The sequence below is a fragment of the Solanum dulcamara genome, chromosome 1 (assembly GCF_947179165.1).
Source record: "Solanum dulcamara chromosome 1, daSolDulc1.2, whole genome shotgun sequence".
Taxonomy (NCBI): Eukaryota; Viridiplantae; Streptophyta; class Magnoliopsida; order Solanales; family Solanaceae; genus Solanum; species Solanum dulcamara.
Window position 1 is genome coordinate 81,960,845 of NC_077237.1, and position 72,089 is coordinate 82,032,933.

Sequence of the window (72,089 nt, forward strand, 5' to 3'; positions counted from 1 at the left end):
AGTAGAAGTTCCAAAACTTAAAAGGGTCACTTTTGATTACCATTATTATACGCAAATATAAAAGGAGCAATGTGGACGCGCGAAAAAGATAGTCAAAGTTTGTGCTAGGAGTGTCATGAGTTATGTACTTTCTCCGTCTTAAATTAGTTGTTATATTACTCATTTTAAGAATTAAAGTGTGTTAATTTTAATCAATATTTTAAAATTAGAAAAAGGTTAAAAGATATTCTTTAATTATATAAGATTGAACAAAAATATTCTCCATTAATAGTTTGATTTAAACATACCCTTAATAGTTTAGTCAAAAAATATCTTTATCTGTTAATAATTTGACCTATAGATGCTCGTTATTATTAAATATGTCAAAATGCATTTTTTTAAATAAATATATTATTTATTTTCTTTTTAAACACATATATTCCTAATAAAAATATTATTCGTAAAGAACTCTATTCTTATTTTCTTAGTTTTAAATTTACTTTAACAAAAAAATGTTGAAAATATTTTTTCTGCTTCTTAATCTCAGTTTATCAATTAATATATAATAACTCCATGTATCTTTTTAACTAATAATATAGGTCATATATATAAGACTATAGAAATCCCATCGTTAATTTTTATTTAGATAACGATAAAAAATTTAGAATAAAATAAAAAATATTTTTATTTTTTAATCTTTTCCAAATTTAAGTAGGATAAACATTTGTTTATAAAAAATTATTGTTAGGAAAAAATGTGTTTAAAGAGAAAAAAAATATTTATTTGAAAAAAATGACTTTTTTGATCCATTAAGTAACAATAAGGCATTTTTATACCAAACTATTAATTGAGGACATTTTTTGGTTCAATTTCAAATGGTATAAGGGCATTTTTTTTTACCCTTTTCCATTTTAAAATCTATATTTTTCAACAAATTTACATTAATAAAAATTATGACTAGCATCACTCTTTGTATAGTTTCTAAATATTTGTAATTTTAATTACAAAATATTGAGTTGATCTAATTCAATCTAACTCCAAAGATTACTTATTGATTTTTAAAAAATAAAACATGACAACTAATTTGGAATAACGAAAATGGAGTAATATTCAAATATAAAATATCTACAATTTGTTGACTTCAAATTAAACTTCAAGTCAAGCACATAATCCAACCTCATAGACACGCCAAATTCTAAGCCACATACTCTCCGTTTATTTTTAATTGTCAAAATTTGACTTAACACACCTATTAAGAAAATAATTATTGGTATAGTGAGTTTATCATTTTAATTTTATTAATTAACATAATTTTAAACATATTTACTCACTATATTTTTCAAATATATTAACTCAATGTTAATAAACTGAGGGTATAATAGGAAAAAAAATTGTTCTTTCTTGATTTGTCAAAATTAACAAGTAAAAAGGGAAATCAAATTAGAAAATATTTGACAAGTAAATAAAAACGGAGGGGGTAATTACTTATCTTTCAAACAACCATATTAATTTGTTCTAAACTCCATCCACTAATTAACTCTCTCAACTCTACATTTTTTTTTTGATTCTTGAACAAAGATGGGGGTAAGTAACGAGATTTCACTATTAAAAAAAAGATTGAAATCAGTTATAAATTTTATTGCTAATCTATTGATAAATAATTCATAGTTATACATATTTTTGATAATATATCGCTAAATAAGATTGTAGACTTATTTTATTGTCTAATTATAAAATTTATTCGTCATTAATATCTATTTTTCTAATAACATTTTTCCTAAGCAATTCAAAATTTACATACCGTAACATTCTAAACAAATCTCGTATTACGGATAAAAATTAAAACACATAAAAAATATTAGGTATACAAGAAAGCAAATTTTAAGTCCTAATAATGTGTTTTGAAACTGTATGGATCTAGACCTAAAGTGCACAATAACAACATAAGTAAGTTGGCATACGACATCAGAGCTATAATTTGCATACTATCTTGATCAATGGTGTGACAAACCTCAATGAAGATGGTATGTTCCTAAGGGAGATTAAGTGTAGATAAGTTGCAATACGGTATTGTGTTTATAATTATTTGAGATTCTGGAGTTGTTCAACTCACACGATGTTGTGGCACAATTATTTTATTCTTAAGGGAATAAGTCAAGAGGTATATAATTGAAAATTGGTGAAAATTATATGTCAGCGGACTTGAATCTCTTTAAAAAAAATGAGATATCAATATAAAAGGAGCAATAATAGCTAGTATAAGATTTTGTCAACGTATCAGTATCAAATTATCAGGGTAGGTCATTGGTTATCAATAATCTGTGAATTATTGGAACTAATACAAGTATTTAATTTTGATGTCTTAAATTTTATACTTTTAGGCCGACAATTTGGTTTTCCATTTGTTTAATTATTGAAAATCTTATTTGACTAATAACAATTTTGAAGTTATAAAAATGCCACGAGTAATGTATCCTAAAGTCAAAAATTATTGTCATTCTTTAATTTCTTTTCTCTTTTCAAATGTATTATTCTTAATAATTCACAATTTTTTTCCTTATTTTGAACAATCATTGGTAAATAAATAAAAATAAAGTAATATTAATTCAAGTTATACCCTCCGCATACGCTGGAGATGTCTTTAGATACACGATTAAGGTGGAATAATAACGATTAATTAAGGTTTCAATAATTATCTTTATTAATCCTAGTCATTACCGTAACAAACAGAGAGCACATCTCTTAATGGTATATTATTGTTTGACCCTCCTTTTTATTGAAAAGTTGCTGGTGGTCTTATCTATTTGACTCGTTCAGATATTGGTTTTGTTATTTACATAGTAAGTTAATTTATGAGTGCGTCTCGTTTAACTCACTAAGTTATTGTCCTTCGCATTTTATATGTAACGATCCATTAGGTCGTTTTGAGTACTAGGACCTTTTATTTCATAAAAGATTCATTTCGTAAATTTTTAATTGGGTATTTTGGACATTTTCATAACTATGGTTATTTAATTGAGGGATGAATTTAGATAACCTATTTAGTTAATGGGCTAAAGTAATAATATATTTAATACCCTATACCACTTGTTCAATACTTATAAAAATATACTAGTGGGGTTTAACTTTTATTTATTTATTAATTCATGATTAGTTGCCCTAATTAATTAGAAGAAAAGAAATTGGAGAAAGAAAAAAAAATTCACCGACGGCGTCAACACGAGTGACTGTCAGGTAAGTGTTTCTGAATTTCCAATTGATGAAATACGTAACAGTGTTCAAAATCCATTGGTTCAATGTTACTTGAAGATAAGGATAGGGAGTATATCAATGTGTGTATTAAATAACATATAAAAATAAAAAATAAAAACATGTGCAAGTAGTCCATATGTATGAGTCAGTTTTGTTTTTCAGTGCTTTTGTACTTTCTAACTAAAAGGTATATAAGTAGTTTATAGGACAAGTTCCATAAGTAATGGTGATTTTCGTGTTTAACTACAGATTGGTATAACTAGTTTAGATTTCAGATTTTCTTATAGATATCAAATCTTAATTCAAGTTTTAATATATTAAGATAGATAATTAAATAATAGGTGTATTGTATTATATGAATATCATTAAATTTATGTTATTTGGAGGAATTAAGACTTAACCCTTGCTTAAGATTTAAGAATATGAGACTTGAGATATTAGTTGGTATCAAAATTTGGAAAATTAATTATAGATTCGAGTAAGTTTTTGGATCTACGCTAGACATATAGTAATATGGGTGTTGATAGACTCGTTTACTTACGAATATTATATACTTGATAGATTGGAAACGCGAGGCATCGAAGAAAGAAAAATCACCGGTGAATTAACTTGCTTTACTTCGGTTCTTCGGTTGAGGTAGGATATGATTTTTATTCTATATCATAGATAGACTCTTAATAGTGATTGATATTCATTGGGTAATGTGTGAAATTTACTACGCATTTAATTGTTGTGGTTTGGATGGTTGATATGTTGTTGTGATATGGTCTGAAATCCCGAGGCCATAAAATCCATAATCTTGAACTTGCCCTATCAAAAATGGTGCCTTGAATAAAAAAGGTTTGATAAAATATTATTAATGAAATAGAATGTAATCATGAAGAATGATAAATTAATTATATTTGAATCGGGTGTCACGTTTTGACACGGTATAATTGGATCGGGTGTCACATTCCGACACAGTATATTTAGATCGGGTGTCATGTTTCGACACGGTATAATTGGATCGAGTGTCACATTTTGACACTGTATATTTGGATCGGGTGTCACGTTTCGACACGGTATATTTGAATCGGGTGTCATATTCCAGCACGGTAATATTAAAGGAAAATAAATTAAAATGACTTAATATTACCCAATCACCAAAAACTCATTTTTTTTAAAGGAGTGTGATGTGGAGGCTTGAGTCCTCATGTGTGATTTTGATATTATTGACGGGTTACGTAATTGTTTATTGGTTGACACCTGTTAAGTGTTATTGTTGATTTCCCACTATTATTTTATGTATATTGATTTCTATTTTGAGTCGGCCGATAATACCTACTCAGTACGTATTGTCCTGTACTGACCCCTACTTGTACCTTTCTTTGTTTTATTTTGTGGAGTGCAGCGAGTCTTCCATCTGCTTCGACTTGACCTCAGCTCTAGTACGTCTCAAGTTCATCAGATTTAGGGTGAGCTATCCTCCTAGCTCGTAATGGATTTTTTTAGTCATGACATGATGTCCTTAGTTTTCGGACACGAACTATGTCACTTATTTTATTTTAGTGTTTGACATTCTAGACTTAGTATTTTAGAATTATATGTCCTTGATGTGATGACTTTCAGATTTTGGGGAACGTTATGTAGCAAACTCTTGTGGATTGTTAATTCTTACTTTATAAGTTTGAGCTACCGCGTTGTTGTTATACTTTATAAGTTGGGGTTGGTTCTCCCACCTAGGAGGTTAAGGATGGGTGTCACTCATGGCCCATTTTGGGTCGTGACAAACTTGGTATCAGAGCTTTAGGTTCAGTGATCTCATCACACAAGGACAAGTCTAGTAGAGTCTTGCGGAATGATATGGGGACGCCTTTACTTTTCTTCGAGAGGCTACAAGACTTTAGGAAAACTCTATTCCTTCTTTCTTTCGTGCTATTACTTAAATCCAATTGGTATCTAGGTGATACAAATTGGTATCTGACCTTCTTCACTTTACTTTCGCAGATGGTTAGAACTAGAGCAACAAGAGCACCCGAGCCAGCCGTTGGGGCTATAGACAGAGGAAGAGTAGCAACGAGAGGCCGTGGTAGAGGTCGCGGGAGAAAGCCCACCAGGGGTAGGGTACAGACAGGTGGGCCAGCCTAGGAGAGAGCAGTGACCCCTCCACCGGCTGATGAGGTAGCTAGAGATGATGTTGAGGTAGAGAATGAGCAGGTTCATGAAAGAGAAGCACCACCCCAGCTTACTCCAGAGATGATCCACCAGGTTCTCACCTATCTCAGTGGGTTATCCGATCAAGGACAAGCTCCCCCAGCACCTCATATTTCAGGAGTTCAACATGCAGCTGTTGTGGCTTCCCGCATGACTGCGTCCTTGGGAACAAGCATGTTTCCTCGATTGACTATAGGGTCAGTAATGACTAGTGACCAGCATGATCTCTTTGTTAAGTTCTTGAAGTTGAAACCCCCAGTCTTTAGGGGTACTGAATCTGAGGATGCCTATGATTTCCTTGTTGATTGTCATGAGATGCTTCATAAAATGGATATAGTAGAGCAATTTGGTGTTGAGTTTGTGACATACCAGTTTCAAGGAGATGCCAAAATATGGTGGCAGTCTCATGTTGAGTGTCGACCAGCAGAGGCACCACCTATGACCTGGGCAACCTTTTCTGACTGTTTCATGGAGAAGTATATTCCCCGGACCTTGAGGGACAGGAGGAGAGACGAGTTCCTGAATATAGAGCAGGGGAGGATGTCTATTGCCGGTTATGAGGCCAAGTTTCGCGCCTTATCCAGATATGCTACTCAGCTTTGCTTCAGTCCAGAAGAGCGAATTTGCCTCTTTATGAAGGTATTGAGGTCAGATTTGCGAATTCCATCTTTACAGGTTGCTGCTTCAGCAAAATCTTTTCAGGAAGTGGTTGATTTTGTGATAGAGGTATAGGGGGTGAAGACAGATAACTTCACTAAAGAGACAACGTTCAAGAAGTTTCGTAAGGGAGGTGAGTTTAGTGGTTCTTACTCTAGAGGAAAAAGTTTTGGAGATTATTCGACTCGTCCTATTCAGTCTTCATTACAGGTTTCAGATGGAGGCCCATTAAAGACTAGTCAGCCCTTTCCTAACTTTGGGGGTTATCTTCAGTCTTCTTTGTCTTCATAAAGACCCACTCTTGACCCTAAGACTTGTTACGGATGTGGTGAGCCTAGATATATCAGAAAATATTGTCCAAGGCAGAGTCAGGCTTGGCATGATCAGGGTTATAGAGTCCCCGCAGTTAGAGGTGGAGGCAACGGCTATAGTAGGGGCCGTCATTCTGGAGGACGTGGTGGCCAAGGTCGTAGTGGTCATCAGTCAGGCCGGGGTGGCGGGCAGGTTGGAACTATTAGAGTACAGCCCGGCAAGGGAAATGGTCGGGCAGGCGACAAAGCCCATTGTTATGCTTTCCCCGGGAGGTCAGAGGCAGAGGCATCCGATGCTGTTATCACAGGTACTCTTCTGGTCTGCGATAGCTTGGCTTTCGTATTGTTTGATCCTGGATCCATATTTTCTTATGTATCTTTCGCATTTGCTGATGGACTTAATTTACATTGTGACTTACTTGACATGCTTATTCGTGTTTCTACACCTATTGGTGAGTCTGTGCTAGTTGAGAAAGTGTATAGGTCTTGTCTTGTGACTTTTGTGGGGAGCAGAACTTATGTAGATTTGATTATTCTGGAGATGGTTGACTTTGATGTAATCTTGGGTATGACTTGGCTTTCTCCAAATTTTGCTATCTTAGACTGCAATGCTAAGACTGTGACATTAGCCAAGCCTGGCATGGATCAGTTGGTGTGGGAGGGTGACTACCTTCCCGCCCCAGTTCGGATTATCTATTTTCTTTATGCTAAAAGGTTGGTGAGTAAGGGTTGTTTAGCCTTTCTAGCACATCTCAGGAATGATAGTTTTGAAGTGCCATCGATTGATTCTATTTCGATAGTGCGTGAGTTTATGGATGTTTTCCCCATAGACTTACCAGGTATGCCACCTGATAGGGATATAGATTTTTTGTATCGATCTGGAGTCCGGTACTCGCCCTATTTCTATTCCACCTTATAGAATGGCCCCAGCTGAGTTGAGGGAGTTGAAGGCCCAATTTCAGGAGTTGTTGGGTAAAGGTTTTATTAGACCGAGTGCCTCTCCTTGGGGTGCTTCAGTCTTATTTGTAAAAAAGAATGATGGTAGCCTTCGTATGTGCATAGACTACAGGCAGCTGAACAAGGTGACTAATAAAAATAGGTATCCCCTTCCTCGCATTGATGACTTATTCAATCAGTTGGAGGGTGCTTGTGTTTTCTCAAAAATTAATTTGAGGTCTGGTTACCATCAGCTGAAAATACGGGCAACAGATATACCAAAGACGGCTTTCCTAACCAAGTATGATCACTATGAATTCTTGGTAATGTCTTTTGGGCCTACAAATGCGTCTGCTGCTTTCATAAGTCTAATGAATGGAATCTTTAAGCCATATTTGGACCTCTTTGTTATTGTTTTTATTGATGATATATTGATCTACTCAAAGATTCGAAAAGAGCATGAAGAGCATCTGAGAATTGTTCTGGAATTGTTAAGGGAGAAGAGATTATATGCCAAATTCTATAAGTGTGAGTTCTGGCTTGATTCAGTGTCTTTCTTAGGGCACGTGGTTTCTAAAGATGGAGTGATGGTGGATTCCCAGAAGATTGAAGTAGTGAAGAGTTGGGCAAGGCCCACTAATGTCTCAGAGGTAAGGAGCTTTATTGGTTTGGCTAGCTACTACCGCTGGTTCGTCAAGGAATTTGCTTCTATTGCTTCCCAGCTGACTAATCTGACCAAGCAGAAAGTTCCATTTGTGTGGTCGGATGAGTGTGAAGAGAGTTTTCTGAAACTCAAGACTTTATTGACTACTGCACTGAATCTTGCCCTGCCAGTAGAAGGTAAGAATTTCATTGTTTATTGTGATGCATCATATTCTGATTTAGGTGCAGTGCTAATGCAGAAGAAGAAGGTAATTGCCTATGCTTCAAGGCAATTAAAGGTGCATGAGCGTAATTACCCCACTCATGATTTGGAGTTAGTTGCGGTTGTATTTGCATTGAAGCAGTGGAGACATTATCTATACGGGGTGAAGTGTGAAGTGTATATAGATCATCGCAGCTTACAACATGTGTTCACTCAGAGAGATTTGAATTTGAGGCAAAGAAGGTGGATAGAATTGTTAAAAGACTATGATATCACTATTTTTTATCACCCCGAAAAAGCTAATGTAGTGGCCGATGCCTTGAGCAGAAAAGCAGGGAGCATGGGAAGTTTAGCTCATTTGCAGGCAGAAGGAGTATGCAGACCGAAAGGTCAGGGACATGGAGTTTATGGAGGGAGAGCAAGTGTTGTTGAAGGTTTCACCCATGAAGGGTGTGGTAAGATTCGGTAAGCGAGGTAAGCTCAGTCCGAGGTATATTGGGCCGTTTAAAGTTTTTAAGCGTGTTGGAGAGGTGGCCTATGAATTAGCTTTACCTCCAGGTTTGTCTGGAATGCACCCAGTGTTTCATGTGTCTATGCTAAAGAAATATCATGGTGATGGAACCTATATTATTCGTTGGGATTCAGTCTTACTTGATGAGAATTTGTCTTATGAGGAGGAGCCTGTGGCTATTCTTGATAGGGAGGTCCGCAAGTTGAGGTCAAGAAAGATTGCTTCGGTGAAGGTTCAATGGAAGAATCGTCCGGTTGAGGAGTCCACTTGGGAGATTGAGGCTGATATGCGTTGAACATATCCACATTTGTTCGTCGAGTCAGGTACCCTTTTCTACCCTCGCCCTTCTTTTGACCGTTCGAGGACGAACGGTGGGTAAATTGGTATCTATTATAACGATCCATTAGGTCGTTTTGAGTACTAGGACCTTTTATTTCATAAAAGACTCATTCCGTAAATTTTTAATTGGGTATTTTGGACATTTCCATAACTATGGTTATTTATTTGAGGGATGAATTTAGATAACCTATTTAGTTAATGGGCTAAAGTAATAATATATTTAATACCCTATACCACTTGTTCAATACTTATAAAAATATACTAGTGGGGTTTAACTTTTATTTATTTATTAATTCATGATTAGTTGCCGTAATTAATTAGAAGAAAAGAAACTGGAGAAAGAAAAAAAATTCACCGACGGCGTCAACACGAGTGACTGCCAGGTAAGTGTTTCTGAATTTCCAATTGATGAAATACGTAACAGTGTTCAAATACCTTCATGGAAGGAGTTTCAAAAAACTATACGCCACAAACAAAAAGAAACCTCTCTTGAGACTTTGATCATGAAAATCTGCATGGAAGAGGAGGCAAGGGGCCAAGATGTACTTTTACAAAATAAAGAGAGTAACATCACAACGAAGGTAAATTTAGTTACTTCAAAATATGCTACTCCTGAATCTAACAAAAATACCTCTTTGAAGCCTAAGAAGAAAAAGTTCAAGAAAAATAATGGTAGACTTTCCAAGAAAAATAATGGTGAAAATAGACAAGCACAAAATCAACAAGTATATGATAAAAGATCGTGCTTTATTTGTGGCAAGAGTGGGCATATTGCTCGATTTTGTAAATATCAGAAACGTGGTCCTATACCTCAGGCAAACGTTACCGAAGAGCCTTTTGTGACAATGATTACAGACATAAACATGATTGAGAATGTTGATGGATGGTGAGATGATTCTGGTTCAAACTGTCATGTCTGTTATGACAAAGATTGATTTAAAAAATATACTTCTTTTGGAGAGCCCAAAACCATTATGCTCGGTGATTCTCATACTACTCAAGTGCTTGAAACGGGAGATGTCGAATTATGTTTTACCTCTGTAAGGGTATTAACTTTGAAAGATGTACTTTATACTCCTTCCATGAGAAAAAACTTGATGTCTAGTTTTCTTCTTAATAAAGCAGGCTTTAAATAGATTATTGAATCTGATCAATATGTAATTGTGAAAAAAGGTATTTTTGTGGGAAAGGGGTATGCTTGTGATGGGATGTTTAAACTGAATGTTGAAATGAATAAAGTTTCTACTTCTGTTTACATGCTTTCTTCTACTAATTTTTGGCATGCTCATTTGTGTCATATTAATGATCGTTATGTTGAAATCATGAGTAATTTAGGATTAATCCCAGTGATTAAAAAAAAATTTGAAAAGTGTGAAGCTTGTAGTAAAACAAAAATCACTAAAAGGCCTCATTTTAAAGTTGAAAGAAAAACTGATTTATTAGAATTAGTTCACACTGATATTTGTGAACTTAGAGGAATTTTAACTCATGGAGGAAATAGATATTTTATCACTTTCATTGATGATTTTTCTAAGTTTACATATGTTTACTTAATGAAAAATAAAAGTGATGCTTTTGAAAATTTTAAATTTTTTCTCCATGAGGTTGAAAATCAGTTTGGAAAGAAAATAAAAAGAATTAGAAGTGATAGAGGCCGTGAATATGAGTCAAATGACTTTAATTCTTTTGTTAGATCATTGGAAATAATTCATGAAACTACTCCTCCTTATTCTCCTTCTTCTAATGGTGTAGCGGAAAGGAAAAATAGAACTTTGGTTGAATTGAGTAATGCCATGCTTATTAAGTTAAATGCACCTTTGAATTTTTGGGGTGAAGCTATTTTGACTGTGTGTTATGTGTTAAATCGAGTGCCTCATAAAAAGACTAAACTAACACCTTTTGAGTTATGAAAAGGTCACAAGCCAAATTTGGGATATCTAAGAGTTTGGGGTTGTCTAGCCTTTGTGAGGCTAATGGATCCCAAAGTTACAAAATTGGGTAAGAAAGTTACTACTTGTGCTTTTCTTGGTTATGCTTCAAATAGTACAGCCTATAGATTTTTTAATCTTGAAGATAATATTGTAATAGAATCAGGTGATGCTATTTTTCATGAAAATAAATTTCCTTTTGATTCTAAAAATAGTGGGGGTCAAAGAATTGAACAAAATATTTTATCACTACCTAGTTCTTCTTCTTCCATTTTAAAAAATAAAGAAATTGATGATTTTGAATTAAGAAGAAGTAAAAGAACTAGAGTAGAAAAAGATTTTGATCCTAATTTTTATGTTTTTAATATTGAAGATGACCCTTTCACTTTACAAGAAGCTTTATCTTTGCATGATTCTATTTTTTGGAAAGAGGCTATAAATAATGAAATGGAATCACTAATTTCTAATAAAACTTGGAAGTTAGTTAATTTACCATCAGGTTGTAAAACAATTGGTTGCAAATGGGTCTTACAAAAAAATTTAAAATCAGATGGATCAATCGATAAATATAAGGCTAGACTAGTTGCTAAAGGATTTAAGCAACTAGAAGGCCTAGAGTTTTTTGATACTTTTTCTCCGGTTACAAGAATTACATCCATTAGACTTTTAATTGCTATGGCTGCAATTTTTGATTTGCATATTCATCAAATGGATGTAAAAACTGCTTTTTTAAATGGAGACCTTAATGAAGAAATTTATATGGAACAACCTGAAGGTTTTGTTGAAGCAGACCAAGAAAGCAAAGTATGTAAACTTACTAAATCCCTATATGGCTTGAAACAGGCACCCTTTATGGCATGAAAAGTTTGATTCTTGCATGATTAAAAATGATTTTAAAACAAATGAGTGTGATAAGTGCCTATATGTTGATGATTTATTAATCTTTGGCTCGAATATAAATGTTATTGATAATACTAAGAACATTCTTAGAAGCCATTTTGATATGAAAGATCTTGGTGAGGCAAATTTTATTCTGGGAATAAAAATTACTAGAACATGTGATGGAATTTTCCTTGACCAGTCACATTATGTTGAAAAATTTTAAAAAAATATAACTTTCTTGATTGCAAGCATGTTTTAACTCATTTTGATTCAAGTGTACACTTGTTTCCTGTTCAAAGTGAAAATGATGTAATAAATCAAAAGGAGTATGCTAGCTTAATTGGAAGTTTGAGATATGTGACTGATTGCACTAGGCCTGATATTGCATGTGCAGTAGGAGTACTTAGCAGGTTTACAAGCAAGCCAGGTAATGAACATTGGCATGCTATAACAAGAGTTATGAGATATTTAATTGGAACAAAAACTTGTGGTTTGTTCTATAAAAAATATCCTACTGTACTTGAAGGCTTTTCTGATGCAGATTGGAACACTCTAGTAGGTGATTCCTGTTCTACCACTGGTTATATTTTTACATTAGGTGGTGGTGCTGCTTGTTGGAAATAAAAAAAAAACTATAATTGCTAACTCTACCATGGAGGCTGAACTAATTGCTTTAGCTTCAGCTAGTGAGGAAGCGAATTGGTTAAGAGATTTATTATTTCAAATACCTTATTTTGAAAAAACCAATTCCTTCAATTTTAATTCATTGTGATAGCACTGCAGTAATTGGTAGAGTTCAAAATAGTTATTACAACGGTAAATTCAGACCTATAAGGAGGAAACACAGTAATGTAAGATCGTATTTAACAAATGGTACCATTAATGTTGATTATGTCAAATCTTGTGAAAATCTTGCAGATCCTCTTACTAAGGCCTTAACAAGAGAAAAGGTTTGGAGCACATCGAGGAGGATGAGATTGAAGCCTATAAATCTATGAGTCATATATGAGGAAACCCAACCTGGAGACTATAGATCCTATAACCAGGTTCAATGAGAAAAACGGATCATATGATGACTTGTTGTGGGAAAAAAAATGCACTATTTTTTATTCCCTCCCTATGATGTGAGTACATTGTTTCCTGTAGTGAATTGTGGAGGTTGAGTTTTAAAAAAAACTCTTAATAAAAATCTCTAGCCCGTTTGGGTGGAGTGTTAAACTTACAGGAGCATTTTCGACAGATTTCACCTATGTGAGTGTGGAAGTAGGCCGCTTTCTATGAGAATTGGGCTTATTCTCAAAAGCACTCATAAAATCGGGATAGCACAAGGTCGTAATGTGCTGGCTTATAAAGCTCGTGACAACACCTTGATTACTATGTGTGAGTAGTAATATTTTATGTCCCTTAAGCAGTCATAGTTCAAGTCTGAGACCACTACGACTCTGGAGTAAAAGTTATTGTTTCACTAAGTGAAGGTTCAATGCAGAGCACACCTTCATTATGTATAGTAATCTTCCTTCAGCTGATAAACTCTCTTATATAATATTAAAATGAGTGGGGGATTGTAAGTGTTTAAGCATTTTAATATCAATATTAAGTGATATTAATTTGCATAAGTGACATATGTTATTATTCTCTCTTTAGTGCATAAAAATGTCTTTCATTATCATATTTATTTAGTGCAAGACTAAATCATTCCATTATATATTTTTAATCTAATTATCACTAATAAGTGGTGCTCTAAATCATATTATTATGTATTTTTAATCTAATTATCACTAATAAGTGGTGCACTAAATCATAAAGGTGCACTAAATGATGATAATGATGGCATTCTATTATTTTTTCATCTTTGTATGATTTTTCTCTCCTATAAATAGAGAGGTCTTCTTTGTTTTGAAATGGAAGATAAGAGAAATTTTTTTTGAGAGAGTTAAGTTTGTCTAAAAAAAGAGAGTTCTTATTAGTTGAAGGGAGGTGTTCTTTGTGTAGAGCTTTAAACTCAACTCTTGTCCAGAGTTTGTTGAGTTACATTTTTGTGATAAGGCTGTTGTATCCTGGAGGGGACAAGTCAAGAGGACTACTGCTGGACCAGTGAAACAATTTACTGCAGTGGGCTTGAATCTCCTTAAAGAGAGCGAGATATCCACGCCTCAGCCAAGAAGTGAAGTTAATTTCTTCATTTTATTTTTCAATTGTAATTTGTAATCTTGTAATTTCACCAACAGGTTGTATTAGTTGTGCGAATGAATACATTTGATACATGCTATATTTGTTGTGCTAATGAATGCAATTGATACAGATTATATTCGTTGCGCGAACGAGTACAGTTGACACGAGTAATATTCGTTGCGCGAACAAATACATTAAATATAATTATCTGACACCTCAGTATGTTGCAACAAATAGTAAATACTTAAAGTGTGCTAGTACAACTAGTTGTTACCACCCAACTTGGATCATGTTGATTTGCACATCTCTTAATAAAAATTATGAGAGATTTATTTTATTAAATTAATCTTATTAATTATATTTTGAAAATTTAAATTTAATTGCTGTACTATTTGATAATGAAAGGGAGAAAGTAAACTGTTTGGTACAAATATAAAAAATAAAACAAAATAACATTTTTTTAAAAAAAAATACTTATGAGTTGGTGACGATTTTAAATTTGTCAATCTCAAAGTCAGCTTGCAATTTATTGACATTAAAGTTGCGGTCTTAATGTTCCAACTACAGTTACACCACTTAAATTCTGGGTACCTACTCCTGTCCATAATTAAGTGATATTTTGGTATCTGGCACAACTCTTTAAAAATAAAAAAATAAAAATACTTCCTCCTTTATTTTTATTTATCTATAATGATTTTTTATTTTATTTTATAAAAAATAATAAATGAGCTGTGTATTTTACTATAAATTAATTAGTACATGTTTATGACATGTTTCTATAAAAGACTTATCATTAAACATAATAAACTAAGATATATTTCTTCCGTTTTAATTTATTTGTTTGGTTTTAACTTGATATGGTAAAAAAATAAAGAAATACATTTGAATCTTATAATTTTTAACTAAAGATACTTAGAATGTACCAAAATGTCATTTAATCTTGTCATCTTAAATATATTACATGGAAAATTGGAATTAAAAAATTATCAAAAAATGAATATTTTTTAAAAGCAGACTAAAAAGAATAGTAAACACAAACAAATTAAAACAAAAAAATAATTATTTTTTTTTACTATTTTTTTACGTCTTAGTTTAATTGGACAGAAAACTTAAGAATGTAAAGAAAATATTTAAATTCAGTGGTTTTAAATTAAATGCATGTACAACATATAAAAAAACATTCTTTCCACGATTTTAAACATGTAACCTCATCCTTATAATATAAGTTAGTATCATGAAGGATAAAATAGAAATAGTAGCATTAAGAATTTACAAAATATAAAAAACATGACATTTTAAAACAAAAGGTAAGAAATAAATTAAAACTTTATGTGATAGTATTACTATTTGGAGAGAGCCAAATGAGTTTTCCTTTGACCCTGTTTTTTTTTCCAAATATTTTTAATTATAAATTAATTAGGTTTATAGTACTTTTTATATATTTTTTAAATATATAAACAATATTATAAAACAGAGAGAATCAACTATGTTCAAATTCACACTAAAAAATTACTCAATTTGACTCTTATACTTTGAATTATGACACGTAAAATAGAACGAAGAGCACATGTGACCTTATGAGAAATATAAAGTTTTTCAAGTTCAAATCCCTGCAAACATAAAATTACTAGAAAGTTTCTTTTCATCTTTTCATGTCTTGTTGCAAAAATATTAGATAATATTTTCGTGATTATAAGAAAAAATTGGAACATAGAGAGGAATCTGTTTGAATTAACTTATTGTGTTTAGCTTATTTTTGTTACTTTGACTTAAAAATAAGTATTTAAAAGCATTTTTTAATTTTATCCAAACACTATAAAACTATTTAAAAGCTATTTTAGCTTTAAAATATTTAAAAATAAGCCAATTCAAACACTTTTTAGTTTTTGACTTCTTTTTTTGTGGGGACCGGGGGGTGTTATCATCCAATGTTTGACCCGATTAATTTCGAATTCATGACATCAAAAAATTTTACATTAAAAATAAAACGCTTCTTTTAAAGACTACTCTCCATATTCAAAGAATTCAAACTCAAAACCTCTTATCAGATACATACGAGTACACAATTGGTGTCTTTGACTATTATCCATTCAACATCTTTTTCCTATTAGACTTTTTCCTCATATATAGTGGCAAGACCCTAAAGTCTACATCACCATAGACTTTTCAAACATTAGACTTTTCTTCAAATAAGAACAAGATTGTCTTTGTAACCTTTCTGAACTTGGACCATATTATGTCACTATTCAATACCCCACATTATTTGGAACTTAATTAAAACCTCAAACCAAACGAACGGCTGACTTCTACTACTCCACTAATTAACAATTTATTTATCTGATTCTCATTTGATACAAAAATATTTTTTTAAAAAAATTTAAAAATTTAATTTAAATAAAAAATATGTCGAATGAATGTATCAAAATGTCATTAAAATTTATCAAAAAGGGGTACTTATTAATTTGTGGAGTGTAATTTCTTTGTTTTTTTCCTCATATACACACGTGAAGCTTTAATGGAAAAATAATTAATAATACTTCTTTTCTCCTTTTTGCACAATCAATAATAATAAAATCTTCAGATATCATCATAATTTAGTACTCTAAATAACCATCAGTCTCTTCATGGTGCCTTTTTCACTCCACTTTCTTTGAAACTTTTTTTTTTCTTCCAAATTTTCTTGATAACCAAACAGATCATAACAAGTTTGAGGATTTTCCTTTGAGGAATCTAATTTCCTTTTTTCCTTCTGTCATGATTTTAGAGAAAGAGAATTTTTCAGTGGTGTTAGATTCATTGAACTTGGACAACATTTGGTTTCTTGCATCTTGTTCCTCTTGAAGGTTTGTTTGTTTTTTCTATTTTTTAGTTGTAAAAAAAAAAAAGAGTTTCAGAATATGTGGATACTTTTTTTTATTTTTAAATTTGGACCATAGAATGTGCATATCTTGCTTTATCTTGTGTTTGCCTTTCCAAAATACTGTTTGTCTCAACATTTTTCTCTTATATTTTACTCTTATTAAAAGTTGCTAATTCAGAATTTTAAGTTAATGAATAACAGTACTACTTATATGCTTGCTTTCATTTACCCCTAAAGGTTTGGTTTAGTGTTAGAGTGCACAATGTGGTTGATTAGACGCACGACACTGATTTGAATTATGTTAATAGGTAAAATGTCGAGGGTTTAAGTGAAGAAACATAGAGAGGCCAGCCCATTACTCATGGAGTTTCCACCCATCTGCCATTGACCTTTGGAGATTTCTCCACTAGAAAAAAGTGCTTCCTTGAAATAATGTGTTTAATTTAATACTTTTTTTCGTCTTAATTTATGTGATTCACCTTTTTTTAATCAAAAAAAGGATTTTTTTTTATATTTAAAACTAATTACCTTTAATCTTTCTATTATAGCCACACAAATATCTTGTCTCATTGTAGACCACTAATTCCAAGATGCATCACGAGTTGAAACAGAAATGATATTATTAACATATTTTGGGACATATGCCTCTTAAAAGTTACAAGAAAAGTGGATACTATACTCCTAATAAATTGTCATAATTTTTAATTTTTAATTTCGATATCATCATTTACGTGTTTCTTTAATTTGTTAAAAAAAAAAAAGACAAAAGTTATAATACACATAACTACAAGTTTACCCTTTTTGTTTTTTAAGCATAATAATTATACTAAATTAATTATATATGGGACCTAAATTTAATTAAGTAGGTGGAAAATTTTCTTTTCTTTAATGTATAGGTACTGATTTGGTCCACTATCAATGGTTTCAAAATAAGGCGTATGAAAGTTGGCTTTTGTCTAGCCAATGCAATTTGTTTTGCTAAACTTGGAATAGCAAACTTTATTAAAAAAATATATATTAAATTATTCCAAATATGTTGATGTGGACTTCAATTTAAATAATAACTAGCATATCATCAAAACACATTTGCTGGAAATCATATCAAAAAAGTTCTAACAAGTCCTTAGCTAGTTAATAATACGTACGTACAAAAGTAGTTCTACTAAAGTTGTTTAATAGTAATATCGAATATTAAAGATAAACGAGAATGAGCATGAACTTGTTAGTGCCGGATTCAAAATTTAGACGCCGTGAATGTTGTGAAATGTGAGTTCTTAGTTGAGAGAATGAGTTGTGAAATGTATATGTTACATCTAAATTAAGTTCAAACAAGATATTTTATGCGATCTTTAGTATATGCCTATATTAGATTAATTTCCTCAAACAGAACAAATTCGAGCATCAAATAAACCTAAAGCCACTTGTCACTTGTCAAATGTTGAACAAAGTATTGTGTTCTGTTTTATGAATTTGAAGTTATTCTATATTGCCTCCTAGTGAAAAATACTTGCCTAATTCTGAAAAACATACCAAACTGTATGTGACTTTGATTGTCAATTGTTCAATCTTGTCATACTAAATTTATTCAAATTATAATGGTCACTAACATTTCGTGCTCACTTTGTTTAAATCAATGGTTATCGACGATCCATTTGTCTTTTAGACAAAATATAAAATTGTTCTGTACCTTCTAATACTAGTATGTGTCAAGCAAATGCTTAACTTTTTAGCACACCACTAATAGTCTTATAGAGTGAAAACTTTAACCTGTAATTTCCTAGATATCTATATAAAGGACAAGCAAGAACTTTCTAAAATGTAATGCAAAGTTCAACAAGTTTTGGAGCTTTATTAGCTTAAAAAGTCTCCTTTTTGTTCATCAAATTTGCAAGGGTTGGTGTAACTTCTTATTTTTATCGCTTGGTTTAACATCTAATAAAAGTTGATCTAATATCTTGACCGAGGACATGACCTTAGATAGGAGGGTATGGAGGTCGTGGATTAAGGTAGGAAGTTAGTAGGCAGTCTAGCGTCGTCTTGCTTTTCGACAGGATGGGGCTTGGTGTTACTCCAGAACACTGTGTCTGTCGTAGTATTAGCCTTATTCATGTCGTTTTTGGTTTTTGGTATATGTTATCTTATGTTGTTTGCTGTGTTGATGTTATCGCACTATGTTGATGATGTTACTGTTCCTTGCATTGTTTTCTTCACTACCGTTTTTCCTTTCCATAACTACTTTAATTTGCTTCACTTGAGTTGAGGGTCTTTCGGAATCAACCTCTCTAGTTCCATAAGGTAGAGGTAAGGTCTGTGTATACACTATACTTCCCGGACATCACTTTGTGGGATTTCACTGAGTATTTTGTTGTTGTTGTTGTTGATTTGTCTGCAATAACTAGCTTGAATGAAACTCAAGTATTTCATATGGTGATATAACTCAGAATTATATTTCCTCTGCATTACAGGTGAATTAGCTGTTCTTTTCTAGCATGGATAATTCTAATGCTGAGGCAGAAGAAAGAAAAGAGATGGACATAAGGAGTTTTTCGTCGTCACAACACAACCAAACACCCTATATTCACAAGGTTGGAGTCCCTCCAAAACAGAACATATTCAAAGAGTTTAAGACTACTGTGAAGGAGACGTTCTTCTCAGATGACCCACTACGCAGTTTCAAGGATCAACCGAGGTCTAGGAAGCTTGTGCTTGGTTTACAGGCCATATTTCCGATACTAGATTGGGGTAGAAGCTATAACTTAAGAAAATTCAGAGGTGATCTTATCTCTGGTCTCACCATTGCAAGTCTTTGTATTCCTCAGGTAAAGAGTGTGCTTGGACTATGTTGCTCGGATCCTTCAAAAATGCATAACTTTTAGAGGATCCGACACACACCTGATGACATTTTTGAAGGATCTGAGCAACATAGTGCCCGGAAGATTTGTATTAGTGAAATCAAGATTGTTAGGATCTTTACAAAACTCTTATCAAAAACTTTCAACTTGTATGACAGGACATTGGCTACTCAAAGCTTGCAAATTTAGATCCCCAGTATGGATTATGTAAGTGTTCCTCATTAACTTTATTTTTGTTAATAATCGCGAAAAGTCCTTTTTTTCATTCTTCTCTTTGTTTAAAATTCCAGACTCCAGTTTTGTACCACCTCTAGTTTACGCCTTCATGGGCAGTTCAAGAGATATAGCCATAGGGCCTGTGGCTGTTGTGTCACTCTTGATAGGGACTTTGCTCCGTAATGAAATTGATCCGAGTACACATCCAACCGAGTATCTGAGGCTTGCTTTCACAGCAACCTTTTTTGCTGGCATTACTCAGGCTACTCTTGGGATCCTAAGGTGATTAAAACATTTGAGTATCGAGTTGGATGTACATCAAACCTCTCTATAACAGTGATCCTCTATAGCAACATTTCACTAAAACGGCCAACTTTTCTTTGGAACCACTTTTTCATATTACGTTATATATATGTTCTCTATAACAGTCATTTCGCTATAGCAGCCAAAAAATATCCAGACAAACGACGTTGTTATAGAGAGGTTTGGCTTGGATTTGTTCTTTGTTTCCTTCTCTTTCTTACTTGCCCTCCCGTGTTGTTTTCTTGGCAGATTGGGCTTCTTGATAGACTTTCTATCTCATGCTGCTGTTGTCGGATTCATGGGTGGTGCTGCCATCACAATTGCACTTCAGCAGCTTAAAGGTTTTTTAGGCATTCAGAAGTTTACTAAGAAAACAGATATCATTTCTGTGATGAAGTCAGTGTTTCATTCGGTTGAACATGGAGTAAGTTTTCTTGCCACTTGAGAGCATCCTACCTTAGATGTCTTTTATGAATAACTTGAAATTTATACCTTCTTGTTTTATTTTTCAACAACTTGCAGTGGAATTGGCAGACAATACTCATCGGAGCAACCTTTTTAACTTTCCTTTTGTTCGCGAAGTACATTGTAAGACTCCCGAGTTCTATCGACTAAATTTTGAAAGCATTTGGTAGCGTTTACTCGATTCTAAGATATTTTGGCAACCAGGGAAAGAAGAATAAAAAGCTGTTTTGGGTACCTGCAATTGCTCCGTTGATTTCTGTCATTCTTTCGACTTTTTTTGTCTTCATTACTCATGCTGATAAGAAAGGAGTTTCCATTGTAAGTTCTTTTTTACATTCTTCCTACTTTCACTTAACTTTTCATCGTTGGAGCAAAATGATCTCTTGTTAATCGACTTGCATAATGATCTTACCAGGTAGGACACATAAAGAAAGGAATCAATCCTCCATCTCTCAATAAAATATACTTCACCGGTGACTATCTCATAAAAGGGATTAGGACTGGTACTGTAGCTGGCATGATTGCTTTGACGGTAAGCAAAATATTGAATGAAGTGTCGAAGAAGGGTACCTTTACACATTTCTCTACTAAGTGTATAATCTTTTACCTTTTCATTCATAGGAAGCTGTTGCAATTGGAAGAACTTTTGCTTCAATGAAGGACTACCAATTGGACGGAAACAAAGAGATGGTGGCACTTGGAGCTATGAATATCATTGGCTCGATGACATCCTGCTATGTAGCAACAGGTAAAGACAAATCAACAAGCAAACAGAGTATGAGTAAAGATATAATGTGTTTTTAACTTTCAACACGTTAGTTGCACACTAACAAATGGTATTACAAGATTATTCAGTTTATTTTCAGTGTCATGTATAATGGTTTGTCTAACTAGTTGATCGGTTCACCTCTTGCAGGTTCCTTTTCTCGATCAGCAGTAAATTACATGGCAGGCTGCCAAACTGCATTTTCCAACATTGTCATGTCTGTTGTCGTGTTCCTAACTTTGGAGTTCATAACACCTCTTTTTAAGTATACTCCGAATGCAATCTTAGCTGCCATCATCATATCAGCTGTACTCGGCTTAATTGACTACGAAGCAGCAATTTTGATTTGGAAGATTGACAAATTTGACTTTGTTGCTTGCATTGGGGCATTTTTTGGTGTGGTTTTTGTCTCTGTTGAGATTGGTCTTCTGATCGCGGTAAGTCCATACAGAAACTTAACAATCTTATCAACTTAAATGTATCATTCAATAATAAGATCTGATAATTGCTTTCATTTACAAAAAGGTCACAATATCATTTGCTAAGATTCTTCTCCAAGTTACAAGACCGCGAACAGCTACTCTTGGTAGGATACCCCGGACAAATGTATATAGAAACATTCAACAATACCCTGAGGCAACCAAAGTTCCTGGTGTATTGATAGTTAGAGTTGATTCTGCTATATACTTTTCAAACTCTAACTATATAAAGGAACGGTAAGACATTTCTTCCCCGATTCCCCCTTCTTTCGTATCTTTATGCACTACGAAAAAATGAACTCAACAAACTAATTTAACTCGTTTTTCAGGATATTGAGATGGCTAATGGATGAGGAAGAACAACTAAAAGCAGCTAGTGTTCCTAAAATTCAATTCTTGATAATTGACATGTCACGTGAGTAGAGATTAATTACTAAAAGTGTGTGATCTTACTCTAAGATGAGATAACACATTGATTGATCCACCCCTTGTGTTTTTTCTCCTTGCAGCTGTTACTGATATTGACACCAGTGGCATCCATGCCTTGGAAGAGTTGCACAGAAGCCTAAAAAAGAGAAATGTTCAGGTAATCATCTTAGTACGTCAAGTTTAAATTCTGAATTTGCCTCTGTAGTACATAATGGTATTCATATGTGACTGGAAATCTTACCTTCATTTTTCTTGCACAGCTTGTTTTGTCGAACCCTGGAAGAGTAGTGATTGACAAACTACATGCATCCAATTTTCCAGATCAAATTGGTGAGGACAAGATATTTCTCACAGTTGCTGATGCAGTGCTAACCTGTTCATTAAAATTGCCTGAAGAAGTTTAACATTGTAAACAAAAACTATATAAAAGTAACCAAAAAGGAGTTGGATTCTATTTTTAGTGACTTGTGGGATCCTAAGAAAAAGTAATTTTACACTTATCCAAAAAAAAGATAGTGGCCCATTGGTCCTAGCCAAATTGCCATAAGGAGTTTTTGTTTAGTTAAAGTTAGTATAGTTAAAATATAGTCTTCTATAAGAGTTTTCCTTTGTCTTTTCTTGTTTTTGCTAGAGGCAATTAATTATGTACTACCAAACAGGACCTCTGTAAAATGTTTAAAGATTGTTTTGTTGACAATGTTAACAAAGACTATAGTGTTAATGTGAGATATTTTATGCATCGGATTGTCTTTTTGTCATATTTTACGAAGAATAATAATGTTGTGTGTAATCAAGTGAAATTAGATGAATACATTCGTTGGAAAGTGGGGAATTGTATAGAATACTAATAGTTACCGCTTACGTGATCCTCGTCGTTTCAGCTGTTACATGGCTAAGATCGTGGGTGTTTACATGTGATTAAATGAAATCTCTAAGATCTCGGGGTCTGACCATTAAAGACCTACCAATTTGAAGGGCAAAAATTTAAAGACCACGCGAGATGCAATCTGCGCAGAAAACTTGATTTAACACTCCATGAGAACAACTATTTCTCAAAGATAGACCAAAAGATGGCCCATGGCTGCTATTTCTACTTGTTTTTGACATCACTTAAGAAAGACTTTTATTCAATATGCACTCAATTGTCTATGACTGCTATTTCTACTTGTTTTTGACATCACTTAAGAATGACTTTTATTCAATATGCACTCAATTGTCTTTTGACTTCAACAAAAACATATACAGTGTAACCCCACAAATTGAATCTGAGAAAAACAGAGTGCACACAGACCTTATCCCTACCTTCGGAGGTAGAAAGGTTGTTTCCAATAGACACCCTCAGCTTTTATCTCATGCACCAATATAGGGATAAAAATCTTAAGGCATTGACCAAAGTTCTGTTAGGATTTGGCACTCTTGCTACAAGCTAATAGTACCAGTGGATAACATTACATAATAATAATAGTGGAAAGAGAAAAGGAGGATGCGTCAAGTGTGGCAATTCCAAGGGAAAAGCAAGAGAAATTCAGTACTGAATAAGCAACAAAATAGGAGCATAAATTACAGCTCATGTTTTATTTGGACATTCAATAAATAAATTCCAATGCTAACCAGTTGTTAGACAGAATATAAGATGACAATGCAATTATACATTAAAGAGTGATCAGGCCTGCAGGTATATCAATAAAGGAGCCTGCTGAACCGCGAATCTTTCTGCTCAAACAAATGAAGACTGCACCCTGCACACTCTCAAGATGCTAATATTTACACCCCGCGAGACAAATTTAAACCAGTGGTTCTAACTAGCTCCTACAATGTATTATCGATAGTGAAGAGAGAACAACCATCATGGTACAGATTGTGTGCTAACTGTGCTGCTTCTCCTAAGAGGTGGATGCACTGGTTGGCAGGAAACGATCTGATCAAGTGGAAGACAATAATTGCAGACCAGTTACAAGCTGCTTGATTAATTAAGCACCTTTTTTAGGTCACTGATCAATTGCTTTCGTGTTGCTGGCTCGACCTGCACATGGAAACATAAAACTTTTATGAAGGCACCTTAAGCAGTTAAAGATAAAATGGAGGGGAATCAAAATTTTGAAAATGTTGATGCTACGGAAGAGAATTTGATTGTTAACCTTCTGTAGGAGGGAAAGAAGACCTTGGGGTAGGGCATGTAAATCCAATGTCGAATCACCAATCTTCGATAGCTGAAGTAGTACCTTTCGCACCCGCAATTCTTGTAGTCGTTCCTCATAGTTCTTGGGGTCATTCTTCCATGAGAAAAAGGCTTCATCATCGATCCAAGCATCTACTTTGCCTTGTTTTGAATCCAAAAACCAGCTTTTCACCATATCCATGGCACATTTGTAAGAAAGCTGGTCACCTGCAGCATTCCTCACAGTTTTGACCAACATCTCCTCCTCAACTCTTCGGAGCAGACGTCTGTAAAAGAATGAACGAGAAGTTTCCCAATTTACTATTTCACGGATCACCCCCTTGGACGCCATTCTTAGTGAAGTATCATGCAACTCTGCAAACTTTGTAGCTACTTGAGTGTATACAGGCAAAAGCTGTGTCTCACGGGCTTTAATTTGCTGTACCAAGGCATCAACATTAGCGTATACCCCTGCAGTCTTGGCTTCCTGAAGCTTTGACTTGAGATTGATAAGCTGTTGGTCAATCCTACCCATGCACTCGAGCAGTTCTTTTGTTCTGAATCTAATTTCAATCATACCTTCTGGCTCAAGGACATTTCCCCTGGCTGTCCGTTCTGCATACATTTCAATGTGGTCTGAATTGATCTTACTGTCCACAACCACCCATGCCCCACCACGGAGTTCACCCATCATAGGGATGTAAACAAAAACAGGCTGCTTGTATGTTCTGAGGTTCTCGACAATGGTTGATCCTGCCTGAAGGATACCTTCAAAAAGATCCCTCTGTCCACCTGAAAATCCCCTCCAGTTGGCAAGAATGAAAAGAGGCAGTTCCTCTCTATTGAAGTCCATCAATGCTTGAGCTGTTTTAGTTGCAGAGTCGGGAAACCATACTTGCCCTGCTTGAGGGACTACCCTTTCGTGAGAATCAAGCTGTCCAGGATCCGCAGGGATAACTTGCTTCATAGTTTGGGTCTCAACAGCAACTATTCCTACAGGGATTCCTCCAAGTTTTGCTCTGCCTGTCACAACAGTCCTTGCCCAGCCTTCCAGTGTCTCAATGAAGCTCTCCTTGTCAAATATGCCTCCCAACCATTTTCCACTTGAATCTGTGAAGCCAGATATGGCTGCGCGTGGATCACATGTGGTTTCTGGGAAGTACTCAACAGGCCTCTCTGGAGGATCCACGGGAGTTGAAATAGGAAGTGGACCACCACAATATGGAGGAACGAAGCTCAACCAATTTAAAATCCCTGATATCCCCTCGAGATCATCAGAGACAGTTAAATGGACAACACCATTAGTTGCCATAATTTTAGGTCCACCAAGTTGCATGTGGGAGCTATAAACTTCCCGACCCAAAAGTTTGTTAAGTGCAGAATAACCTGTAAGAATAATTGGCTGATCAAGCCTCTGTATACACCGCATACCAAGACGAGCAAGATAAGCACCTATGCCAACAGTTCTCCCAGTTACATATGTCAAGGTAAATGTTTCATGATATGCCCGAGAATAAGCACTTGCAATGGCTCCACTACCACTTAAGTTCTCAACACCTAGGCCATCCTCGTTCCCAATAATAGTATCTATCACCCATCGAATTTCACCATTTGACAGCTTCAATTCATGTGCCATGACAGAAGATTTAATACGCTCATGATCCTCAGGAGTCAAGTATACATACTGAAAACCACGTTCAGGATTTGATTCATCAGACCATCCAACTTTGAAGCAAGACTTTACCTCCTCAGCTGCCCCAATACGAGCTCCTGAATTTGCTGCCAAATAAATAAGTGGAATTTTCTGAGTGCAAGCAACATCAGTCACGGCTTGGAAAAATGCATCTTCGCTTGGGCCAAAAGATCCATTTCTGAAGGTGACGTCATTTGTCACAACAAGAATTTTCCTTCCCATAGGGAACTCGGGAGTAGACATTTCCATAATCCATGCCACTAAGCCAACATCATTATAACCAGGCTGGCGCTCCACAGAGACGAGAGGAGTACCCCAGCTTCCTTCTTTGTCAGCAAAACTTAACTCTGTGACTTTAAGGAGGACCTGGTCCTTAGGCTTTTCTGTTCGAGGATTATGACTTGCCCAAGACTTCTCCAATGCTGCTTCAAATGCCTGTACGAGGAATTTTTTTTAGGATGTTGATAATGATTCAGATTGTAATAGCCAGCATAATCTCTACTTTTATTCAGATGTTTACCAGAGGAAAATCATAGCAATAAGTTGTGTTGTTGCTCTTGCGAGCCAAAAGCCGTTTCTTGTCAAGCACATCCAAAGGTAGATATGGTGCTGTAACTGGCATGCCATTCAAAGGACCATTGCCAACGGCTGAATGATACACTACTCTTTGTTTTCCTGTATCTTCAACTTCTCGATAAATCTGAGAGTTCAATTTCCAATAGCATGATATCAATGGTAATAGTCTTCTATGAAAAAAACTAATACATGAAGTCGTAACGAATTAAGTCATGACGGCGGAACAACATATGTTAGTCCAAAATTTCATGGTGCTAATACAGAACTAATAACCATTTCTATCATAAGCTTGATTAACTTTAAACTCTCTACCAGAAAAGATAATAAAAAAGGGCAGCCCGGTGCACTAAGGCTCCCGCTATGCGCAGGGTCCGGGGAAGGGCCTGACCACAAGGGTCTATTGTACGCAGCCTTACCTTGCATTTATGCCAGAGGCTGTTTCCAAGGCTGATGTGTGCTCTCCAATACAAGCCAGTTTTGGATCAGATAAATCATTAAAAAATTTCACGTACATGCAAAATTCAACTTACATGCACAATGCAGGTGTGACCTGTCACATTTTCAACCAAAATCCTCCAAGCACCAGTTGCATCTCCTGCAGATGATACCCAAAGTTTCACTTCCCACTCACAAACACCTAACTTATGCATCCTCACACCAACAGATGCATTAATTTCATGAGCTAGGTCTTCTAAGATTTTCTGAACTTCCGCTTCTTTGTGCTCATTATTTAGATCTGTCTTCCTGCAAAAAGTCATGAAGTGAGCTATCTGACGACTTTTGTCCTCAATAGCAAAGCATGAAGACAAACAAGTTACTGACTTGTGGTACGGTAACAGATCAGCTATCTCTTGCTCTCGTAAAATATACAAGTACATATGAGCATGGTCAGCTTTGAGAGTCGTATTATGGAGATTAAGTTCAAGCTCTTCCAGTGCAGATGTTAAGGACCTCAAAATGCTTCTTGAAGTGAGAGACAATGCCAGAGGGGAATGAGTTGTTCCCTGATTCAATCCTTGATATGCTAGTAAACTGTCATCTGATGTTGATTGTCTTACAAGTGTTCTGAGAAACATCCTCTGGATTGGACACCGCTTGTCTACAACAGTATAGAGGTGCCACTGACGGTCTCGGGATGGAGTATACTTTATATTATCATAGACCTTAAGTTTTTCCTGTATTTCAGGGGAATTATGAACCTAAGATCAGCTCATAGTCCAGGAAAAAAAATAACACCAGTAGTAATATAGGACACAGATAACAGGAGGAAATGAAGTTGAGCAAAATACAAACCAATTCAAGGTAAATGGATAGAGGAGGCTCTACATGGCGTAGTAAAGGCTCCTCCTCATAATACAGCTTCTCTGCTGACCAGTGAAAGGAGTGCCTCATAGGCACCCTCCCTTCATCTCTCTGTATAATGCAACTGATAACCTCTACGCCTGCACTTTTAAGGTTAGAGCTCACATCTTTCTCTCTCAAAATTTTGGCTAACTTGTTAATTCTCTCTTGAGCCTGATCTTCATCTCCACTGCAAACAATGGTATTCCAATGACAAGCAAGGGAAAGACGTGAAATTGGTCAGTTTCTCACATCATTGGACCAGATACACATGCAAAAGATTCAGCCATACCAGATAAAGGTCTTTTCTGTTACTACTTGTTAATGGGTGTCTACATGCATGCCTCATGCTTTATCCATATACTCCCTCCGTTTCAATTCGTTTGTCTTATTTTTTGTTTTAGTCTGTTTCAAAAAGAATGTCTTTTTCCTTTTTTGGCAACTCTTTAAATTCCAACTTTCCACATGGCATGTTTAAGACCATAAGATTAAAGGGAATTTCGGTACATTCCACGAATCTTTAATTTAAGACCCATGAGATTCAAAAGTCTTATTTACTTTTTTAAACTTTGGGTCAAGTCAAAACCTGACAAACAAATTGAAAGGGAGGGAGTGTCTAATTTAGAAGTTACTTTAGCAGTAGAAAGTGAGCTGTGAAAACCATAACATCGACAATGGTAATACCTATCCTGAAGCAAACTCATTTGGTTGTTGATACCCACCAATGCAATGTGCAGCATATTACCATGACTGACCGGTGGAGTGGATCCATTTGCCATCTCTGCATGCAAGTCATGTGCTGTCTCCCTCAATGCAGCAGTTAATACTGTTGGCAGGAGTTGGAGAGATTTGATAATAACCATGGCTCCCCATTTTTTCTCACTGTGTTTCTCAACTAATGGTTTTACCATCACATTGTCTCCAGACCCACACTTTCTCTCCACATGTTCTTCCAAAAATTGCCATGTAGCAATTAGTCCGGATCTGTGCCACTGCATCCTCACACTCCCTTGAACGAGGTAAGGCTAGAGTAGATATCAAAAGTCAGAAAAAGAAACTATACATATTTAACTGCAGATGCACCAAAAATTCAACCAAAACAAGTAATACTAATTCTTTGAATACAATACCTGATAGAGTCTACGAACATAGGTCTCCACAACTCGCCTCTGAAGGGTGTGATCGCCGTGATCAAAAAGGCCTACAAGTGCATCTTCGACTGCTAAAGGAGCACCCACTAGAGCTTCCATTCTTTCATTAATGGCACTTTTCCGCTTAGGAGTATCCATAGTGTCGCCTTCTTCAGTGAACATCTCTAGCTCAGAAAGACTTCTGGCAATACTTGAACGTAATTCACTCAGTTTAGTTTGTTCGAGGAGTTGACTGGCCTTCAGTGCCAACTGTAAAAACAAAATCAAGACTTAGAAATTCTGTTAAGTGGTTTACTGTTACCCATATATTTAATAATACATCATGAGAATCAGTCAAATAATCATCATACTAGATGATCGTCGAGAACGGTATCTAATGGTTAAGAGAGAGAGAGAGCGCAAAAGGATGTGATGGAGGATTTGGACTAGATGGTCCCTGGGGAGAGCAAGCGCAGGTGATAAGAACCTAAAAGACTGAACCCATCAAGTTTACATTTTGGATCCGCAAATGTTGATTCTCACTAATCATCGTGCTCCACTTAAACAATGATAAATGACAGGCATTACAAAAATTTCATAGCAACTTAAAAAGTCTGCACGATATCAGGAACCAGGGAGAAAATGACAAGAGTAGTTACTTCTAGTGCTGATCTTAGATAACTTCTTAATATCAAGATTGTATGTCAAAGATATAGATACGAATAATATGGTTGCTCAAATTTCCACAAGTATAAGTATGGAGTGCCATCTCTTAATCGAAGAACATATACAATACCAACCTCGGAATAATTTGTATGGTTGAGTTGTGAGAAACGGATAAGTTTTTCCCTGTATGCTGCAGGATTGGGATATACCAGTTGCTCCATCAGACTAAGTATAAGCTTATTTTTACGTTTAACACCCTGTAAAATAACACATTATTGATACTGGATATTTTCCAGCTTAAACAACATTAGAAAAAAGAAAAGTCAACACATGAATAATTGGCTTATACCTGATGAGAAAGCACTATGTCGACAACCTTCAGGAGATCCTTCTTATATTGAAGCCGTAGTCGTTCAATCACATCAGCCTGAAAAAAGAAGACATCAGAACTGAATCAAACATCAGTTGAATTAGTGTGGTCTTCCAACTCCATCCCTTTTTGTTGTAGTAGATTACTGAATATCTCTACGAGTAACAAAAATGGAAGAGTAAAGTTACTGACATGACAGAACTGATACATCACCCCGAAATTAAGTTTTGATATCACAGAGTATGCATGTTACATACTGACAACATCATAAGACAGAATCCATGCAACAGCAAGTAAAATTTGATAATTCAAATAACCTTTGAGGCCTTTAACAGAGATGATTGACCCAAAAAATAAAAATAGCTGCTTATGGTACATAAAACAAATAATATGAGAATGCATAGATGATCTACAATGTAAATCTAAATCATTGTAGGAAAAAATCATGGCCTATGAATAATAAGGGGCCGCTTTGTTAGAAACAATTTAGGGAATGTTTACCATACTAATTATAAGAAAAACTTGATAAAGAAATTGGAAAGGATTAAGAGTGAATAAGTCAATTACCTTTTTTTGTTAATTTACATTTCTAGTATCTCACTATGAGTACTCTACATCCTCATATGATATAATGGTTAAATATTTTTACTTTTATTTAAGTGCAGAAGAGGAGCTTTGGAGTAACTGGTAAAGTTGTTGCCATGTGAGCAGGAGGTCACGGGTTCAAGCCTTGGAAACAGCCTCTGGCAGAAATGCAAGGTAAGGCTGCGTACAATAGACCCTTGTGGTCAGGCCCTTCCCCGGACCCTGCGCATAGCGGGAGCTTTAATGCACCGGGCTGCCCTTTTTTTTTTATTTAAGTGCAGATGCTGAAGTATATTCCAAGCTATAAAGGTGCTCAAACTAAGATATCTAGTCATGCAAAGGATGATTATCGTAAAATAATTGTCTGAAGACAACTAACCTGGAGATTGTCACTAAACAATTCTTCAACCGATAGATACCCTTCGAAAAGGGAATGGACGATACCACGGGCATGACTCTCTCTTCCACCCTCATAAGACTTGACGAGACTCATCAAAGGTTCAACTAGTCTTTCCTGAGCTCCTTTTTCTTTTTCTGAGCAGGTTCTTAGGTGAAGCTAAAGTAAGAAAATCAATGTTAGAAGATATAGTACTTGAACTAATAAAAGGAAAAACAACAAAAAATAGTGTGAAAGAAGAAGAAGATGTAGTAAAAGACTCACCTCAAGAACACCTCTAAGAATTCTGGCAGGGAAGTCAATAGTTTGCAAGTTGGAAATTCCCTCATATTCCTTAAATTTTGCTTCCAACTGCAACAAGATCACATAATGCAAAACATTCATTGAGCCAGAGAACTACTACTTTCCAACAACAAAGGGAAAAAAATCATTATCCAATTATTTACGTCTAATCTGAGGTCCTTCGGAAGTCGTGTTGCCAGCACGGATATGCATTCTTGCCACTGTAGAAATGGAAGCTCAGGACTGTCCAAGCAACTTAGCAAATTATGAACCACCTAGTATTGGAAGATTAAGTTGTGTCAAATCATGTATTGGGTAAAATGTTTTTACATTATTATTCAGATGAAAAGATGTTCCACAAGCAATTACGTTCTACTGTCAACTTCAAATCTTTATAAGAAATTACTTACATCATCAACTTTATGGTCATATCCGGCAAGAATCATCCTTGCTGCATTCAGACTTGCAGCACATCTCTGATGGACTTTTCCAGATATAGCAGTTGGAGGTCCCAAAATAGGAAAACTTCCAAGGAAAGGCTCAGCTTTTCTTACAGCAGAAGGGTCATCTAAATCAAGTGATGCTATGAGCTCACCAGCCTACACACAAACTTATGTTTAAGTTGCTGCAGACGAGAGAATATATGCTTTGTATGCAAACACAATACCTGCATTGCTTGACCTTCAGACAGCTTAAAATGGATAACTCCTGACGCAGGTGAAAGAAGGGGCATGCACATCTTCATCACCTCAACCTCTGCGTAAGGTGTGTCAGCATCAACATGACAACCATCAGACATCAAATATCTCAGAAGTTTGCAGGGTGTCTCAGCAATTAACTTTGATGGATCATGATCATTCTGGAATCAACGAATATAATATGATAAGAAGGAGCCAGTTCCTAAATAAATAAAATATATTGGTAACTGAACAATTATTGGTACCTGTAGCAAGCAAGTTCTTCCATCAATTAGAAGGCGAGTTCCAGCTGCTTCCTCCTCTGCATATAGAACATGACTGTTCCCGTCCAGCTGCAGTTGATTAAGGGAACTTAGATGTATATATAAGTTTCAAATGTGAAAGGAATAAATCAGTCTTTTCCACATATCATTTCACAAATTATACACAACATAAAACATTATGGCTACTATAGAAAATAGTGCAGTTTCTGATTAAAGGTACATAGAAAAGTTGCAGAGTAATTGATTATTGCCTGCATCAACAGTCCTCCATCACGCAGAGTATGTATTTCTGCTTCAATCTCTGAGTCATTCATTCTCAACCTATAGCTTCCTGGCCCTCCCCTCACCATATTAATCTAAGAGACAAAACCAACAAATTACTGAGTTGCAAACAATCCATGAAACAGAATCAAGAAAGAAGATCTGAAAACAACAATAACAACAACATACCTAGTGTAATCCCACAAGTGAGGTCTAGGGAGGGTAGAGTGTACGCTGACCTTACCCCTACCTCGTACAGATAGAGAGGTTGTTCCGCTAGACCTTTAATAAAGCATTTCTAAGCAGTTTGAAAAAAAAGAGTACAGAAATGAGGCAGTCATAACAACGAAATAATATGACATGGGAGCAGCACACAACATACAATGAAAGAACACTAATGCCAACATGTGATAACCAAAGGACAAAAAAAACAGGTCATAATCGAATCAAGTTTCTTAATCTTTCTTGCAGAGGTAGCTGAACAGAATTAGCTAACTTTTCCCTTCTCTACTCATACCACCAGAATCAGAGGCAACAATACATAGAATGAAGTGAGTACAGCATCCTACTTACTGTGTACTTGCTTCCTTCAATGTTTAGTGAGACTTGAGAGTTCACAAGGGATATATGCTGCACATATATGGATGACAGGTTATTCCAATAAAGAGATGGAGAAAATGTAAGATTCGGACCAAGACAAACATTCTAAGACTGATTACCTTCGGAGGGATTTGTCCCTTTTCAAGATAACCAATATATTCAGAAACCACGGCCGCACCACTTGCAGAAGCTTTCTGAGTTTTACAAGTGACAACATGGTGTACTGGTGTTAATTTTGCAAGTAAATTCCCAAGATAAAATCTTTACGAACCTAACATCAGTCATGAAATGGGTAACTTACATAAAGGGCTCCTCCAACTACAGAAAGATACCAAGGAGGCCTTTCTGCTCTAACCCTCATGGCAATTCTGCTGTCCAACCAGCCAGTGTGTATCTTATTTTCTCTATAATCTGAAGCCTGCAGAAAATGCCTAACTTAATGCAGATAAATAAAACTTGAATGGAGTTGGTTATGATTTTTTTTTATCTGAGACTTACATGCAATAGATCAATTGTATAATCAACATTAGTACGAATCTCTCCTCGGATCTGGATTTCCTTTAGTCCAAGAACCATGTTTGCAATGGCCAGGGGCCTGGACTCTCCAAATGCAAAAACATGTCCTACATTAAGATAGAAGTCCATAAATTCAATAGGTTAGAAAAAATTTTAAATTTTCTTTGTCAGGCATTTGTATTTTAAAATACAACGTGTGATAACTGAGTCTGATAGAATATGTGGAAACATTTTCCATAAGAAACTTTATAAAACAAAAATCCAGCCAATGTCTGATAACATTGTCAAAATTTATAGGAAGAACCAGAATAGAAGTCAGCTTAAACATTAAGCAAATCCAGGAATAAGCTATCACCATAGTCACCGTTGGAAATCTCCTAAATGCACACTCACACATACACAAAGTCTAGATTAGCAGAAATTTGATGCAAATCTGCATGGGCTGACACAAACCTAAATACCTAAGTTTGATGTTTCAAATTAGTTTGGCGTTAGAAAGCAGTTCCTTAGTAGCTATTCTTTAACTACTGCTCAAATTAAAAAGTAAATTGATGTATGCATGCTTTAGTGGTGAAGCTGCATCACAGCCAGAGATGAGAAGGAACTTTACTATTCAGTCATACAGGAACCCTTTAGTTCTAATGTAATATATACTTCTAAAGGTATACTTTCATTCATGAATAGAATGAGGCGAGTTTCCCAAAGAAAAAAAGGAATTAGAAAATGATTTTTCTATTCAGTTAAGTTGAGTCAATACCCCTTGTGGACCCAAAACAAGAAGCAACTGCCTAATTGAAGCTGAATATTCTAGGTTGATATTAAAAAGAATTACTCTCTCCGTTTCAATTTGTTTGTCCGATTTTAACTTGGCACGGAGTTTAAGAAAGTAAAGAAGACTTTTGAATATTGTGGTCTTAAACTAAAGATATGTAGAATTTACCAAAATATCCTTTAATCTTGTGTTCATAAACATGGTGGAAAGTTGAGATTATAGAGTTGCCAAAAAGAGAAAGGAGGCATTCTTTTTTAAACGGACTAAAAAGGAAAGTAAGACAAACGAATTCAAATGGAGAGAGTACTTAATTTTTCAGCTGAAAATTCAAGATAAGTCAAACAGAGCAATAGTGATGTATGATTAAAGTTCAGCTTACCAAACTGAGAGTCTGAAAATTCATGAATGCCACCCCCAGACTGCAAGGAAAGAGAATTATCACGCTTCACGACAATTTTTTTGAAATTGTATGCTTCACAACAATTCAAGCACCCCAACATTCTATTTCCATCTAATTTATATGTACCTTGACAGAGAAGTATGCCCACACATTCGGTTTGCTCTTAAAACTCAGCTCCTACATTATGAAATGTAAATTAACAACCATTCAACCTAAAAGCTATGTTACTCGGACTCTCCAAAAATGATGAAGCACCCGTCACGGATCCTCCAAAAATGCACTAAGTTGGAGGATCCGGTATGCACCTGTCGACATTATTGAAGAGTCTGAGCAACATAGCCTAAAAGCATTGGATTAGAAAAGGAAAGTGATACTTTTCAGAAGATAATTTACCAATACTTTACCACTGGTAGGCTTAAAACCATCATCAGGATCCTCACTTGTTACACGCATAGCCACACAATGACCTTTTGGCCTTGTCGATTCAGCCTTGTCAAAATCAAATGGTGTTGCAACAATAGATGTTTTCCTCCAAGCATCATATCCCGCACCATGTTCCATTCCATAGAACCGCCTTATTTCTAATAGAATCAAAGAAGAACGATTAAAAAAGAGGGGAAGGAGAAACCCAAAAATCTTAAGCCAAGAAGAGTGACATCTGGTACAAAACCTGGAATTTGCCACAAAGGAATCCCCATTCCAACAGCAACTTGAGCTGCTGGCAGGTTTATTTCTGCTATCCATTCAGTTACGGGGTGTTCAACCTAATAGAATGAGAAAGATATAACTTAAATAAAAAGTTCCAGATCATAATGGGGGTGATCACGATCAGAAAAATGTTTTACGGTAAGAACCAACATCAAATTAATTCATGACTATTAATGCTTTGTCTTTAAACACACGTGAGACAATTATAACTTAAAAAGAAAACAATTTTGATCAATGCCTTCCTCCATGTGGTGAACAAAAAAAAGGGACTCAGGGGCACACTCAAGCAGATGGCAGTATCACCAACCTGTAACCGAGGGTTGAGTTCCAAGAAATAGTACTCTCCAGTGTCCATACTGTAAAGATACTCAACAGTGGCAGCTCCAACGTAATTGACACTTTTGGCCAGTCTTCTAGCAGCCTGCTCAAGTTTTTTCACTGTGTCTAGAGGAGCTACTGTAATTGGCCCCTCTTCAATGATCTAAGTTTCAAGAAATTAGACACATTAGTGATGATGTTTCAGTGATGTCTATCCTTGGCTGCCTCATGTAGCCTCTGCTATTTGCCTCAACATCGCAAATATAGAAGAAGATAAGCATTGCCTTTATAATTCATCTAAACAATAATCAAAAGTTAATTACAAACTAACCTTTTGGTGTCGCCTTTGAACACTACAATCACGGCTGTGCAAAGCTGCAACATTGCCATATTGATCACATAGTAACTGGACTTCTAGATGCCGACTCTAGTTATTTAAAAAGAAAAAAAAAATCCAATGTTTAAAATTATTCTCTCCAAAGATATGTTTGAGCACTAAGGTCAGACAAGAAAGAAGATGGCTGAACCTGAGAAGCAACTTTCATTATAAATATTGGAGAGCCAGGAACTTCACCCTGAACTTGCTTGAATAGTGCCTTAACTTCGTCATCATTATGTACCTGGAATGATCAAGTAACAAGAGCCATGGAGTTAGGTTGAATCAATACCTTGTGTGTTGCGTTACTCGTTCTATTTATTTCATTTGACCTTCTTTTTTTGTTTTGTAAAAATATATCAAATTAACATTGTTATATACACTACTCGCTGTGCTAGTATACTGAAAGACAAACCTTTCTTATGCCTTTACCACCACCACCCCAAGATGCCTTGATCATTGCCGGGTAACCTACTACTTGACAACTAGCAATTGCTTCTTCCGTCGTGTAAACACATGCTTTAGCATATATTTCATCTGGGATAGAAACCAAAGAGCTTTCTGGCGGAACTTTGACCTGTGGAATTGTCTATTAGATGCAAACTGACCACTATGAGACAAATAGAGAAGAATGACAATAAATACTTACATGGGAGCCACTCCACGGAAGGGTGGGTACTTCTGCAGCTTGAGCAATCAAAGATGAACCAATCTTGTCTCCTAGTGCTGCCATTGATATAGCTGGTGGCCCAAGAAATATGATACCCTTTGCATCCAATGCATCTGGAAGTTCAGGGTTTTCTGATGCATGACCCCAACCAGGCCAAACTGCATCGACATGAGTCATCTCTGCCATCTACACAAAAGAAAGTACACTGTGTGTAACTATTTGCTTTTTGCTTTTCGCATCGATCCCTGGTCCCTTTACAAGAAGGTTTTAAAATGTAAACAGGTACAACCAGATGCACATGCAAGACCAAGTTATCTGGAGACAAAACGTTCTCATCGGCTTAAAAAGATATTTACAAACCTCCACAATGAGCTGCACATTGGCATAGTTGTTGTTATTCGTCCCACCAGGAACTTCTACAAACTGATCAGCTATTCTAATGTGCTCTGCATTTATCCTCATGTCCTCAGGCGTAGCCATTGCAACCATCAAAATTGCCTTCTCTGAACCAAATGTCTCATACGCCCACGTCCTAACACTACGGATAAACTTCACAGCTGCCATACCGTTGTTTGCAATTAAGATGCTAGTAATAGGCCGTTTCCCGCCAAGGGCATGACAGAACTCAGCAACTTCAGCTCTAGAAATTGGAGACCTCAATGGAAGTGCACCATTGATGTGCCCATTTCCACTCTTGATCCCAATCACCGCTGGCCTCCTTTGAGATTCCGACATGTTGTTACTTCCTGAAACCAAGAGGAAATGCAACTTTACATTTCAAAAGGAGGGCTTCCTTTTGCTGCAATGAAAACATAAATGAGAGACAAGCAACCGACTACTTCTTTTTGATCTCTTATTGCATAGTCCAACTTTTCAAGCGACAAAACTAGGTAACTTGAGCCTTATTAGGACAAAAACTAGGTTACTTATGTTCACAGAAAATCAAGTGTACTATAGCAACCTCAACAAGTAAGCAACTTTATTGCAAGACCAAAAATATGTGAACTAGATTTCTTTTAATTCTCTTTTTTATGTCTAGGTCACCTATCGCGCACCTCAACTAATTCCACTTGATATGTGTCAAGTCCTACCAGCAACAAGTACCATGTCACTCTGTCCATCGAAGCTAGGATAGAATGAAAGAAATCACCTAGTTTTCTTAATCTCCATTGGGATTTGAAACCATGAGACCTCATGGTTCTTGACCCACTTCACTAACCACTAGGACACATCGTTGGGTGCAATATGTAGCTAGAGATCATAGGATTCATAGTAAATAGCAGTTCAACCCCCCCCCCCCCCCACACACACACACACACAAAAAAAATGATCTTTTTCTATTGCAAGAGAACAGATTTTGCTATGTCAACTAATCAAATATCAAATCGAACTGAAAATATATACACTTAACAACATCAGGCAAACTTCAACAGAGAAAAAAGCAAACAGAAGAAAATAACAAGTATAAATAATTGACAAATTACAAAGTTAAAAGAGGCGCCTTTACACAGTTTTACAGTAAAATTTGAACATTCCCAGTTAGATTGAGTGCAAAATATACATACCCTTTTCGCAAAAACAGTAAATTCACGCAGAACTACTGAAGAAATTCCCAAATTGAGCAGAAATAAGAAATGGGCGTCAAAAATTTCAAGAAAGTTGCAATCTTTATGAGAAAGATCAAAGTTTTTTTCAATCTGATTGGAGTGTATGAAGCATTATTGTTCAAGAATTGGAGAGGGGGAAAAACAGTAGAGACAACAATGTGAATCTAAAGTATAAAAGGTTGTTTTTATTTGCTCAAAAATCTACTTCACAATGAGGAGGAGAAGAAGAAGAAAAAATTGAAATTAAATTTTGGTTCATTGTTTGGTTTGGATTAGTTGGGAGTTCTTAAATATGAACTCATCTTTCATGACTAGTAGCACGTGGTACCTGCCTTTGCCACCCCCTACCCCACGCCTACCCCATTCCCTTACCTCCCAAAATACCTATAAAATTATTTTAAAAAATAATAATAATAAATTGTGATATGGATGAAATTACGTCTTCCATGAAATATTAAAATGGAAAAAAGGCTAAAATTATCCTTTAACTATTTAAAATAGAGCACATATATCTTTAAATTATATTCTAGCTCAAAAATATATTTTCCTTAATACTATTGGCTCAAAAATACCCTTCACGTTATATTATTGGATCACGTCTACCCCTCCATTTGACAGAATGAAATGTGGCATCTCGTGTGTATAAATTTACGTCACATGAAATCTCCACATAAGCACCACACTCCATCAATTAAAAGATCCAAATCCACTCATTAAAAGACTCAAGCTCATCCTTGACTCTCGTAGCTATGGTTTCCTTGACTCCTGTAGTTATGGCTGCCACAATTAATTTGCAATAGTTTTTAAGCAACTATTAATTGACTATTTAATTTGCTAAACTATAGTTTTCATCTAGTAGAAATAGCTAACAAAGGGTGATAGATTTAATTTTTCAAAATGACAATTAAGCAAATGTGCTATCTGATGAAGCAGGTGCTTTTCTAGGAAGAAGATGGGCGCGGTCGGGCTTGGAGTGAGCTGCAGAGCACCATAATCGTACGTTCAACGTGATCAATTGATGCTTGGGAAGTAGCTAAAGTGTTCTTCCTAAAGTCAGGCCAACAAGCAGAGGTGTCTGACTGTCGCAAATTGTTGCGGAAGTTGCTTAAAAACTACTGCAAATTAACTGTGGCAGCCATAATTACGGGAGTCAAGGATGAGGTTGGGTCTTTTAATTGATGGGGTGTGGTGGGTGCTTATGTGGAGATCTTATGTGGCGTAAATTAATACACATAAGATGAGACATTTCATTTTATCAAACAGAGGGATAGAAGTGAGCCAATAGTATGACGTGAATGGTATTTTTGAGCCAAAATATAGTTTAAGGGTATATGTGCTCTATTTCAAATAGTTGAAGGGTAGTTTTGACCCTTCTCCGATATTAAAATTGAAGAGTTAATATATGGAAAATGGTAAATACGAAAAATTGAATAAAAAATACTCTTCATTAATAATATGGTCCAAAAATATTCATATCGTTAATATTTTAGTTCAAAAATAACTTATAGGTCATTTTTTAATGAAAGATATTTTTATCCAGTTTCACAAGAATATTTTTACCTTTTCATTAAATAAATAAATAATAATAGTAATTGCTTAATGAGGCGTCCCTTGTTTGCTCTTGGATTGGACTAAGCGGCAATATTCAATATAATTTCATAGAATGGAATCAAACGTATCTTTATAGAGTAGAAAATTATTTTCCATAATGAAGGATAAAAATTTATGATAAGTTATGATGAAATTAATAAGTTAATCTTATTTAATTTAAATACTAGATATGAATAAATATTTTTTTCACCCTTATAATTATCACAAAACATTCTTTTTAGGGCATTTTATACACTTAGTTGGTCGGTCAAAAATAATTATATTCATTAGCTAAATTTTATGTATATAAAATATATATTTTTATTGACTATTATTTTAATGAGCAACTATTTACGTCGATTTCTCTTTTAACATTTAATGTTAGGGGTGAAAAATGTAAATACAATGGAAAGCCCCTATAATTCATGGACGACCAGTGGAGTTCATAAAAGAAAGCAAAGAAAGATCCGCGACAAAGCTGTCCCCTCTCTCCATTGCACCTATAGTTATACTTCTTTTATGACAATAGGCAATATGATATTTAATTTTGATAAAGAATTATTTCCATTGGATATTTATAATAAATCACCACAATATACATGATTTAGTAATTTAATGAAGTAAAAGTATATGTTAATTATATATGGCTAAGTAAAAGAAAAAGTATTCAAATACATGACATGCATACATACATTGGCTTATGTAAACAACTGTTACACTAAGTTTTTGCTCTTACCTTTTCATGAGTTTCATAAAGAATAACATTATTTTGAGTTTAAATAGTATACATCACTAGTATAAATAAATTTTACATAATGACTTGTAGCCACTGGCTTTTTTCCCTAGAGGAAGAGAGACTCAATCAGATCAATTTTCGTATTGTAACAAGTAATATATTTTATTTTTAAGATCTTATGTTTTAAGGCGAAATATTTTATTTTTAAGATCTTTTCCACAGTTGTTTGGCATCCAAGTAGGCTAGGGTTCTCATTTCTAAGTAGTAAATCTATACTTATTGTGTAGTATAGAAGGAAATTTAATAAGGAGCCATATAACTAAGTTGTGGGTCATGGGTTACGGACAGAAATTCAATTGTGTTAGGGTCTAATTTGAATGTGACCTGGATAAAATGACGTTGTAACGAATTGGGAAGTTTATTGATTGGGATATTATTGCATACAGACGGTTAATTTATAACGGATATAGTATTGTGTACAAGAATATAAAACTAGTAGATATTGATGATAAACCTTAAAGGTTTGGTAGTGTAGGCATGGGTTTGTTTCCCAGAAACATCTTATGTACTTGTTTGAATTACTTATGATATGCATAGGTGTGTATGATTAGGAGAAACATGTTAGACCTTATGCAAATGATCCCTCACTGGCTTGTTTTGTGATGAACTTGTTCTTGGTGATATAATGTGGTCTATTGTTGATAGTTTGTGGTTGGTTGCAAAATTGAATCAGGTGTCACGTTCCAACATATATTTGGATCGAGTGTCACATTTCGATACTATTTGAATCGAGTATCATGTTCCGACACATTCTTGAATTGGATGTCACGTTCCGCCATAAATATGACTAGATTGGGTCCCTGAGAGGGCCAAGTATGTGTATGTGGATGGTTCCATGAGAGGACCTAATGATATTTGTATTTACATGTAATAATAAGGTTAGTGGTAAATGAGCCATGGATTAAGGACCTATAAAGGAAACCTTGAGTTGAGGTGTGTTAGTTATAAAGAATTGTGAGCATGAATAAGCTTATTTATGGGTAAGATGATGGGTCGTATTAGGCCTTGAGGTGACATGTGTGTTATATGAAGTAGCCTATATTCATAGGCTTAGAGGTAGAGATTGCTTATTGACCGAAAGTGTTAACATTGAAGTTTCTACGAGTAATTGTGGTGGTAGTAGTGGTTATCTAAAACCGTGTTTAGTTAGGAAGTGTGATTATGGGATGGCTAGGCTCCTATGTTGTGAGACAATTGGACTAAGACCAGAGATGACTTGGTGAAATCATCGGGCGGTTAAGATTGTTAGGTAGAGACTGTTGGAGTGAATGGACGGTATTATGGTGGGCCCATAATCCACAGGTTTTAAGTTGTAACTAGAGTGGTTAGTGGAACTCTGGAGAGTAAACTGGTAAAGACCTTAGGGGTGAGAGTAAGGAGTTTACTTATAGGTTGGGATGGACAATTTATAAAGTTCAAGTATTATGATCTCTCTTATTTTATTTGTTCATATACTATGTGGTGGGTATCAGATTGAATGATGATGCCTACCAGTACATGTTGTTTGTACTGATACTACTCTTGCTATGCCACTTGACATAGTTTGGTTACAGGGTCAGTTATGTCTTTTCGGTGAAGGCGATCCTCCAACAACTTTTATTTTTCCTTTCTTATGGTGAAAGCTGGGTCATTGTTCCTTTATTTTATTACTACTCTTAGAAGCTCTTGTACCTGTTCTAGACTAGTATCTAGGGGGGTTTATGTTTTATTTTTTTACAAGTGTATTATTACAGATTTCTATAAACATCTTGTTTAAATTACTCAAGTTTTAATTTAAATTCTGCAATACTTTTTATGAAAGAGATTAAGGATTTTTCTACTTAAGTTATAAAGTAGGTGCTCGCATGGCCCAATGGGTTGGATAGTGACAGTTAGACTAATTAGACATTTTATGCCAAAAAATGAAAAAAATTGAGAATTTTCAAGTTTCACATATTATAGAATTGTGTAATAATTGGTACCATGTTTTCTTTTTTGCAAAACAAAAAGGGTCTTGGGAAATAGGTGAATTTTGACTAAAAGTTGGTTGTGTAATCGACCAACCCTTCACCTGCCAAGGAATGAATATTTGTCGAATAATAGAAAGTTGTTCTTAGCAAATATCCACCTATTTTTCTATTTAAGGTATTCAAACATAAAGCAAACTTTTGGTTTCCCCTTTGAGGATATGTTAGGAAAGTTGTTGCATAATGTACCTTAATTAATTTTATGGATATTCCTTATCTTACGTGGATCAAATAACTTTGTTAGTCTACTTATTAAGGTTAGAATAGATGAGAAAGAAATTACTTAGTATTTTCTTTTTAATTTCTGATGACATTTGTATCTGCTTTATAAGGTATTCATACATAAAGTAATTAAACTTTTGGCTTCTCCTTTGGGGATATGTTAGGAGAGTTGTTGCATAACGTATCTTAACTAATTTTACGGATATTCGTTATCTTATGTCGATCAAATAATTTTATCAATCTATTTATTAAGGTTAGAATAGATGAGAAGAAATTATTTTGTGTTTTTATTATTACTGCTGATGACATTTAAACCTACTATTTAAGATATTCATACATAAAGTGAAATTTTGGTTTCTCCTTTGGGGATATGTTAGGAAAGTTATTGCATAATGTACCTTAACTAATTTTATAGATATTCATTATCTTATGTTGATCAAGTAATTCTGCTGGTCCGTCTATTAAGATTAGATTATAGATGAGAAAAAAATATTATTATTTTTTGTTTCTGATGACACTTGAACTTGAAAGTTCATGATTCTCAACCTAGTTCATTAACTACTTTATCACGCCCTTGAGTATATATTTTTATGTCACTAAAATTAGTTGATCGTGATAAATAAATACAATTTAATATAATCATATAAATATCAGATGGAGGTAATCATTTACCAAGTTGTTGAGGGTAAAGTAATTTTCATTAAATATATAAAAAGGGATAACGAATTATGTAGCTTAGACGGTATACAATTTAGAACATTTAAAAGAGAGCTTTTCTAGTCATTTAGTATCTAAAGCCCAAAATATTTGATTAATGGTTAAGAAATCTCGACAAATTTCACCATAAGTTAAAAGTATGTTGCATTTATTATTTTTTATAGGCATAAAAAGAACGAAAAATGACAATTAAAATGAGACAGAAAAAAAATGACATTGAAAATAAAACAATCGAAGGAGTATTGTATGCAATGGATTACGCGGTAATTTGGTATACAGGATAAGAAAAACAATTCAGAATAAAATATAAGATTATTTACCTCATATTTATTATAGATATTAATTAATGTTGAAATTATTTTATTTTATTATTTATATTAAAATAATAAAATTAATAAATATCACATAAAAAATATATAAATAATTCATCTTACGAGATATCCTTATTTATCCTATTCTTCATATCAAACGACCCCCTCAGAGATTAATGAGTGGGCACAAGATAGGTGCATGGGGGATGGTTGTTTGGTTATGGTTGGGGGTTAGGTATATAAATTATCCATGCATTCATCACCTCTTTCATCAATTAAATTCAACTACTATTAGCATTTCTTTTTTCTTTACTTTTTTGTTCTGTTAAACATCTTCCCTGGCGTCATTGTCTTTGTTGGCTTAGTTTTGTTTTATTGCCCAAATAAGGCAAAGAGGATGTTTTTTGTTTCTGATTTAGAGAGAAATATTGAAAATAATTTTAAACTCGACACAAATTATTAATTTTAGCCTCAAATTATTGACAGTCTTGAAATATTTCTTTACTTATCTAACTGTACTTAAATACACCCCCGATCTTGCAATATGAGTGAAATACATTCCTAAATTTTGGTCAAGTTTAGGGGTGTTCTCAATATTTCTATCGGCTTTTTATTAAGAGTCTCATTCTCCTACAAGAGTTTGAGACTACTAGCTATGTCATGTGGCAGATTGGAGGTGTATCTAAGTTTAGTTAGTCAAATAGACGGATGCTTTAATTTTAAGAATGTCAATAGTTCAAAAATAAAACTAATAATTTGCGCCAACTCAGAAGTGTTTTCAATACTTTTTTATCTTTTTTTTCACTAGAATGAAGTCCTTTCGTTTGTCCAAATTTTCATTTGTGAAATTGTTAATGACTCGATATGGTTTTTATGGTTATTAATATTATGGTTTCCCACAATTAGCATGATACATTCTTGAAATGATGACAATTTAATTAGATGAATGTATGAGGACAAATGAATGTTTTTATTGACTTATTTTGAATTGCTAGCTAAATTGACACTATTCTCATGATAAATTTCATGACGTATTTCTTGACTATTTTAGACTTTTGCTCAAAAACTTTTTAAAAAATAATTTTAAAATCCACATTCATTCATCTATATATTTTAAAATATTTTAAACTTTGCAAGGAAAACGAGAACAATTTCTAACCACATAGACTACCTAAACAAGAAATTGCCAAAACTTCAATTTGTAGTAAGGCATAGAAAAGTGATTCTTATGGTATTGAGGGTTGAGCCTCTTGGCTTTTCCTTACTGGTCTTTAATTTTTATTCCTCATAATCAATATTTTTTTTATAAAATATAAAATTTATATTTTTATATTATAATATCTCGTGAGTAGGGGTGTACATGGACCGGGTTGGTTCGAATTTTTTACAAACCAAACCAAACCATTTATGTCGGGTTATTAAATCTATAAACCAAACCAAACCAATAAAAATCGGGTTTTTCGATATCAATTTTTCTCGAGTTTTTTCGGGTTTTTCGGGTTTCTCGGATTTTTCAGATTTTTTCGGATTTCTCGGATTTTTCATAGTATCTAATAAAAAGCACAAAACAGTGCTTCTTAAAAAGAGTTCTAATACAATATATCAACATATAAGATGGAGACAGAACACTGTTTGAAATTTTAACTTTATAATATAACTTTATAAGATGCTTTTTTTGTATATTATTTAGATGAGTTTCTCAAGTCCAAATCTAAATGTAAGAAAGAAAAATAAAATTATGAAAAAATTTTAAAAAATATTTATATATTACATTTTAATAAATATTTTTATGTATAACATAATTTAAAAGTAGTATATCTATAATCGGGTCGGTTTGGGTTCGGTTTGACTTTTTTTAGTTAAAACCAAACCAACCCTATAATGGTCGGGTTTTTTTTCCAAACACTAAACCAAGTCAAACCAAACCACTAGTCGGGGTTTTTTTTCGGTTTGGTTCGATTTGTCGATTTGATGCGGTTTATCAATTTGTCCTGTACAACCCTACTCGTGAGTTATGCCGATAAAAGAATTTGTTCATATTCTGTCTCTGTCCTACTTGTACCCATTTCACTTCTACAGGTATGTAAATTGTATATGGTGCTAATAGAAAGATAGGCCCACTATGAATCGTGCACGAGTTATTCACCTCTTACCCAACCTAACTGCAAAAACCAGCCACCTACTTTCCTATCATCATTCCTATAAACGTCAATTTTGAATTCAGAATTTAAAATTTATAAATTTTTATTATAATTTTAAGTTAATGAATAATAATTAATATATGAGTTCATGATCACACTAACACTTTCTAATGCCCTTATTCGCTGCGTCAAAGACTCTAACCTTATCAAAGGTGTGTAAAAATAAGTATATATTGATGTTTAATAATTTTTACCTATATATATGTATAATTTTCCGTGTCGAAGAATGTTCACTTGCACATCCTTAATTGGCTATAGCTCTGTGAAGCAGATGGAAATATATTTGTATTCATAGTTTCTTCATGGTAATTTATTGATTTAATATAAAAACTATTTAAACCACAACTTTTTCAAATAATAATTTTGAAATATTTACAACATGTGATAGCTCATGAAAAAATTATTCATCTCTACAAATAATAAAATAATAGTGTAGTCTGTTTGTAATAAGTAGGAACAATCTAGCAATTGGAAAAGGAAAATCACACGTTACTAGTTTCCTAGTGTGGCAAAACACTTGCAGCAAATAAAGATAAATTAAAGTAAGAATTTGAATAACTTGTTATAATTTACGACATAAGTTATGCATTTGTTGAATTTGATATAAATATGCTATGCGCGTAAATATTTATCGTATGTGGAGGCAGGGGTAGAGCCAAGCTGTGAGAGAATTGAACCTCCTACGACGAAAAAATATAATGTATATTTAATAGTAAAATTAATTTTATGTATATATAATAATTTTTTTCTTTTTTGATTTTTACGTCTTCTTGCTTCTTTATATTTGAAATCTAGCTAGGATTGACAATATTGAATATAGTATAAAATTTGTCTGAGTCTGACTTCTTGGAATGGGTATTCATATTTTGCCAGGCCTAATATTTAATTTCACTTAGGGACCAATGAGTTGGTTGTTATTTTATTACTCCATATCTTTAGATAAATTATTGAAGAATCATATTGTTGTCTTCTGTTTGTTAGAAATTATTTTAAAATCATATCCGTAAGAAATGCCTTACTAATTTATAAAAAGTTGCTATCACTTATTATCACTAGTAAAAGAAAAAATACGACAGACAAATTCTGTGGTTAAACGTGAGAAAATTATTGGTAATCCAATTCAACGGTAGGTCAATTAAATATCTTGTTAGCTGCGGTCAATTTTAACAATTAATTCTGTGGCTAATTCTTTTTCTTTAATAGTGATTAATTCAATAATGTTTTATCATTTTTAATTAAATTATAATAATCACTTGTAAATAATTAATTAATGTGTTTAACTAACATTCATTGACAGTGAAAACTTTTACACCGGTATATAATTTTAAAGTCTATTACAAGTACCTTTTTTTAATATCTTTCGTTTTTTACTATAATAATATTAATGGTTTCAAGATTTTCTGATTGTTATAAAGAGGAGGTTGTTATACACCTATAACTTCCTTTGACATCTAAATAATCTAGAGGTAGGATTTAAATTCTAAGCTCAACCACATTTTGTATAAAGAAGGAAAATCTTGGAATGATGTAAATATATAGTTAGGGACCAGTCCGCATCGCGTACTTGGTTTAGGATAGTGCAATTTTCACCGTCAAAGATTTTTGGAAAAAAATAAACTATGAGAGAACAAGTCCGTGTCATGCACTTGTCCCCCACAGGTCAAAAATTTTCTGCCCGTTTTTATTATTAAGGAGGGGCATTTTGGTTTTTTTTCCCACCCTCATATACTTAACCCACAATTGATATAGGTCATTTTCGACCTTAAAAGAGTTTCTAAACATTCCTAAGTCCATTCTACGCATTCTAACTAGAGACCTAGGGCTAAGGAGTGGAGAAAAGGGTAGGATTCAAGAGATTGAAGCGATTTCTTGGCAAATTGATTGTCCTATACTCATCCCAGGTATGTAAGGCTAAACTAAAGCATGGATATTGTTCTTGCATGTCCTCCATGATTGTAATAAGTTGATTTGTGAATGAATTGATGAGTCTCCATGATTGTGATAGGTTGATTTGTGAATGAATTGAGTCCCCATAATTTTTCTTGAGAGTTTTACTTAAACTTAATATATTTTTACATAATATTGCGTAATTGATATTTTCTATGAACTTGTTCTTGAACAAATAATTTTTGACTATTTACTTTATAAACCCTCATGATATTTTGACTAAAATTGGGGTGAACATGATTAAGGATTGAGTGTAGAGACTTGAACTTGTGAATGTATGATTGTGATTGAGATGTGAGCATGATAATAGTCTTGATAAAACTTGATGGTCCTTGCATCTTCATTATTGAACTCAATTGAATGGTCTCAACTAAATGTTGTATAAATGATTGTCCCAACTACTCATTAATGAATGATTTGGTAATGCTTGGAAGATCGATTGTCCGAAAGGAATGATTGGATAGAACCAATGAACTGATAAAAGTTCATATGAGACTTGTTCATTGGGTGATTGGTATTGATTGTCTTATGAGCATTGAGTCTTGGGAGTAGTATCGAGCACCGAATTAGGTAAGAGTAAGTAATAACTCGAACTTAGTAACTACGTAGCCAGTGCAAGAAAGGATTGAACCGTTAAAGTCGGATGTTTTCCTTTATTTTAATGTCCTGAAAAGATAGGACTTGATTGTTTGATTGGATTGGATGATTTGTCATTTACCTTGGCAAAGTACTGAACTATTGTGGCAACAACAACGGGCTTGTTGTATGATCACTGGCTCATAAGTGATTGTTGTCGGATAAGAGAAACTCCCATATAGGTCTTGATAGTACTCCGATTTGATTGGATCGGATTGTATATGATTGGTCTCTGTCTAAACCTTACTCTTGCTTTAGACTTATGACATCCTGATTGAATTCATTATCTTTCTGATTTGAGATATCTGAATTGGTATTATTCTACCTTGATGCATATTTCCTTCTTCCATATTACACATGTACATTTCATGTACTGACGTCAATTTGGGCCTGCATCGTTTCATGACGCAGAGACAAGTTCTAGAGATCATCAACAGACGCACTATTGAGGATCTGTTTACATTCAGTCGATTGCTGATTCCTCCCCTACATTAGAAGAATACCACTTATGTTATTCCTGCTTTGAGTTTAGTCTTTCTTTTCATGCTGATTTGAAGTAGCCATAGATGCTTCATAGACTAGATAGTGATATGATGACTGAGTACTTTTATATCCTTGAATTGTCTTTGTCAGACTATTTTTATGACATATATTGGAGTTTGATTTGATGGTCCATGACCTTTCTTCCATGAGCTAGATTTTTAAATTGAGATTGTCCACCTAATTGTCTTTTTATTTTAAATCTTTCGCTGATTGAATGAACGAACGGATGTGTGATCAGGCCAAGTGGTTCGCTTAGGAGCCAATAATAATTTCTGAGTGCCGGTTACGTCTAAAATTCCCTTCCGGGAAGTGACAATAATACTCTTTGTCATAAATAATATAATGTATTAAAGTATCAAAATATTTGATTAAAATTTCTAGATCAATTGTTGGCAATCTTAGAAATTTTATTTTTATAAAGATAGTTAATTATATATTACTACCAAAAAGGAAGATAGTTGTTAATTAATTCTATCTAGAAGTTAAATGTTTTTATCTTTTTATCATTCTCTTTTATGAGAAGGGAATCCGTTGTCGCTATTATTCGGGTGTGCACAGGGTAAATCTCGCTCTAATGTATTAATTTACAAATCATACAAAATAAATAAATCGTGCTAGGTAAATCTCGATCTAAATTAACGAGTTTGACCAAAAAAGCAAGCACTGAATTTCGAACCTGAGAACCCCATTAAAAAGATTATCTGCTCCTAAGCAACAAATTCCACGAGTTCAAAATGGCTGAATTCCCTTTACCAGTATATAAATTTACTTCATATTAAGGGAATTCAATATCTCACATAAAAAAATATTTTTATTTATTTATACAATATAATTTTTTTAAAAATTAAATTAAATTAAACCTTCGACACTACCTAATTCCGCCACCAGCAGTAGTACATGACAGAAACTAATCGAGTTAAAATAATATACCATCATGGAGAAAATAAGGTAAAGGACAAGCAACATTAGTGTCATTTTCTAAAGAGATGGAAGTTTTGTTTACGTAAAAAGACAACACAATTTCCCAAATTAATCTTATAATTATATCGAGTTATACAAATTTAGATTATGACATTATTATTATTATTTTTTGGCGTTTTCTCTCAAATGATTGAACTTTATCCTTTCTATTTATTGAATATTTTGATGCAATTAGTAGTTTGGTACACTCTCTAGTTCATATTAATTGAATCACTCAAAAAAAATTATATTTTAAAATAAGTAAATTATTTAAAGTTAAAAAAATATTAAAGCATTTTTTTTCTTCATATTTATCCTTTATTTAATAAGGTTCATTACATTTTCTAAGAGATTCATTTAGAAATAATCAAAAGGGTTAATGGAAAGTAACCTTTAATTTATGTCCTTAATTTATTTTCCTAAGGAGTGTGTCATACTTCAACAATTCACTTAATATCAATCAGAGGGAGTATTTTTTTTTCATTTAATTACTCCGTTCTTTTTATATTAGTTGTTCATCTTTTATAAATAGTTGTTTCAAATTATTTGTCAATTTACAAAATTAAGATATAATTAATTTTTTATTATTTTACCTTTACAATTAATTTCTATTTTTTGAAAGTGTAAATAAGTTTGTAAAATTTCAAAAAGTTTCTTAAGGATAAATTATTAAAAATGTCCTTATTTATGATTTCTTAAAAGATATGTAAAGAAGAAAGTGGACAACTAATATTGACGGAGGGAACATCATCTAATATATTCCCTCATGTTCCATATTAATTGTCCAAATTACTAAGAATTGTTCAAAATCCCTCATGAGGTCGGATTTTTTGCAATTTTTTTTTTTGAAAAATATTAAAAAACAACAACAACAATGTTTTAAATAAAAAAGTATTAATTGTCTAGTGGTTAAAACGTATTCTATCATGATCAAGATGAGGATTATATTCTTGAATAATAAATTTTATATGTGTAATTTTGAGATCGGCCTCATTTTTTTTTTAGAAAATAAAATCTCGAAAGCGACCAAACATTTTGCAACCTACATTTGTGAATCATTTTTTTCAATGAAAAAATCGGTTTACTACGTCGATTTTTGTAAACTAAATCAAATTAAAATGAGATATTAAGACTAAAGCGACCAAACATTTTGCGATCATTTTATTAATGACAAGATCGGTTTATTACGTCTATTTTTGCAAACTAAATCAAACTAAAATGAGATACTGGAACTAAAGTATATACAAGGAGACACACTAGGAGGAATTGTATATCTGTATACAGTAATTGAATAGTAGTCAGGTAAGTAAGATTAGTGAAATTTTATCCATAAATATTGTAAAAAGTTAGTATTTACACAACAAGATGAATTAAAGTCAACATATACCAAGTATAAGTTGGTAATCTTCTTTATATAAAAGTGGAATTCATAATCTCAAAAATAAAATAAGTTATTTGTTCTAAAAAGTATACATGACCTAATAATATAAAACTTCTTTATGTTATCGATGTATCATATAAAAAAATGATGCATATGTTAATCACTTAATTGACGATTTAAGCTACTAATAAGAGTACGTTAATAAGTGTATTCTTTTCTAAAGCTCTACACTTAATTATTTACTTTTTTATACTATGCTTTCTTTTCTTGAAAATTCTTCTTTGATAACTCTCATAACTGCAAAAGTCTTATTGGGCCTTAATTGTACTCCTTAATTACAGAGGCCCATCTTGGTCGGGCTGAGACACTTAATATTTAGGGCCGAGAACATGGGTAAATGAACTATAGGAAACTTACATAAATATACAATATTAAGAAAATATTTACTATTTATAGCAATAAATATTTTTTTCCAGTGAACACTTATAATACATTTATAATACAATTTTAATACATATTGCAGAGAATTATTTATAAAACATATATAATACAAATTTTATAGATGGATAATACATTTATCACATATTTTAATAAATTTATAATACATTATGTTAGTTTCTTACTACACAAACATAATATATATTTTAAAACACTTATAATAGATTTATATTGTATGCATAATTCACTTTTAATACAAGTGTAAATTTATCATAGTATTGCTATAAATGGTAATAAATAAAAAATATCGCTAAAATCGGTAATTAATTTTTAAAAAGCACTCAATCAAGTAATTTTTCCATGAACTAATTTGTTACGAGTAACTTATAGAAATCTCACTAGTTTATGAGCTAATTACTTAGATATACGCTAGTTTACAATATTACAAATCTTATCAGAATTTGATGCATCCAGATACGTCAAGATACATATATCTCAGGATACATGTGGTCAAGATTAGGTATAATTTGTTCTAGATACACTGTATCAAAGTAGATTCACATGTATCTAAGATACATAGACAAATCTCGTTCCCCTCCCTTCCATATCGCTAGCTATCTGGTATCTAGGATACATGCGAATCACACAAGATACATGTATATGGTGTGATTGGCATGTATCTGAGATACATACATCAATCTTGCTCGCCTCTTTCCCTATTTCAATGTACCTGGTAGTAAAAAAAACATGTATCTGATTTGAAATTTGATATGAAATTATTAATTAGTGATATAAAATGTAATTATTTCAAACTATAAAGGGAATTAATAAATATGAAAGGAATGTTTGTGTAATTAGGCAGTTTTTCCATTTTGCACTAACTAATCCAAGTCATATAGCACATACTTTAATCAAAATAATTTAATAAAAAATAATAATTAGTAGTTAAATTTCCATATGAGAAATCAACCCTAAAAACTTGTAAAGTCATTTTCTTAAGACTAATTTTGATTGAATATTCATATTATTTTACAAATTAAATCAAGATCATTGAGGATTAAGTGACGTTACTAATAAGAATCTTTAATCTGCATAATTAGAATCTTTCAAAGTCTGTGACACGTACTCACATGAATTCATTATCTTTTAATGTAATGGTGCAGTTGTACTAATTAATTAAAAAACCATACTTAATAAACTTCACATTAAAATGATGTTTATTTAAAACTGCATGCCCTCTTGCACAAGTTGTTGCTAGCTGGATTCAGTTTTATTACTCTTTATATATATATATATATATATATAAGGTTGAGAGTTTATTAAACATAAGGTCACTTAAACATAAAGTATTTAAGATTTTTGTGAAGGTAACAATCAAAATACCTCTCTTTAACAGAGTTTAAAAACTTTATTTTGCTTATTTGTTTCCTCATTTACGAGTGCAACTTGTAGAGAAACGATCCAAGGAACTTTTTGAACAAATGGAAACATAGGTGAATAATAAAAGAAGATTAACTTACAGATGAGTTAGTTAGTGCTCATCTTGACTACTTGTTACCTTTCACCATCAACAAGTACTTGATAACTTTATTTATTAAAGCTAAGACAGATAAGAAGAAATCACATAATATTTTTATAAGTAAAAGTAATAATTACGCCGATCTTTTAAAAAGATACCATCAAAAGTGAATGATAAGGTGGTCAAAATTATATCTCTTTCACTCTGAATAATTAAATTTGTCTACATCAAGTCATGAAATGAAGAATCTTTTGGTAGATATCGTTTTATCCTTTTAATGGGCCTACACAACATAAATGAAGATTAGTCGAACTAGTAGATTTCAAATACTAGATACCTAATTAAGCAAACGATTTTCTTTTTGAGGATTATGAAAATTGAAAGTAAGTTTGTTTGATCAGAAACCCTTTTTTTCTTTTTTTTTAGAGAACAGTATAGTAACTGAAAGAAGTACGAATTTTTATTTTTTCAAAATTTTTAAAGAAGGAATAATACCAACTTGTAACATTCCTTCTCCAATTGGCCAATTTTGTGACCCTCCCAACTTGACATTTATTTATCCCTTTTCAGTATTTGCGTTCTAAGATATGGGAGAACACTTCTTTAATTTTAAGAACATATGATATATTTTATGGATATTATTTTCTAGCAATGGACATTTTTATATATATAGTTTCATGGATGAATAAAAGTATTTATGGTTTTCCAATAAGCCTTTCAGACGAGGGAACCTTGGGAGTGGTGCCTACCCCAATATATATGTATGATTCATATACTAAACGAACCAACTGTCCATCCCACTTTCTCTATATTCTTTAGATCCATTGTGTCGTAGTAAAGTCTTTCAGACTAGTTATTCAATTACAAAACCCACCCATAAGCTTTCCCTCTTGCGTTATAATTATCAAGATTTAGCTAAAATTCATTTTTAGTTCTTACTTGCTAAAGAGCAATTTATTCTTTCAATATATTTATAAAGTGAATGATTCGCTAAAGGAAAACAAAAAGAAGGGAATCAGAAATTCTGTGGTTGGAGGATTGCCGGGGGGGGGGGGGGCAACAAATAGAAGAATAGGTGTGACATATAGAAAATAATTAGAGTTTAACTTATATACGAAGTCATGATTATAACTGTTCATATTATCAGGTCATCTTCATATATTATAGTTGGTTCCCACTACTAAAAACATACGAAAAAAATGCGATGGACTGCGTCGTTAAAAAAAGCAATAAAACTTGAGACGCAGTTCGTCGCTTTTTAAATTTTTTTAATAAAAGTGACGGACAGGGACTACTTGTCCGTCGTTATTTTTGGCGGATTTTTGCGTCATGTGTATATATAATTATAAATTAATTATAAAATATAAATAGTGACGGAGTTCGTCGCTTTAAATTTAAAATAATTAATTATTATTTAAAATTACGTCGTCGTCTGTCATTTTTTTATTATATTTAATTTATTAATTTTTTATTTTATAAATAAGCGACGGACGGTGTCTTCCAGTCCGTCGCTTTTTTGGTCAAAATGATGGTCAACTATTTAAAATTTGCGACGGACAGGGCGACACTGTCCGTCACTTTTTCTGAAATAATTCTTACCAGTCCGCATTTTTTCTTATTTTATGGTCTGTCTCTCTCTAAACTCCTCTCCTCCTTCTCTCTAAACTCTCAACCCTTCGCCTCCCTTCACCAACGGCCACTGTCACTCCCTCCCCCGTCACCGTTGTTGCCGCCGCCACTGCCCTCCATCAGCCTTCTCTCTTCTTATTGTTAATAAGGTTAGCTAACTAGTTAGAGTTTAAATTTTGAAAAAAAAAATAATTTGTTGATTTGTTAGTTAATTTATTTCATTTAATTTGTTTAATGTATGTTATTAACATAGTTAATTTGTATTTGTGATTTTGAATTGGTGAATGTTACAAATTAGATTTTAGGGTTTTGCTTTGAATTGGGTTTTTTAAATTAAATTGTGAATTGAATATTCTTTGAGTTGGAATTAAAGTGTTCTTGATATTCAAATGTTATTAACATAGTTAGTTAGTTCTTGAAGTTAGAATGTGAATGAAGATTTTAGGGCTTTAGTTTGAATTGAGTTTTTTTTTTAATTAGATTGTGAATTGGGTATTATCTTAGTTGGAATTGAAGTATTTTTGAAGATAAAATTAAAGTTAGAAAGGCAATTAGAAGTTACAAGTTAGGATGTTTTATGTTTGGAAGATATTCAAGTTAGAAAAATATTGGGTTGAATGATTTTTGATGTTTGGAAGATATTCAAGTTATGAACTTGGACTTCAGGATTTTTGAACTTAGAATTTTTTTTTGGTTTGTATAAATTGTGAACTTTAGACTTTGAAACTAATTATAACTTAAATACTTGAATTTTAGGATACTTGAATATAATATAGAATTTGAACCTAGAACTTAGAACTTGAATTTTGAACTTGACTTTGAACTTTGAACTTAGAAATTTTGTTGAATTGTAGTCCTTATGAACTAATTAAGCTAATTAGAGTTAGACGATATTCAAAGTCATGAACTTAAACTTTAGGAATTTTGAAGTTGTACTTTGAAATTTTTTAAGTTTGTATATGTTTGAACTCTTTAGACTTTAGAAGTAATTAACTAGAACTTAGAAGTTCATGTGGTGATTAACTTGAACTTTAGATACTTGAATTTTAGGGTTTCAAAACTTTATAAATTATTTTGGTTTGGATAAATTTTGAACTTTTAGACTTTAAAACTAATTAATTAGAATTTTATGTTGTCATGAACTTGAACTTTAATTAGATACTTTAATACTCGAATTTTAAAACTTTAATTTGTATATACTTGAAACTTGTAATTTTGTTCTTATTTAACTTAGAACATCTGACTTAAATTAATTAGAACTTGAATTAATTATAAGTTGAATTAATTAGAAGTTAAACTTAATTTTAACTTGAATTAATTAGAATTTGAACTTAATTATTATATGAATTAATTAATCATAACTTGAACTTAATTATTATATGAATTAATTAATTATAACTTGAATTAATAACAGTTGTAGTCTCGATGAATTGTAGTCTTCATGAACTAATTAATTAAGCTTGAATATATATAATTTTGTAGATGGATCATCGTTTGTGGATGTATAACATGCATTATGAAGTTGGTGGTGGTTTGAAACCTGAATTTATTGACGGTGTAAGAAGTTTTATCGATCATGCAATGACACTTGATATTTTTAAGAGAAATGGATTGGTTAGGTTTTCTTGTCGTTAATGTAGGTGCTTGAAATTTTTTAATCCAAATATAGTTATGGTTCATTTGTATGGTAATGGATTTAAGCCTAGATATTTTGTATGGATTGATCATGCAGAAATAGATGAATTGAATAATATATTTTATAATCTGCTGTCCTTGGATGAATATAATATGCTTGCACCACATGATCAAATTATGGTTGAACATGATAGGGTTCTACATGATAAAGTTCAACATGATATATTTTAACATGATAAAGTTTATGATATGGTCAATGATGCTTTCGGGGTTCAAGGTGGGATGGAACCCGAACAATATTTTGATGAAACTCCTAATAAGAAGCAAGACGCTTCTATCAACAATTAGAAGAGGCTAGTCGCCCACTATGTGAAGGGAGTCCGCATTCTGCTTTGTCAGTTGCAGTTAGGTTAATGAATATTAAATTAGATTGGAGTGTTCCTCATGCGGCTATGGACTCAATGATTGATCTTTTGGGTGAACTTATTAATCCCGAGTTTAACATACCTAAGAACTTCTATCAGGCAAAAAGATTGATTTCCAAGTTTGGATTGTCGTATGATAAAATTCATTATTGTGTTAATGGCTGCATGATGTTCTACAAGATTGATAGTGAATTAGAAAATTATAATAGTGGTGTGTGCGTTCAAGGTGATGTCAACGGTAATGGCCAAACTGTAGAATATTATGGTGTCATTCAAGAGATTATTGAATTAAGATATTCAGGTTGGTCTAAAAAAATAGTATTGTTTCGGTGTAAGTGGTTTGACCCATCACACAGAGGCATAAGGATGAACCAACAACATAATATAATTGAAGTAAGCACACCAGACAATACGAAAGTCTTTTATCCTTGCCTAAAATGTTAAGCAAATCTATTACGCTCCATATTCATTGCGTAGAGATAAGGCCGATTGGTGGGTTGTTATTAAAACAAAGCTTGTGGAAAGAATTGAAATTGAGAATGTTTTAGATGTGGCGTACCAAAATGATGTTGCACTTGTTCAATAACAAGTTGATGTTGGGTTAGAAACCACACTAGAACATCCTCAACACATACTAGAAGAGATTTTCGATGATGAACTTAGAATGCCAAATGTTGAGGAAGAAGTAAACGAGGAATATGAATCATTTGAGGAGGAGGAATGGAATGACAATGAATATGAAACAACTGGGGAGAAGGAATGGAAAGATGACAAAAATGAAACAAGCGAGGAGGAATAAAATGGTAAACTATAACTAGAGAGTAACATCTTCGTCTACTCCATCTCCCACATCTCAGTCACCTCACATATCTACTCTGAGACTTAGAGATTCTAGTGTTGAGACTGACACTCCTACAGCATCAACTTCACCTTCTTCTGCTAATAGACCAGTGGCAGCACATGATGTGCTTGGGTTAGCTCTTGGGCAGAGGGACAGACTTGGGAGAGTCATGATTGAGCCTATGGATTCTCGTAAGTTTAATATTTTATTTATTTATTTTTGCTACATTAATAAATTATTCATTAACTAATTACATGTTTATTATGTGTTTTGCAGGTGGCATCATTCGAAGGAGGTTGCTAGGGCTCTTTAGGAAAGTGTTAAGATGCTATATATTGAGTCCTATCACTGTTGGCGGGAGATTCCAAACAATATCTGTCAGGCGATGTTTAATGAATTTAAGGTATATATATGTTTAAATTTATTTTTTAAAGTTACGTTTAATATTTTTACTATACTTTACGTAACTAATTATTTAACGTTATTCATTTTTTTAGACTTTATGTACCTGAAAGCCAAAGTACAATATGTTCATTGCGACCACTTTTAAAAGAAAAGCGAACACTAGACTATCTAGCTGACTAAAGAAAGCTAGGAATGATTGGGCACCTTCGAGTTGAATGTTGCCTCATATATTTGAAGAATTATGCCGGTATCGGGATACCAAAGAATTCAAGGCTTTTTCCGAACAAGAAAAAAAGCAAGAGCAAGCCTAAAGGGTGGCTCGATGCACACCGGAGGTGCAAAGAGTATTGATATGATTCAGAGGGAGATGGTAATGTTTCTAAATTTTAAGTTTAAATTCATTTTCTTAAATAAATTATTTGATAAAATATTATTTCATTAATTGTATTTTTATTTATAGGAAAAAGAATTGGGATGCACTCCCTATCGTCATGAAGTCTTTAAAAAAACTCATGTAAAGAAAAAAACTAATGTGTCGGATCTGGATGAGTGGGTGGAGGAATGGATCGAACGAGCCTATATAAGTTATTTAACATAATGTATAATATATTTTGATTCTAACTTTTATTTTTAATATATATATACATATATATATATATATTGATTATAACTTTTATTTTTTAATATGCAGCAAGATTATGAGCGGCACATACGTGATATGAGAGATTTAATTCAGCTAACGCCTGAATAGTCCACTCAAATTTGAACAGAAAAAGTGGTTGAAGGCAGCCATAAGGGCCGAATATATGGAATGGGATCTAGGAATAATGTACGATGACTACAATCAGGTTTAGAAGGTATTGGATCATCGCGTTAAGCCGAGGCCATTGACGGGGTTCAGATAGTTGCTATGTCTAAGCAAATTGCAGAACTTACACGCGCATTGACAGAATCTGAGAAATGAAGGGTTGAGGAGCAAAAAAATATGAATGAACAAGTTGAGCAAATTAAAGAACAAGTGCTCAACCTCGCCCGTCAACCTCCGCCCCGTTATTCAAGAGGGTCCACTCCGGATGAATCCGACGATAGTGATGATTACATAGCAAATAGTCCTTAGGTTCCCTATGTTAGTTTATGAACATTTTGAAATCTTTTGTTAACTTTGAAACACTTTAAATCATTCTAAATAATGACTTTATTCGTTTTAAGTATTTAATTATGTTTGTTATTTTGTATTTTGCGTATTGTTTTGTTGTTATTTGTGTTTGAATGGGTTGAATTGCTATAAAATAAATTGAATTTTGATTGCAGGTGGGTAGCAGAAACTGCAAATGTTGCAGAAAAGCAACGGACAGGGTCCTTTAGCCCATTGCTTTTTTGGAATTTTTTTAAAAAAAATTTCAAAAAAAGCGACGGACAGAGAGTCTAAATCCGTCGCTTTTCTAAAATTTTTTAAGAACTCCAAGATCAAATTGCGACGAACGGAGATCAATAATCCGTCGTTTTATATTAAATAATTATTTTTTAAAAAAGAATAAAAAGATGGAGTTCGTTGTTTTTTTATATTTTTTTAATTAAAAAAATTTAGGAGCGACCAGTCTGTCGCTTTTTTAAAAGCGTCGAGCAAAAAAGCGACGCAGTCCGTCGCTTTTTTGCATCGTTTTTTCACATTTTTTTAGTGGTGTCCCTTCAAAATTATAAATATCATATTTTTAAAAGATCAACTTATAACTAAATATTTTTTTACGTAATTTAATAGTATACAACGAAATAGAATTAGCATAAAATTTTGATTGTATAGCTATGAAATTTTATTTTTCATATAGCCATTAATTTTTAAAGAATTTATTTTAAACGTTATCATAAGCGGATCAGAGTTAAGGGCACAAGGGAGTTCATCCTAATCCCTTTTATATAAGAGAATAAGCTAAAAAAAAAAACCTAAATTATCAGCACAAGTTTCAAACATAAATTAATAATATGTGTTCACAAAATTTCCTGACTAATATGAACTCATATTAAAATATTTCTAAAGGAGGTGACAGATGAATAAGTTAAAACCCCCACCCCCTCCAAAAAAAAATTATTATCAATTTGTAATTATAGTTTATATCTAAATTATTGAGTGTTCACTAATCCCATTGAACTACCATGAAACATTGTGTCAGGTAAACTCATTTCTCAAACCTTTTCATCTCCCCCACACACCTCTGATTGAATTATCTTAGACATTTTCGGCACATATTCAATTGAAGATCTTTTAATCTAAAGGGAATTATATAATCCAGAGGTAACATAAATATCTAAAAGTTTAGGTATTGAATTCACAAAATGATAATAATTTAGCCTTTTTTTAATTAACTTGTTTGCTAGAGTCATACTCCCTATGTTTTTCTTATGCGACTAACTAAATGTCATATTCCTTATGTTTCAATTTGCTGGCATGATTCGAGGTACGAGAGTTAAACATGTTTAACGTGAAGAATCATCAAATTTTTTGAAATGAAACTTACATACTTGGAAATTATAATTTTTTTTATAAATTACAATAACTAATAGCTTAAATATTTAAAAAAATATGATTTTTTTTTAACTATTTAGATAGTAACTGAGACAAATAAATTCAGATAAACCCATGATAAACAGGCCAAAAAAAAAAATTGCACACAAAGTAAAACTGGATCAATCAGCCTTCATTAATTAAAATGAAAAACTTGCAAACATTAGCCACCCAACTCATGAAATTTGATAGAAAAATATTTACACATTCAGATATCATCTTAGTCCCACATGCATCTATTTATTTAGTGCGGGAGCTTAGTACATTGAATAATTCTTATTTTTAATTTCAACAACGTAATAATCCACACGGGACACGGTGGTTACGGCCTGACCTATGGCAGTGGGATGTTGGATTCCGTTCCACTTGCCATGGCAACGGCGGTGACTGCTGATGAATTTGTAATTTTTTTCCTAGATGCAGCAGACGAAGTACACTTCTCTTTTCTTGCATCTTCCTTTATCTGCTTTTCTCTACAGTTTAGACTGCAAAAAGCACTATCTCCTCTGAAAAAAAGAAAAAAAAACACAAATAAGCTATTAAATATTATTCAAGAAAAAAAATACTAACAAGATATATATATATATAAAAAATTCAAATAAAACTATCAATTACTTTAAAGATAACTATATGTGATTGACTATAGAAAAACTAATATTAGTTGTGTGATACTTCTTTTTATTATTTTTTTTAAAAAAATAGACCCAAATTCTTACACTTTTGGCTCTTTTTTTTTTTTTTTGATACATCAAGAAGCTCTAAAACAACTAATATCAGTTATATGAGTCAAATAGTAAACATTTTAATTTCTCGACTATAATATAAGTCGTGAGATTAATAACCTAAAAACAATATAAATTGGTTTGCACTATTAGGTCATCCAGAGATATTTACCAGCCATCATCATCGTGAAAATAAAAGCAGGTTACCTATACATGTAGATATCATGACCAGGGATTAAGTGGCGTTCACAGAGGGAGCAAGCTCTAAGGAAATGAGCAGTTTCAATGAAATCAGCTGATTTTCTACGAGTCAATAATAAGGGTTGATCTTGGCCGTTGGATCGTGGAATATGATGATCAAACGGTTGTTGTTGATAATTTAGGGGTGGATCCAAGGTAAATTCTGTCATACTTGTTGTTCTCTTGATTATTGGTGGCCTTGCCCTCTTTCCTAGCAACATCTTTTCTTTTTTTAAAAAAATAAATTAAAAAAATAATTGGTAGGGTAATTTGTTTTCTTGTTTTGCTAGCGGTTGGACATGATTGGAAAGAGGGAGAAGTATGAGGAGAATTTAAAACTCGATATATTAGAAGGTGCAAAATTAATAGGCGTAAAAGCTATTATAATTGCTTCAGCTGCTATTGATACTGGAGAAGGATGGGGATGAGGGTAGGGGTGGGTGGTAGAGAGGAGGAGGAGAAAGAGGAAAGAGGTAGAGGTTTTTTGTTTAAAGAGGAGTGAGAGTGTGGGGAAATATAGTGGGGAAGATAAACTAAGAGCTGGAAAGCAAGGAAATAATTTGGGCCACTCAATATATATACATATATCACTTTCATTTCATGTGATATTATCTTTGATTGAACATGAGGTTTAAGATTATGATTATTTTTATTGAGAGTTAATTTAAATAGTTATTTAATTAATTGATTAAGCTAAAAATAGTGGATAACAATAATAATAATAACAATATACTTAATGAAATCTTGCTACGTGGAGTCTGGAGAAAATAAAGTGTATATAAGTTTTATTACTATTTTGTAAAAGTAGAAAGACTATTTTCAAAAGATAAATAATCGATAGATATATAACATATGTAAAATCATGTATAATTTATGTATATTAGTTAAAAAAATTGCCTGACGATTGTTTGTATAAGTGTTCTTTTTGTTGTTGAATTTATGATCATAGAAGGTATAAAATATGGGTAAAAATGATAAAATAACAAGTTACAGTAATTAATGTCTTCTCAATATAAAAATATGCGATTTTTTTTGTACCATAATTAAAAGAAAGGAGTTTTTAATGAAATAGAAAAAACTAATTTATTCTGTTTAAGAAAAAGAATATTTTTTAACACGACTACGCCAAATCACGCGTGAACCTTTTTTTTCTCGAAAAAGTAATAACTATAAGTAGTTTCTATTGGGTTGTCAGTAAATCTAAAACATTATATATACTTGTTTATCCTTGGATTTTAAATTATTTAATTGCTTAGTAAATAGAATTTTATTTAACAAGGTCTGCTGTCGACAACTGAAGTAAATATTAATTGGTTCAGCAGATCTCGTCATATGTCACTGGTAGTTCATGACTTTTTTTCTCCAACTCTTTGTTTGTTTTTTCATTAGTTTATCGTTTGGTATTTTATTTGATTGATTATTTTTTATGCACCGCTTCCAATTTATTTTAATTTGCATAGTGTGGAGTTCATTTTTTATAAAAGGTAATTGATGACTTCTTTTCAGGCCCCATTCTTTTCACTTCTCGTCTCCAACTTTTTTAACTTGCGTAGTTCATGACTTCTTTTCAGCCCCACACTTTTCACTTCTTGTCTTCAATTTTTTTCTTCGTTTTTTTCATTGGTTTATCGTTTGGTATCCTATATCTATATTGGTCTTGAGCCTTAACTCTTACCCCAAAAGCTAGTTCAAAGAGAGAAGAAATGTTCAAGTCTTATGACAAGTCCACTCATCTCATTAATCATTAATGTGAAACTTTTGTCATTCTTCAATACCCACTCCAACATTGGGTGAGATGATATATCATGTTAAATTAGATTTTGGCCTTACTCTTACTCCAAAAGCTAGTTCAAAAAGAGGATTGCCCAATTCTTATAAGGAGTTCACTCATCCCATTAACCATTAATGTAAAACTTTTGCCATTTTTCAACAATTTTAATTTGCGTATTGAAGAGTTCATTTTTATATAAACGGAAGTAATGACATAGCACCAATCGAACCTAGCTAGAGATTCAATTACTTTTGATATTTTGAGCTACTTAAGCTATCAAGCAAGATAATTCAATTTTTGTAAGATGTTCTGTATCATGAAGGAGTGATAGATCCATAACATTTAAGGAATCAATATTCAAGGATTTTCAGACGAACAATATGAACATTTACAGTACTTAAGAACATTCAAGTACGTACTTTGTTATTAAGCATTTTCTTGTCAAGTTCTTGACTGAGGAAATTATAAACTCAACTTACCTCAAACCCTTTCATTTCTACCAATACAGATACTAAAAGGCAGTAACTATAACAGTAACTTATTATAAGATAAAATAATTATGCTTAATACACCCCCTCAAGTTAGGTATGGTTCAACAATACCTAACTTGGAACGACACCTTGCAAAGGCTAGTTCTGGTAACGGCTTGGCAAGTTGATCACAAGCATGAGTGTGTTTGACAAGAACCCAATGCGATTGAACTTGATTCCTATCATAACAAAAGTCCACAACAATATGTTTCATATGGCTATGGAACACTGGATTATGACAGAGATAAGTGACACCGACATTGTCACAAAAGATTATGGGTATATTTGGAATGGTGATACACAATTCATTAAGCAAGTTGCGCATCCATATTAGTTCTGCAAGAGCATTTGCAACTGATTTATACTCTACTTCAGTAGATGAAGGAGCTCCAACTTGTTGTTTTGTTTGACGACCAATTCACAGTATTGCCCCCAAAGAAAAAAAACATAGCCTGATGTGGATATTCTATCATTCGGGTTTCGCCCAATCAGCATCAACATACATATAAAGATTGCAATCTGAGTTGTGAAGAATATGAAGACCTGAAGTTGTCGTGGTTTTGAGATACCGTATTATCCTTTTAACGGCCTTCCAATGTTCATCAGTAGGATCATGCATAAACTGGTATGTTGACAACATGAAAAATGTCAGGCCGTGTAAATGATAAATATTGCAACTTATCGAGGCTGCGCGCCCCTGTAAAGTGTAGCATTAGCAGGTGGAGAACCATCAGCTACCCGAGATAGTTTACCAGAGCACATTGGTGTCAGGACTTCTTTACAATTTTGCATATCCAATTCAAATAGAATATAAAAAATGCATTTTGATTGAGATAGAAGAAGACCATCTGGAACTTATTTAACTTCGACACCCAAATATTAGTTTAAATATCCAAGATCCTTCAAAGAAAAAAGAGAACCCAAACAATCAATAACATGTCTAATTAAGCTAGGATGACTTCCCGTGATCAAAATGTCATCAACATAGACGACCACATAAACAGTAGCAGCCTGCAGATTCTTCAAAATAAATAAAGAAGTGTCGGATTCAGACTTAATAAGTCCCATTTTCTGTAGATCATTATGCAATGCAGTATACCAAGCCCGGGGGAGCTGTTAATAAATAGCTTTTTTGTTGGAAAAACGCGGACTAACACAAAAATATATATGGTCAAAATAGTAGAAATAAAATGAAAAAATAATGACACCAAAATTTTTACGTGGAAACCCTTTTAAATAAGGGAAAAACCACTGATCAAGAGAAACAACTGATATCACTATAATAAGAAATTTTACACTGGGTAGTACCAAGTACAATAATCAAAATGACTACCTCACACTCTGTGAGAAAATCAAGATGAAGATGTATGGAATTTGGGAATTTCTGTATATTCATTAATATTGTATCTGTACCTCCTTTATACAAAATCCTAATGAATAATCTGTTAAGGAAAACAAAACAAAAAAATCCTACCCATATTTGTGCTATTCTCATTGGTTAAGTAAATACCAAAACTAACTAATTTTGTTTTTATGTACAAGTGTTATTTGCTGAGGTGTATGGCCCAGATTTGATCCATCAAAATTAATTTCAATGGCTGTGATACTATGTCGAGCATCAACGGTTGTGATACATTGTGTCCATTATCTTGGACACATAAAAAGCTTCTTCTTGAGACTTCTGTTCTGTCCGTTCATTTCTTCTTCTTCTTCTTTGTTTTCTCATCATTTTGTTTCTTAAAGCTTCAGGTTCAGAGATGGCTTCTTGCCAACATCCCCCCTCAAGTTGGGGGGGGAAGTCATAACACCTAACTTGTCCATTATCTCACGGTGAGAAGCCCCAGAGGGAGGCTTGGTAAACAAATTTGCAAGCTGATGGTGAGAAGGAATAAAATGTAGTGAAATCAGATCGGAGAAATATTGTTGACGCACGAAGTGACAATCCAAGTCAACGTGTTTCGTGCGTTCGTGGAAGACGAAATTGCGAGCAATATGGATCGCGGCCTCGCTATCGGAATGAAGGGGAATAGAAAGTGAATGAGGAATATATAGGTCATTCAGAAGTCACACTAACCAGGTAAGCTCCGTTGTAACTCGTCTCATTGATCTATACTCTACTTCGGCAGAGGAGAGGGAAATAGACATCTGTTTCTTTGACTTCCACGAAATAGGAGCTCCTCTGTTACACCCCAAAAAAAATATTATTTTACTATGGCTATAGATGGCTTAACCGTGATCTGAGGTGGAGCCCACATAATGGAATGTTTATAAAAATAACATATGATAAGTTATATGGATAATATATGTAAAGTTAAGAACAATTCAAGAAGGGACTTTGAGCCAAATCCAAGTGTAAGCCATCCAAAAGAAAAAAAAAAGGATGTTTTTTACACTACGTCTTCGGGCGATCTTATTTGGGGAGAGATTAACGCCATCATAATTTTGGAATTTGGGAAAACACATAAATTGAAAGTTGTAGATAATTGGATTATGTTTCCAACCATAGTTTGTAGAAATTTATTCGATATCGAAATCAAAAGATATGACTAATTTACTAAACACAGGAGCTGGGTGCGAATTTTAATTTCGAATTTTAAAATGGCTCGACCTGTTTTCAAATTTCTACTGATATAGAAATATTAATCAAGATTAGGGATTAATTAACCATGGTTGAATTATTAAATAGGAATTTGAGATTAATTGAGTTAATAGTGGATGAAAAGTGGTCCCCACTGCCACATGGCCAATTCCTATTGGCCCACATTTTTGTAAGGGACAATTAGGCCTCTTGGGCAGCCACTTGGTCCCCCTTATTGACAAAAATCTGCATCCACTACTTTTCCAACTCTAGAGAGTTCTCCAAGCCAGAAGAACTCTCATTTTCAACAAATGAAGATAGAGAGAAGTAACGAGAAAGAAATTGAAGGAGAGATTAAAGGGTCAAGGTTGGTGATTATTCAAGTTTATGGCAGCAAGGATGGGTCCATTAAAGAAGCAAAAACGTTTTTGACCAAGCCCTCAAGTTTTCAAGCAAAGTCATAAAAGCCTAAGGTAAGATTTAATCTCCTTTTTCGTTTTTCCCTCATCTTGAAGGTAATTGAAGCTTGTGTGAGTTGACGAATGTATGAAATTATGGGTGTTGATGTTGAGGCATGGTAGGAGACGTTTGGTCTGTTTTGGTGTGGAAAATAATGAATTAATTTTGCTTAGTATTTGATTGTTATTGTTATGGATTTTGGGATGAGAATGAAGGGATTAAATGGTTAAAGTTGAGGTTGAAATTCGTTTGTGGGCTATGGTAGGACTTGTGGTGATATTAACATGGCTTTCTTGAATTTAAATGAGTGATGTTTATGTTGAGGGGCTGCTGCAATAGGTCACGAAAATTGTTGAAAAATAGTATGAAATAAGGTGTAAAAATTATAGGTGGTTTGCTTGGCTTGTGGTAGGTGTTCATGAGGTTTTTGAGCATCTTTATGTTGGTAGTTAAGGGCTATTTTGATAGGTTGTTATTGTTATTGTTGAGAAGCGAGGATTAATGGAAATGAAGGTCATATGTTGCACTATATGTTGGTTGGGCTGTTTTAGGATTGTTTCAATAAAACGTTAACACTATGAATTATTAAAGATAATTGTAAGATGTAGTAGTTGTATGTGGATTGGAATTATTGTTGAGTGTTATGAATGTGGACTGACTTAACTTACCAATAAGGTTATAATGAAGATATTAACTTGTATTAAATGGACTTGGAAGCAAGAAAATCCCATGATTAGTGTTGGTATTAAAATGGACAAATTTGGAGTATTTTTGAATATCGTCTTGGCTTGTCTTGACATGGCATTTGAAGGTGTGATTATTGATGTTGCTTGGGGATTTTATGACTGATTTGAAAGTGGAAAAAAGTGAGCAATATAAGGGAGTTACTGCCCAGAATTTTGTGTTTTGCAAACCCGTTTTTGGATGGGACTGCTGTTAGTAAATTTAGCATAACTCCTTGTGTAAATCTCCGTTTTGGTTGATTAAAGATGTTTTAGAAAGATATTTGATAGAGATAAAACTTTCATTTAGACTCTAAAACCCAGTTTTACTTTTATATACTTGAAAAAGGGTGATGAAGTTAAGGGGAGGTGCTGTCCACTTTTTTTGTTTTTGTTCGAAAGAATCTGATAACGATAAAAACGTTTTATGCCTTTCCATATCTTAACCATAACGCTTAACGTATTAATATAGGTATGAGGCAGCATATACATGTTGTGTGTGGATAAACACTAAAGGTATGTAAAGCTAATCTTCTTTCTTTTGGCATGATTTATATGAAACAAACGGACGAAGGTATAAATTCCAAAGAAGCTCCTATTCTTAGAGACACTAGGATGACTAATGCTCGTAAATTCCTAGAAATTATATCATTATATTTTGATACATGAGTTTGATTCCAGCCATCCTATTTTGGTATAATTCATCTTTTGATATAATTCATAATGGCAATCGAAGGTTACTTGAAATAACTATTATCTTGATTTTTAAATGATAGTTATTTCAATTATTCAATTGATTCCCATATTATGTTTTGAAATATGGAAAATGATTTCTGAAAGACTGTTTTGACCTAGACCATTGTGACATCGGAAAGAAGTGCACTATGATTATAGCTCAGTTTCTTTTATATGACTTGTCATCAGGATTAAGCTATTGAGTCTCTATAAATATTTTTATATTTTAAATTGCATTTAGTTTCTCACTACTCTACTCATGCATACTGTAACCATTCTTTCACTGAGCCTGGGCCAGGATATGTTATCAAGCGTACTTCTCTGCATTTTTCACCGTGCCCCGACGTGAGGGGACAGGTATGACATGTACATGGGTTGTGGTATATGTTATGCCACGGAGTTATGCTGTGTCATGTACACATATGCTTATGATTGGTATGATATGATTTGATATGATTTGATATGATTTGATATGGCCATCTGATATGATATGATCTGTTACGGAGATATTTCCTACTCTGGTGTTATGATGTGCTGTGGCGCCAATGACGGGAGGGCGATCACGTTTTGTTCACCGAGTCCCATGACATGGGGACGGATATGGCATATATCTTTGCATATATGATTTGTGATTATGATAAGCATTTTGAAATTCTGAACATTTATTTCATTTTCTGCACCTACTATTCAGATTATGGTTTTACTTATTACAGTTCATGCTTTACATATTCGGTACATTTTTCGTACTGACCCCTTTTCTTCGGGGGCTGCGTTACATGCCCGCAGGTACCGAAGTTCGATTTGTTGATCCACCTGTTTAGGATATTTGTTGCGTCGTTGACAGTGCTCCCTTGTTCGGAGCTTGTATTTTGGTACTGACTTTATCTCTGTATATTTGGATATTTTGGTCAGGGGTACGACGGGGACCTATCCCGTTATTTGACTATGCTATCATCTGTAGAGGTCTGTAGACAGAGTTATGTTGTGGGTTTTGTATATATGGTTTGAGTTTTGTGTGTTTTGTGACGGATTATCAGCCCTCGTGCCTACATCTATTTTTGCGATCTATTTAGCAATCTTTTCTAATCACTATCTATGTTTATTCGATTAAAATGTTAATTTGGGATAAGGGTACATTTGGGTGCTCAATTCGGACACCAGTCACGGCCTACGGGGTTGGGTCGTGACATCCTCCTAGTGTAATAAAGAAACTACTAACTGATCTGCTACTATCCTTGCAGGAGGCCGAGTCAGCATCGCAAAAGGCCAGTAAATCAAAAGAAGGCGTAGAGGATAAAAGAATACCTTGGCCTGGATCTTCCCTAAGATAATAAAGTACCCTCTGAGCAGCTGAGAAATGTGAAATACAAGGCCGTTGCATGTATTGACTAAGGCATAAAACTGCATAGGATATATCAGGTCTAGTATGAGTTAGATAATTTAATTTCCCAACTAAATGCCGATATTTAGTGGGGTTGTCCAATAAAGGTCCATCATCAGCTTGCAACTTCATGTAAGGGTCAAGAGGTGAGGACACACTTGAACCAGTGCAGTCAAATTCCTTAAGAAGATTCATAGTAAATTGTCATTGACTTATGATGAAACCTGAGTCTTCCCTGATTATTTCCATGCCTAGAAAATAGTTTATCTCACCCAACATCTTGACCTTGAATTCAGCACTAAGAAAATCAGTAACATCAAGTATTTCTAAAACTGCATCACTTGTGATTAAGATGTCATCCACATATACTGCGATAATGGAAATAAGATCACCAGTAGTCTTGGAAAAAAAAAGTAGTCATTTAAAGAACTAGTATATCTGTTGAAACTCAAAGCTCCCGCAATCCTAACATACCACTGTTGAGATGCCTGCATAAGACCATACAAAGACTTCTTGAGAAGACAAACATGCCTTGGTGAAGGAGGTTCCAGCCCTGCTCGGAATCTCATAAAGACCTCCTCTTGTAATTCACCATGTAAAAAGGCATTATTGACATCAAGTTGAGACACTTTCCATCCCTTCTTTACAGCAACTGTGAGTAGACATCTAATAGTGGTCATTTTGACCACTGGAGAAAAAGTTTCAGTAAAATCTATTCCTTCTTGTTGAATATCCCCCCTTTACTACCAGCCTGGCTTTCAGTCTTTCTATGGAACCATCTAATTTATGTTTCACTTTAAATACCCATTTACATGGCAAAGGTGTCTTCCCTGCAGGTAATTCCATTACTGACCATGTGTTATTTTCTTGCAGGGCTTGAATTTCAGCTTTCATTGCTTTGATTCAGCCTGGGTGTTGACTTGCCTCGGCATAACTTATAGGCTCTGAAATTTGTGAAAAAGATTAGAGAAGAGTCTGGTTGGAGAGGGAACGAGATGCAAAAGAGAAAAAAGTTGGCGTTGTAGGATGAATGAAATAAGAACTTGTAACATCAGTTAACTGGATGCTGTTGCATATGAAGTCTTGAAGGTAAGCTGGTGTCTGTTTAATTCTGATTGATTGTCTAGTGAATATAGGAAGAATTTTTGCATTGGATTGTTGAAGGTTAGGAATACCAGTAGGAGAACCAGGAGGTGCATTATTAAGAGAAAATTGAGAAGCAGATGGTGAGCCTAAGGAAAATATGAGAGTGTTAGGTGAGTGTGTGGGTGAGAGAGGAAGTATATTGTCACGATCCAACTAGGGCCGCGACGGGTACCCGAAAGTGTTATTCCGGGCACCTACTATACGTATCCTATTCTTACTACTGAGTGGGCCGAATGAGAGATACCATTGTTAATAGCATAA

General features: G+C 33.6%; 3 protein-coding genes across 4 annotated transcripts; 1 reads left to right on the forward strand and 2 right to left on the reverse strand.

The window, feature by feature from the left end:
- The first annotated feature begins 16,623 nt into the window (after window positions 1–16,623).
- LOC129880187 (sulfate transporter 1.2-like) lies at window positions 16,624–23,134 on the forward strand. 2 transcript variants are annotated; one of them, XM_055954118.1, is made up of 14 exons: window positions 16,624–16,868; window positions 19,351–19,704; window positions 19,896–19,944; window positions 20,028–20,235; window positions 20,506–20,680; window positions 20,779–20,844; window positions 20,926–21,039; window positions 21,137–21,253; window positions 21,343–21,469; window positions 21,638–21,924; window positions 22,013–22,203; window positions 22,296–22,381; window positions 22,476–22,552; window positions 22,656–23,134. In XM_055954118.1, the coding sequence occupies exons 2-14, from the start codon at window positions 19,375–19,377 to the stop codon at window positions 22,797–22,799; spliced, it is 1,971 nt and encodes a 656-aa protein (XP_055810093.1). In that variant the 5' UTR covers window positions 16,624–16,868; window positions 19,351–19,374; the 3' UTR covers window positions 22,800–23,134. The 2 variants fall into 2 exon arrangements, with proteins under 2 accessions (XP_055810093.1, XP_055810102.1); XM_055954127.1 differs by lacking the exon at window positions 16,624–16,868 and adding an exon at window positions 18,618–18,778.
- Window positions 23,135–23,904: 770 nt separating this feature from the next.
- On the reverse strand, window positions 23,905–39,028 carry LOC129880177 (acetyl-CoA carboxylase 1-like). Its single transcript, XM_055954111.1, has 32 exons — window positions 38,741–39,028; window positions 37,536–37,921; window positions 37,155–37,361; window positions 36,921–37,082; window positions 36,657–36,749; window positions 36,461–36,556; window positions 36,119–36,292; window positions 35,774–35,867; window positions 35,497–35,684; window positions 35,230–35,280; window positions 35,083–35,122; window positions 33,914–34,038; window positions 33,717–33,833; window positions 33,535–33,609; window positions 33,389–33,445; window positions 32,806–32,910; window positions 32,537–32,623; window positions 32,261–32,452; window positions 32,004–32,192; window positions 31,758–31,868; window positions 31,576–31,662; window positions 31,294–31,470; window positions 30,309–30,386; window positions 30,094–30,216; window positions 29,294–29,563; window positions 28,848–29,188; window positions 28,116–28,353; window positions 27,645–27,997; window positions 27,353–27,566; window positions 26,767–26,946; window positions 24,534–26,681; window positions 23,905–24,418 (listed from the first exon to the last, which is right to left on the reverse strand). Exons 2-32 carry the CDS (start codon window positions 37,908–37,910, stop codon window positions 24,362–24,364), a joined length of 6,804 nt encoding a protein of 2,267 aa, XP_055810086.1. The 5' UTR covers window positions 37,911–37,921; window positions 38,741–39,028; the 3' UTR covers window positions 23,905–24,361.
- Window positions 39,029–61,656: 22,628 nt separating this feature from the next.
- On the reverse strand, window positions 61,657–63,047 carry LOC129889589 (FCS-Like Zinc finger 6-like). The gene is made up of 2 exons (XM_055964967.1): window positions 62,474–63,047; window positions 61,657–62,050 (listed from the first exon to the last, which is right to left on the reverse strand). The coding sequence occupies exons 1-2, from the start codon at window positions 62,725–62,727 to the stop codon at window positions 61,879–61,881; spliced, it is 426 nt and encodes a 141-aa protein (XP_055820942.1). The 5' UTR covers window positions 62,728–63,047; the 3' UTR covers window positions 61,657–61,878.
- Between the last annotated feature and the right edge of the window lie 9,042 nt (window positions 63,048–72,089).

What these genes read in the sequence shown, in the direction of transcription:
- LOC129880177 (XM_055954111.1), bottom strand. Translation starts at nt 37,910, where the DNA reads ATGTCGGAATCTCAAAGGAGGCCAGCGGTGATTGGGATCAAGAGTGGA. An exon ending in GGGCATACTTCTCTGTCAAG is followed by an intron (nt 35,123 to 35,229) that starts GTACATATAAAT and finishes CTTTCCTTGCAG; the next exon opens with TCTGGGGGTGGCATTCATGA. An exon ending in TTGAAGGAAGCAAGTACACA is followed by an intron (nt 32,911 to 33,388) that starts GTAAGTAGGATG and finishes TTTGTCTCTTAG; the next exon opens with ATTAATATGGTGAGGGGAGG.
- LOC129889589 (XM_055964967.1), bottom strand. Translation starts at nt 62,727, where the DNA reads ATGTTGCTAGGAAAGAGGGCAAGGCCACCAATAATCAAGAGAACAACA. An exon ending in CATGATATCTACATGTATAG is followed by an intron (nt 62,051 to 62,473) that starts GTAACCTGCTTT and finishes TCTTTTTTTCAG; the next exon opens with AGGAGATAGTGCTTTTTGCA.
- LOC129880187 (XM_055954118.1), top strand. Translation starts at nt 19,375, where the DNA reads ATGGATAATTCTAATGCTGAGGCAGAAGAAAGAAAAGAGATGGACATA. An exon ending in ATAAGAAAGGAGTTTCCATT is followed by an intron (nt 21,040 to 21,136) that starts GTAAGTTCTTTT and finishes TGATCTTACCAG; the next exon opens with GTAGGACACATAAAGAAAGG. An exon ending in AGATTGGTCTTCTGATCGCG is followed by an intron (nt 21,925 to 22,012) that starts GTAAGTCCATAC and finishes ATTTACAAAAAG; the next exon opens with GTCACAATATCATTTGCTAA.